Source organism: Cryptomeria japonica, chromosome 6, assembly GCF_030272615.1.
Source record: "Cryptomeria japonica chromosome 6, Sugi_1.0, whole genome shotgun sequence".
Lineage (NCBI taxonomy): Eukaryota > Viridiplantae > Streptophyta > Pinopsida > Cupressales > Cupressaceae > Cryptomeria > Cryptomeria japonica.
Genome location: NC_081410.1, coordinates 190,012,549 through 190,084,637, shown reverse-complemented (window position 1 = coordinate 190,084,637; position 72,089 = coordinate 190,012,549). Strand labels below are relative to the sequence as shown.

The 72,089-nt window shown below is 36.3% G+C and overlaps 2 protein-coding genes across 6 annotated transcripts; one reads left to right on the top strand and one right to left on the bottom strand.

Moving 5' to 3' along the window:
• Positions 1-28,618: 28,618 nt before the first annotated feature.
• LOC131876566 (uncharacterized) lies at positions 28,619-29,005 on the bottom strand. The gene has a single exon (XM_059221999.1). It carries the CDS (start codon positions 29,003-29,005, stop codon positions 28,619-28,621), a length of 387 nt encoding a protein of 128 aa, XP_059077982.1.
• Positions 29,006-45,986: 16,981 nt separating this feature from the next.
• On the top strand, positions 45,987-57,532 carry LOC131077631 (KH domain-containing protein HEN4). Of its 5 annotated transcripts, none has more exons than XM_058015175.2 (10): positions 45,987-46,113; positions 46,233-46,327; positions 47,406-48,139; positions 48,439-48,885; positions 49,119-49,370; positions 49,554-49,898; positions 51,341-51,414; positions 51,507-51,618; positions 51,708-51,870; positions 52,071-52,696. In XM_058015175.2, the coding sequence occupies exons 3-9, from the start codon at positions 47,420-47,422 to the stop codon at positions 51,849-51,851; spliced, it is 2,094 nt and encodes a 697-aa protein (XP_057871158.1). In that variant the 5' UTR covers positions 45,987-46,113; positions 46,233-46,327; positions 47,406-47,419; the 3' UTR covers positions 51,852-51,870; positions 52,071-52,696. The 5 variants fall into 5 exon arrangements, 2 of the variants coding, with proteins under 2 accessions (XP_057871158.1, XP_057871157.1); XR_009113612.2 differs by lacking the exons at positions 45,987-46,113; positions 52,071-52,696 and adding exons at positions 55,377-55,530; positions 57,241-57,532 and having other exon boundaries at positions 46,143-46,327; XR_009113611.2 differs by lacking the exons at positions 45,987-46,113; positions 52,071-52,696 and adding exons at positions 55,377-55,530; positions 57,236-57,532 and having other exon boundaries at positions 46,143-46,327.
• Positions 57,533-72,089: the final 14,557 nt, after the last annotated feature.

Below are 72,089 nucleotides of genomic sequence, written 5' to 3'. Positions count from 1 at the left end.
TTTGATATGTTTGGAATGGTTTTTAGTTCTTTGTTTTGGTTTTATGGTTGAAACTAACTTATTAACATTAAACTTTGTTGTTGCCTTGTCCCCATTTCCATGACATCATTTGGTGAATCCGATGTGAATTGAAGAATAACTTTTTTTTTAAAATACTAATTTTTGAATGTTTTAATTAACACACAGGTTGCGCTCTTGCGCTTTTGTTCTCGCTATAGCACCATCGCAACTTAGTATTTTAGCGCTATTGTTTCCACTAATAGCAGTATTGTCCCCAAATTGGTGCTTTTGTTTCTATTCTAGAGCTATTGACCCTCAAGTAGCTTTATTATTCTAGTATTAGCGCTTTGACTCTCTGTTTGACAGAGGAAACTCTGTTTGACAACATTTCTTTTAGCGCTATTGTATTTTCTATTGCGCTTTCATTTTAAATAGTGCTTATGTTCTCACATAGAGTAGCGTTATTGTAACAGAGAGTTGTAAAAAATACCTTGTAACCGAAAAATGAAATTTTTTTAGGCTTGTAGAAGCCCACCATGTATGCGGATTTTGCTAACTTGTTGTTTTTTTTGTGCAGGTTTGAACTAACCCCATTTTCTTAGGATTTTAGAAATTCACTTCTTTTTTTCTTGCAAGTTAAAATTAACCTCAAACTTTATTTTGGTGTTTAAAAATCAATAGAAAAAAACTTTGTTTTTCTTGCAAGTTAAAATCAACCTCAAACTTCATTTTGGTGCTTAAAAATCAACAAAAATAAACTTTGCTTTTTCTTGCAAGTTAGGCAGCTTCAAAACTTCATTTTGGTGCTTAAAAATCAACAAAACAAACTTTGCTTTTCTTGCAAGTTAGGCAACTTCAAACCTTCATTTTGGTGCTTAAAATCAACAAGACAAACTTTGCTTTTCTTGCATCAACTCAAACTTAAATTCACAATCCACACTTTGTTTTGGGCAAACTAAAAAGAACAAGACACTTTTCCTTCAAGTTCAAAACGATTTTACTTCAAAGCAAAACATGCTCTTAATTCAGTTGACTATGATTTCCAATTCCTAGATTACAAAATATTTTGCCATTGAAGGATAAAAAGAACACCATGACTGTTGGAGCAACATCTCCAAATAGTTAGATCGCATTGCAATGATGAGTTAAAAAGAACAAGTGTCTTTTGTGTTTGGCACATTTGTGCAAAAAATTTGTCAAGTGGTCCTACTTCTAACACACACTATCCTCTCCCTTGGCTTTCGTGGTCCTAGGTGCAAGAGAAAAGTGTTAGTAACACTCAAAGTTTCTTTTTTTAAGAGAGGTCTGCCAAGAGACACGTCACTCTTGGGAATGACCTCGTGCGGTAAATCCTTCAAGCCACTATAGAAATCAGGTGTGAGCGAAAGTTGTAGCCTTGGGTATAGTTGTTCCTACAGTGTAACTTGCCAAACGGACAAATGGGCCCCACCACAAGTTACAAGGCTCTTAAGTGAGTCACTGCAGAATGAACTTATGTCCAAAGACATCGAAAATTACTAAACATCTTTAAGTAGTAGCCCACTCGTTATATTGATTGAGGATATTTGTGAGAACTTCAGTGCAAGAGCATAGAAGGTTTTGCTGCCAAGATACTCACCATACATATTTCCTTGAGTAGAAACATAGCTTTTTGAAAGGCTACTTGTAGCCTGATAAAAGTGGTGACTCCCCCATCATAGGGATCATCTATTTGTTATGCTCGTGGAAGACTTAGTATATCACATCCTTACCTGCCACGGTGGTGTAGACGCCTAAAAATGTCTCATTGATCATGTACTAATTATTCCTCTAATTGATTAAATAATCATTATTATTTAATTAATTTAATTAATCTATTTTCTTCTAATTTCATATTTCCTCATCATCTTATTAATTATTCTATTTTCTTATTCTATCATCATTTAATCATTTTCTAATGTTAATTAAATATTTATTATTTAATTAATTATGATTAATTCCCCAATTTAAATAATCTTTATTATTTAAATAAATTACTAATTATTCAATTTCTATCTTTAATCATCATTCAATCATCAACTCTTTTCTAAATATTAATTAAATATCAATTATTTCATTAATTGTGATTTAATCCTTTAAATTGAATAATCTTTATTATTTAATTAAAATCCATTTCTAAATTATTAAATAGTTTCTTTAAATTATTTAATTAATTAATTAACTAATTGATTCTTCTAGTTCTCCAAATTCTAATTTTATTTAATTATTTCTTCTAATTTCTTCCAAATTCAATTACATGTGCATGATTTCAAAAACCAAATTGAAAATCAAAGTCAAGTTCTAAATATATTCAAATACTAAATTCAATTAATAAATTCAATTATTTGAAAAAAATCTCATGCAAATATTAAATTGAAAATCTAAATCTAAATGCAAGCACATGCTAAATTAATTAATTCAATCAATTAATTAATTAAATCATTTATCTCTCCAATCTCTATTTTCATCTTTCAGTTAGCTTTTTCTAAATTTAGCTCTCTATGTTATCTTCTTTATTTCCTCCAATCATTCTTTTTCTTCCTTCAGTTAACTCTTTCATCAATCAGTTGACTCCATTAATCTATTCAATCTATTGAGTTCCACTCCTACAATCAACAGTTCAACTATCAATTTTCATTTGAGCTCACCTAAGTTCCACCTCTTGATCATTATGTTCCACCTTTCAATCAATCTCATCCAATTTTCTATAAATTGAGCATCCAATCTCCATTTTCAACAATCACGAACTTTGAATCTTTGTGTCACATGCAGGTTACCAACGCAATATCTGAGAGCCATCATACCACGAAGAGGAGAAGAGCAATGGAAGTTCTACGCAGTCATGAAATAGGGAGTTTTTATTAATTTGATTTATAATTCCTATTTCTTAATTGTGTTATTCCATTGTATTGTTTGTTAAATTCTGATTAAGATAGGGATTCGTGATTTCCCTTATTTCTAATTGATTATTTTGTTAAGAGAAGATGAATATTGCATCCCACAGGCGGGATTCATAAGGTATGTAGTACCAAAGTTGAAGAAATATCAAGATGTGGGCTAAAATTATCACAATTGGTCGTTTGACCTTACGGATAAAACGCGTTTGAAGTGTCTTCGTTTTATGTCAAGACTAGTGATAAACTGAGCCGACTTCCGGCTTTTTGAAAAAAACATACTCAAAAACATTTGGAAAGAAAGGGTCATAAAAGTCCAAAGATTGGGTTGATCTAGACCCACACTTATTTGTGCCTTTTGAGGCAACATTCTTGTGTTTGTGTGCTTGCTTTATTTTCTTGTCAAAGAAAAAAAAAACATTAATTCCAAAAACAAGTATTCATCCAACACAAACATTTTCAAATACCAACAAAAATTAAAAACAAAGTGCAAAAATAAAGTATCAAACTATATGACCATCCTTCACATTTTGAGAAGGAAAAATCTTCATCAACATATCAATTTGAAGAAAAGACCATTGAGCTCAAAGACTTTCATCAAAAGAAGGAAATTTTTCTATCTCAATAGACAAATATTTGTCTCACATAGAACCTTCTTACGTCGCATGCGTCTATATCTTCAAGGAAAATCCAACGAGTTTGATTAAGAGTATTTAAACCGTAGAGCTTTTACTCAATATAGAGCTTTAAGTTATCATAAAAACAAGGGAGGCAAAATCAATCCGGCCTTCTTTCCAGATATTTGCATCACATATAACTTAGCTAGGGAAGAACCACCAACCCCCGAAAGAGAAGAGGAAGAATTTATCCCATTTGTAACACAAAGTTTTTATTGAAGTTAACATTTCATCCATTCTCACATTCACACATCATCAATCCATTCCAACTCTCGAAACATAAAGAGGTCTTGTCCTAAGTTCTTTTTCGATATTGCTTGAATCAAAAACAACACATCACTTTTTTAGAATGTCTCTACATATAGGATAAACTCATCCTAAGAGGCATTTCTACGCGGGTTAATACTAGTCTATGAGTGCATCCTCTCATTACTAGGTAGTTGGGTCTGTAACACACCTCAGGCCTCTCTAAACCTTATCATATCAAACATTGTCAACCAAACACAACAAGCAATTCAAGAAAAAACTTTAGTAACATCTACCTTTAGTGTTAGAGATCCATACGCAAAACACTTCACCAAACATTTATCTCTCATTTCATCACCAACTCATCATCATTTTCACCAAACTTCAACAACAACTCTCAAACAAAATGGCTCAAACCAGATCAAGGTCTAGACAACTCGAGATAGAAGAGGAAGAGGAGGAAAACCTCAATGAATTCCAAGAAGCTCTTGGAGGAAACGCAAATGATGAAAATCCAAGTACTCCTACTCCTGCAGCAATAGAAAGGGTGCAACACAACCCTCTCTTTAATCGACTTTTTGACGAAATCCTCAGGAACAACGTTGATGCTCACTTTTAAGACTTTCCTGGGAGGGAGCCAAACTACCCTCTGATTTTGATACTGTGCAACTAAGGCAAGCATCGGAACATCAGAGTCGTAATGAGGATGGAAGAGGTCGAGATCACATCAAATACAACATTCCTCAAGGAAATCCCCCACCTCCTCCTCCAAATGACATTGACATGTTGAGGCAACAAATCGAGAGTTTAGCCCAACAACTCCATAGTGGTGTGAAAACAAACCAGTTTTCACTTAGTGACATTTGTCCCTATCCCTTTGATAGGAACTTACACATGCCACCTTTTCCACAAGGGTTTGAAACACCTAAGTTCGAAAAGTATCGAGGAAAAGGAGACCCTTGCAATCATGTTAGAGAATTTCATTCAACTTGCCTAGAAGTAGCATATGAGGACACATACCTAATGCGACTCTTTCCTCAAAGTTTGGGACGGACAACCACATCATGGTTTTCCCGACTAGCAGGCGACATTAGGACATTTGAATAATTGGTCCAGAAGTTCATTACACATTATTCCCATAACATAGAGCATGATGTCACCATGGTAGACCTATGTAACACCAAGCAAAAACCAGGAGAGATATTTTAGCTTTCCTGCAATGATGGAGACAAATGTCTACCAAACGTTCCCTTCAGCTACCTGAAAGAGAGCTAGTGGAAATATTTATTTCCAACTTGAACGAAGAAATGTAATTTCATTTAGACATGAAAGGCACAAAGTCTTTCAATGACATGATCACACAGGGTTTAAAATGTGAATGAGCCCTCATCAAAAAGGGGCTTATCAAAATATACAATGAACCAAAAGATGGCCCTCGCCCGCGCTTCAACAGTGATAAACCTAACTTCTGGAATAAAAAAAACATTGTCAATGACGGGTTTGTAGATGCAAGGACTATCAAGAGTGCACAACCTGTGGTCCGATTTGTGGGGCAAAACCCCCCTCCTAAGAACAACATGGTTGCTCCCTCGCCAAATCAAGGACGCAATGTATCGCAAGAAGAACCAAGACAATGCTAGCAAAATTATAAAAAAAATGAACATACACTCCCTTATGGGAACCTATTGAAACAATGTTATGTCATTTGGTTTCTTCAAATCTGGTGACCTTACCAAAAACATCCAATTACGAACCATATGTCAAACCTTCATGGTGGAGGGATAATGAACATTGTGAATTCCATCAAGGGAAAGGGCATAAAACAAGCAATTGTCACGAACTGAAAGATCTTGTTCAGGATCTTATTGACCGAGGCGAGATTAAAATTGAAGGACACGACCCAACAACTACAAATAATGATCATCTTATGTTTAAGAATCCACTTCCATCACAAGATCAAAGGGGTCCTTCCACTTCAGGGCGAAACACAGATACCACCGATTATATGTGAGCCGCCTATAATTATACTGTGAATCACCTATATGATGCCAATGAACAAATTGCAACCATTACCATCACAAATCCAAGCTCTACCTGCAATGTTGTTACGCTTCGCAGTAAGATCACCATTAAAGCAGCTCCACAAGGCACACCTTTCATCCCAAAGCAGTATAACCAAGTGGAAAATTTAGATAAGACACCCGCACTTATATCCATCTTAGAGATTTTGTGCCTATCCCCATCTCATAAAACAATCTTGGATCAAGCTCTCCAAGAAGCGTCAGTCCCTGCAAATCTAAATACAGATCAATTCCAAGCTATGGTTGGAAATTTAAGGTCATCACCATGTCTCACTTTCTCTGAAAGTGACAATACATCATTCCAGCAACCTCATAATGCCTCACTCCATATTGAAGGATTTATCAACCAACACATAATCAAGCGAGTCTTGATCAACAATGGAGCAGGCCTAAATATCTGTATATTACAATTGGTCACGGCATTGGGATATGCAATTGAATCAGTGGATCTACGCAAAAAGATAACCATAAAAGCCTATGATGATGCAGAGCGTTCTTCAAAAGGAGCAGTTGTGTTACCAATCCGAGTGGGCCCAGTGGTGAAGCACATCATATGTCAAGTTCTGGACCTTCCTTTTCCATATAACTTGTTCTTAGGAAGACCTTTGATACATGCCATGCAAGTTGTTCCATCCACCTACCACCAATGTCTAAAGTTCCCTCATAACGGTATAGAAATTACAATCCTGGGCGATGCAAATCCTTTTGCATATTGTCACAATATCAACCATCAACCATAATTTACCATTCCCAAAAACAGAGAAGCTATCTCATCCACATCATATGTAAGTCCAACCTCTCTTTCCAGTTCAAACACCATTATACCCAAGCAAGAGAAGCTAAAGATGAAAATGGCAGAGGAAGGTCCTAGGGAGTACAATCTTAGCCAACTCTTTTGTGTTGGGCAACTACACACTTCACCTAGAACTCATGGTAAGCCTCAAAGGTTACTTCAAGCACCACTGGTCAAGCCAACATGCACTTTGACACCTTTTATCCTTCGAAAGAGTCAAGAAGAAGAGATCAAAGATGAGGAATTAGCAGAATGGATTTATAAAGATCCTATCACCATGAACATCCCACAAGCTAATATTCCCACAAATCAATATGGAAAAGGCCTTGTCATTATGCAAAGAATGGGCTATGATGGTCAGAGTGCTTTGGGACCTTGCAAGCGAGTATGACATGAGTTGCTGCAGCCATAATTAAAGCCTAAAGATAACACTGGGTTAGGCTTTCAAAAGGAGATTCTTCCTAAGCTCATATTCAAAGGGCAATCCAATAAACCTCTATATCAACCTACTACAAACCTAAGGAGGTCACCCTTGATTATATCAACAGCACCACAAACCACCCCAATTGCCCCAATACGGTTGAAAATCCCAGCAATCACATCCACAACACCAATCATCCCACCAATCAACCAACAACCCCATCAGCAGCAACAACTGCATCCATTAGCAATATCGAAACCCCCAGCAGTATCGACAACACCAACAATTACATCAGAAGCATAAAATTCAACAATGTCGATACTCCCTGTATCAGATTCATTGATCCCCATATTCCTTCCTGCAACACCAATCATTTCCTTTACAATGGTACATCAGTCGATCACACCTACAATGTTTAACTCAAAGGATATCCCAGTATGGTATAGTAATCGGATATTGGAAAGCGACTCAGAGACTGACTCACATGAGTGGGAATTTGATTTAGTACATCTCGATACTTCAGGTGAGGAAGACGCATCACCCCCTCCACCTCACAAAGAAATCCCTATTTATGGAGTAGCGCAGATTAAAACCTCTTGGGTTTCTGAACTGGAAACATCTTCCACAGACCCTATGTCACATCCTACACCCGATTATGACAAGGAGAGTACCATCAATGACCTTCACCACAACATCTTAAACCTTACTGAAACATCTTATGAACTTAACCTGATCAATGAGGTAATGCCCATTATCCATCTTGAACTCATCGAATGGAACCAATCTAATCTCTCATGTCTTGACCATTTCCAAAACAATGAGGTGATCATTGACTTTTTGGAACTACGGGATAACATACTAAGCGGGGATCACAAAGCTGGATTCGCCATTGAACTTAATAGCGCAACATACTTTGGGGTGGATGCCAAACCTTTCAGTTGCAAAAATATAATAATAAAACATGGATCTTCCAGTGAAAACCACACTGTGGCACAGTTTGATCCCACAAAAGTAAAAAGAAAGAGCGTATCCAATGGTGAAAACCTCTTTGAGGTGCTTGAGGATGAAAGGTTTGGCATTCTCCCCTCTAGTACACAACATGAATGATCAAGAATCCTTATTGAAGAGACAAAAGAATACAACGTGGGGACTCCTGAAACTCCTCACCACATTCATCTGGCATCTCTTTTAACTCCAGAGGAACAACCTAAGTTTGTAGAATTCTTCCAGAAGCGTCAGATCAACTTTGCATGGTCATATGCCGACATGCCTGGTCTTGATTCTAATTCAGTCATGCATCACCTCATCGTAGCAGAAGGAGCCAAGCCCGTCAAGCAGAAACTTCGCAAGATGCATCCTAAGATTGTGGTAAAAGTCAAAGCAGAACTTAAGAAACTCCTAGACGTTGGTTTTATTAAACCAATTGATTATGCAGATTGGATATCCAACATCGTACATGTCGACAAACCCAATGGGGGCATCTGTATCTATACTGACTTCAGAGATCTGAACAAGGCATGTCTTAAAGATGGCTTCCCCCTACCAAACATCGACATAATAGTGGACCTAACAACAGGACATGCCATGCTTTCTCTCATGGATGGCTTTTCAGGTTACAACCAGATAAAGATCGCACTAGAGGATCAACATAAGACAACCTTCACATGTCCATGGGGGACATACTGCTGGAATGTAATGCCTTTTGGTCTAAAGAATGCGGGAATGACCAATCGAAGAGCAATGACCACCATCTTACATGATATGATGCATACCATAATGGAAGATTATGTTGATGACTTACTAGCAAAATCACTCACAAGAGAAGGTCATCTAGAAATATTAGAGAAAATATTTGATAGACTGGAATGATATCATGTTCGACTCAACACGAAGAAATGTGTCTTTGGAGTAACCTCAAGGAAGCTTCTAGGATACATTGTCTCAAGAAAAGGCATTGAGGTCAACCCAGCAAAGGTCAAAGAAATCATGGACATGCCACCTCTGAAGAACATCAATCAACTGAGGACATTACAAGGGCGGCTACAATCCATCTGAAAAGATATTGCACAACTAGCGGATTAATGTCACCCCTTTACACACCTGCTACACAAAAACATCCGCTTTCAATGGGATACCAAATGCCAGCAAGCATTCCAAATGCTTAAAGACTATCTCATGAATACACCGTTGTTGATCCCACCAAATCCAAATAAACCTTTATTACTCTATATCTCAACAACAAATACAACATTAGGAGTGCTAATGGCTCAATACAATGCAGAAGGGAAAGAGTGTGTTGTTTACTACATCTCTCGCACACTGGTCGGCTATGAACTCAATTACACACCTATTGAGCAAGCTTGCCTAGCAGTAATCTTGACAACCACTAAACTGTGTCTGTTAACACATAAAGTACAACCTATTGCAAAGATAGATCCCCTCAAGTACTTACTTAGCAAAGCAGCATTGACCAGCCGTTTGGCCAAATGGGTGATGATTCTAAATGAATTTGACATCGAGTATGTGGACCGTAAGGCTATCAAGGGCCAAGTTATTGCAGATCAGTTGGCCGATGCTCCCCTCATAGGCGATCATCCTCTTATTTCCAATTTTCCAGATGAAGAGATATACATGGTCACAGCAACACAACCATGGAAACTATACTTTCATGGTTCATACACTAGGCATGGCTCAGGAGCAAGCATTCTATTTATCACACCTCAAGGTGATAGCATCCCAAAGTCTTACAGGCTCACATTTCCATGCACAAACAACATAGCAGAGTGTGAAGCCTTGATTTCAGGACTCAGACTAGCCATACAATGGAAATTGAAAGAGTTACAAATATATGGCGACTCCCAACTGGTCATCCGATAAGTAACCGATGAATATCAGACCAAAGATGATAAACTCATGTCATACAAGCAAATGGTGGACAATTTAAAGGCATCATTTACTACTATCACCTTTAAGCAGATACCCAGAGATCAGAATCGAGCTGTTGACGCTATGGCTACCATTGCATCTCTCCTAGATCTTCCACATAATTCAACACGCTATGAGTTCTTGGTAGAACAACTTTGGATTCTCGCTTATGATATCCCCAAATCTGAGATGATATGTCTCCTTGTCAGTTATGAATCCTCATGGTATGGTGAATTCTACACCTATCTACGCAATCACACACTTCCTCCTAACCAATCGAATAACCAACATAAAACCTTCATTCAACAAACCGCTTGATATACCATTATTGTTGAAACCCTATATCGACGCAGTCTTGATGGTACTCTCCTTCAATTTTTGGAACAAGATGAGATAACAAAGGCCTTGGAAGAGGTACATGAAGGAATATGTGGAACTCATGCAAGCGGCCCATCACTAGCCAAGAAGATCATACGCGCTAAATACTATTGGTCGTCCATGGAAAAATACTCCTACTATTTTGTCAAAAAATACAAGAAATGCCAAGTTCATGGAGACTTGATACATGCACCAGCATAGGAATTGCAACCAATCACAACACCATGGCCCTTTTGTCAATGGGGACTTGACCTTGTGGGTAAAATTCATCTATCTTCATCCAACAACCACAAATTCATCATTACCACTACTGAATACTTCACAAAGTGGATCGAAGCTATTCCACTTACCTAGGTCACCGACAAGCAGATCACCTCATTCATCCTTAATTACATCATTTGTCGGTATGGTATACCCATGTCCATCATCACAGATAACGGGCTTCCTTTCAAAAATCAGGATGTCCGTGAACTCTGTGAGAAGTTTCACATCCAACACCGCTTTTCCACTCCCTATTACCCACAAGGAAATGGCCAGGTCGAAGCATCAAACAAGAACATATTGAGAATCCTCAAGAAGACAGTCAATAATGCCAACCATGATTGGCACGTTCAATTAAATCCAGCACTATGGGCGTATCGAACTAGCATTTGAACCCCTACAAGCGCAACTCCCTACTCACTAGTCTATGGAGCAGAAGCTATCTTACCTATCGAGGTCGAGATACCATCTCTACGAGTTTCCTTACATAATCTCATAGATGATGAAGCATACAGAGTATCACATCTTCAAGTCTTGGAGCTACTTGATGAAAAATGACAAGTTGTATACAATCAGCTCAAAGCATATCAACAGCGCATGAGCAGAAGCTATAATCATTGAGTTAGACCTCGTACATTTGAGGTGGGTGATCTTGTTCTTCGAGAGAATCCTTGTAACCAACCAAATAGATCACATCAGGGAAATTTTGAATCAAATTGGCTAGGTCCATATGTTATCACTGCTATATTTGGGTCTGGGGCATATCAATTGGCTACTTCAGAAGGAGAACCGCTAGCAGATCCGATCAACAACATGCACCTCAAACGGTTTTATACATAAGTTGCACAGAGCATCAAGCTCCCATACATATCAGAAAAACACCAAAAACATTTAAATAAATGTCCTGAAGAAAATGCAAAAAAAAATCAAAACAGTAAAGAAAAATCATGCATCCAAACGGTGAACAACCACTCTGGTGGCACCTTGGGTAAGTGCGATAGTGAAAACCTGGTAAATAGGCGCCACTCATAAAGGCTATGGCTCCATTGTCTTTTAGACTTGTTGTGATCACATTTAATGCATCCACTCATCCATCATTCAAACCATGGCTTGTTATTGATCTACAATCAAGGATAGTACTTCATGCGTCTTGCATCCCATTTTTTCGTAGTCATGTCTAAACTGGGGGCAATGCCCTTAACCTATTGATGGAAGTGGATTCTGCATTACTTGTGATCCATTGAGTTCTTCATTCAAAACTGTCTCACAAAAACACCAAAAACATTCAAAATTCTCTCACAAAAACCAAAAACATTCAAAATTATCTCACAAAATCCAAAACATTAAAAAACACTCACAAAATCCAAAAAATATTAGAAAATATCAAAAATCAATCAAAAACATGGCAACACCTTGTACATAGACATCCAAGTAGATACCAAACAAACATTTTAAAATACTCAAATGATGATCACTTATCACATCGACCAAACAATCAACATCGACACGCAAACTATCTTAATAGGGATAAATCTTTCCCCACCAAACCAAAGACATGATAACATTTTTCTTTGACAAGAAAATTATGTTTAAGCTATCAAGTACTTGGTCAATTTGTTAGTTATTAAATCATTTATATCAGGTTCCTACACTACTCTGGGATATCCACGAGTGATTAGAGTGGCCAGGATGGTTCCCAAGTATCGTTTGTTTATTTTATGCGAATTATTCCAATGAAGTTCTGGGGCATGTACTAATGGTGTCTATGTGGGAAGTTCACTAAGTTACGTGATCTTATGCGAAATACAGTCATGGATCACTATGACTTGCTGACTACAGGGTATACCTTGACCATATGAGCATGAACCATTATGGAAGGTCCATATTCTTTATTTATTTATGTTGTGTGTTTGTAGGTACAATGCTCTAAACTTGGTTCCTACTGCCTCGTCCAATATTGATACTACCATTCTCAATGATGAAAAATAAAGCACTATGGATTATCATTCCATCTCATCTGTATATATTGAATTTCGTTGCATTCCATCCATCCATACATTCATAATAGCTGCATATCATTCATACACAGTAATGATAATGGATGCATACTTTGTTTTTCTCTTCTTCCATGGGAATGGGTCATAGGTCCTCCATTTCCTCTATCTAACATCAAACCCCCCCACCCTCCCTATCTTAATCATCAACATCATCATAATCCCTTCATCGTGTCCCATCAACCCCGTCAAGCCGCGTTCATCACCATCCATCTCTAACAGGAGGGGTTGCATTTCCCATCCTCGGTCATCCCAATCAAGCAAGTTACTCTATCTACATAGGTACATCGACTCCCACACACCTAGACTATCAACAGATACTTTGATCAAGTACCTTCGGGTCTCAACAGGTAATCGATTATGACAAACCTAGACTACAACAAACATTTATCATAATGATATAGTCTCAACGGGGCTGCTATAATTCATCACAACCAACCCACAACACACACTATCAATTTCTCAATCAATCCAACACAATCACAATGGACAATTACATCAATTGTCTAAGTCTCAACGAGTATTTTGCTTCTTGTACTTTGACTTCATCTAGCAATTACATCAATTGTCTAAGTCACCAACATGTCACTTTGATTCACTTACTCAGACTTTATCTTGTCCAAGCAAACAACTGACATCAACTGTCATGCTTTGACTCGACCAAGGCAATTAAACCAATTGCACCAGATTGTCCAACCAATTTTGATCAATTGTACAGTATCAATCAAAGGCACAAACACTACATTTGCACCGTGACCCCGTGTACTTTCGAGGCCTGTCGTTTCCCCATAGTCACTTCGTCTTCTCCCATTCTTTCACCCTAACTTCTAAATTCTTCTATTCTACCTCTCCCCAACTTCTCTCTCTTTTTTCGAGAGATCGCCCAATTTTTTGAATTTTTTCAGCCCATCTCTCAAGGGGGCATACCACCCACTAAATTAACATTTATGGGGCATATTTCTTCAAACCTATTTTTTTTTCTTTGAAACGACGCGATAAAACCGCACCGTCTCAAAGAGGGGCAAATGTAGACACATAAATTTGTCCACTTAATTAAATGAATATTTAATATTTATTTGATTATTTAACCATCAATCAATATTTAATTATTTAATTAATTCATCTTAACCTTCTTCTCCTATTAATTAAATAAATTATTCAATTTATTTGATTTAATTCACTTAACCAAATTCAGACCATTAATTAAATAAATAAATCATATTTGTTTAATTTAATCTTCTCTCACATTTAATATTTATTTAAATCCCCCAAAATCTCATCTCTCACATTTAAATAAATTAACATTTATTTAAATACCTTTATCCTCCACCCACTTGCATTTTCCTACAAATGCAAGTTGCACAACTATTTTAAATAAATAAATTATTTATTTAAAATCATATTTATCCTCACCCACTTGAAACCTTTAATGGCTTCCCTTAAAGTCTTCAAACTTAATGGCTTCCTTCTAGAGTCTTCTCAAGTCTTTAATGGTTTCCCTTAAAACTTCAAACTTAATGACTTCCTTCTAGAGTCTTCTTAAGCCTTTAATGGTTTCCCTTAAAGTCTTCAAAATTATGGCTTCTTTCTAGAATCTTCTTAAGCCTTTAATGGTTTCTCTCAAAGTCTTTAAGCATTTAATGCTTTATCTTCCTTTTTCTCATGTAAAATAATTAAGATTTATTTAAATAAAATCCAAAATTCACATTCACATTTAAATAAATTAATATTTATTTAAATATCTATTCAAATACAAATTACACCATTTAATTGAAATAAATAATTTTACTTCAATTGAAAATCCCAAAATCCCCCCCACTTGCATTCTCCTACAAAATCCACTTGCATGCCTAAATCCCTTCTAGATTCTTCTAACTCCTTCTAATTAGCCTAATCCTATCCTAATCATTGTCACGTTCCTAAATAAAAGGAAGTCGCTTCTCAAAAACCTCCAAAGCCTTCAATAACCATTAAAGGCTTTATGTCTTCAAATGGTTAACCTCTAAAGTCTTCCAAACCATTAAAGGCTCTTACATAACCATTTATGGTTAACTCACCTTTTACCTTTGGTTAGAAACTCTCCTCTAACTTAACTATCCTTTTGACTCATGGGTCTCTTCAAAGTATTTATTTCTTTGACTAAGGTAACCATTTAACCCTTGCACATTAATTTATCCCTTGGATAAAAAGAATATCCATTAACCTAGCACTAACCCAACCCCTTAGGGTAACCATCATGTCCCCTCAAGCATTTAATGCTCCTTATCTCTCCTCTCAAGCCTCCTCATGGTGACACTTGTCAACATGGGATTGGGTTGAAATTTTCACATGGATTGAATATCTTTCAATCCTAACCCTTGTTAAGATTGCTCAATCTTAACCCTTCATTTTTCCATTTCTTCTATAAATAGAACCCTTATCCTCAAATAAAGGAGGAAGCATTAGAGTATTGTTGTTATACTGGTATTAATATAGAGATTTTTCATAGCATCACTATCTACACTTGCATAGCATTTGTTTATCATATTCAACCATCTTGAATCTCTGTATGGCATCCATGGCTAGTGCTAAAAGTTGAGAGCTACACTCATTTGGGACTTGGAGAGGGGAGAAATAAGGGAGAAGCATCAAAAGGCATCATGGAAGCATCTTAGGGAGACTCTTCTCCTTTATTTTCTTTTGTTAAACTTCTTTCATGCTTTTTGAAATCTCTTTTGATATGTTTGGAATGGTTTTTAGTTCTTTGTTTTGGTTATATGGTTGAAACTAACTTATTAGCATTGAACTTTGTTGTTGCCTTGTCCCCATTTTCATGACATCACCATGCAACTGAAATATCTCATGCAAGAATTTGTAAGCTATAGTATGTGCCCCATCAGATAAGTTGTCTAGTATAAAATGAGCCACTTTGGTTAGTCTATCTACCACCACTAGAACAACATTATGCTTATTTCTGGACATAGGCAATCCTTGGACAAAGTCCATGCTGATTATCTGTCATTTCCAGTTAGGTACTACATTAGGTTGCAACAACTCTGTTGGGTGTTGATGTTCAGCCTTAACTCGTTGGCACTCAAAACAGCTATCCACAAACCTTGCGGCGTCCTTTTTCATTCATTTCCAAAAATATAAGGGTCTAATGCCAGCAAGCAATTTAGTTACTCCTGGATGTCCAGAGTAAGGTGCAAAGTGCACTTCTTTCAACACCAATTTTCTCAACTCGGAGGACTTAAGTATATACATCCTACCTCGGTATCTTAAAAGTCTGTCTGATTCAAATTTGAAACCGTCATATCTTGGATCTTGGGAATGTATTTGTAAAGCCTCTTTTACCTGCTGGTAAAATCTATCCCCTCCTAGCAATTGTAGGACACGATTCTGGAAATTTGTATGCACTGCAGTGATGCCATTAATATGGCGTCTACAACTCAGCATGTTTGCCACTCGGTTTTCCTTACCCTTGATGTAGTTGATCTCAAAATCATAATATGAGATTAGTTCTAACCATCGCCTTTGTCGTGCGTTAAGGTTGGGTTGAGTGAAAATATATTTCAATCCTTAGTGATTTGACCGAAGCTCAAAAGGCTTGCCTAGCAAATAGTGACGCCACATTTGTAGAGCATGTACTATTGTTGTGAGCTCAAGGTCATGTGATGCATAATTTTGCTCATAATTTTTTAGCTTTCTTGACTCATAGGCAGTTACTTGTCCTCTTTGCATCGGGACTCCACCTAATCCTTCCCCTGAAGCATCAGTTACTACTAAGTATTGGTCATCTAGATCTGGCACTTTTAGTATTGGTGTCGTAGTCAATTTCTCTTTAAGGAGTTCAAACGCCACCTGACATTTTTCTGACCATTCAAAACTTTTGCCCTTCCTTTGCAATGATGTGATGGGGTGTGCGATGCGCAAGAAGTTCATTATGAACTTTCTGTAGTATCTTGCTAACCCCATGAAGCTTCTAACTTCATGCACATTCCTGGGAGTTGGCCATTCAGAAATGACTTTAATCTTTGTCGGATCTACTGCTATTCCTTTGGCTTAAATTATATGCCCTAGGTATTGTACTTCTTTTTGGAAGAAGGTACACTTGGATAATTTTGCATATAATTTGTGTAGACACCTAAAACTGTCATGTCTAATTAAATAAATATCTTTATTTATTTAATTATTTTAGCCTAACTCTTCTATTAATTAAATAAATCTTTATTTATTTAATTAATTCATTTATCCTCTTCTAGCCTTATTTCTTATTTAAATAAATATTTTTATTTATTTAAATTATCCTTTTCCTTAAATTAAATAAATATCTTATTTATTTAATTGATCCCACTTCTTCTATTAATTAAATAAATCTTTATTTATTTAATTAATTCATTAGCTTTTTCTACCCATGACACATGTCATTCATCTCTTAATTCCTACACTACCTTCCCTTTCATTATTTTCTTATTTCCTCTAACTACCCTTTAATCATAGCCGACCATTTATCTTTTACACCTCTCAATCTTATCCCTCCATTTCTTGTAGTGTCTTCTATATAGGGAGATGTTTCCTTCATTATCAACCCTGTGCATTCAACCCCTGGACATATACATTTTAATCAAACATCCTAGCATTCGAACTTTCATATGCGATCAAGCCTACTTGCAACCACATTTTCATTCTTTGTTGAGCTCTTGTGCACACATAAAATCTGAGAGAAAATTTATCAGGCAAGATCAATAGAGATAGGAAGAATGGAGATCCAAACCCTATTAGACATTTGATGGTATAATCTTTGTGATTTTATTTGATTTGCATTGTCTTAAGTAATCTTCATATGTTATGGTAGATCTTTGTTGTTGTTAGGCTAGGGTTTAGTGGTTGAATTCATTTAGTCTTTCAATATTATTGTTATCCATTTTCACCATAAAAATTTTGGCACGCCCCGTGGGACATGGATTTTTGTTAGATCTGTGTTTTTTTTTACAGATTTTTCTAACCCTATATTGTTGTTTTGTAAAACAATTTGGAGAATAACCTTGTGCAGCTAGGGTTTTGGACACAAAATCAAGATCTTGGAGAGATTCAATCATATCTCACAAACGGCTTGGAAATTTTGCACCAAAGTTTTTTTGCAAGTTGAAGACAGTATCAGGAGCTCTCAAAGAAAAATTCAAATCTATTGGAGCATATTTTAATTTTCTATGAAATTTTTATGAATTTTCATAAAAAAATAATTTTGAGACCAAATGGGCAAATTTTTCGGATTTTCTTACATTTTTGAAAATATCTCATAATTATACACATGATCTGTTCTTTGTGATTTTAATTTTAATGCAAAATATTTCCCTAAAAATCAGATCTTTAAAAATTAGGGTTTTTCCTTATTTTGATCAGATCTCACAAACGGCTTTGAATTTTGGCATCAATTTGTTTTTCAAAGTCAGGAAAATTATCAGAAGTATTCAGTAAAAATTTCAGATTTTTTGGATCAGAGTTTCATTTTATATGAATCTTTTATGATTTTTTATTAAAAATTAATTTTGAGAGAAAATTAGCGAATTTTTCAGATTTTCTTACATTTTTGGAAACCTCTCAGAATTATACATAGGATCTATTATTTGTCATTTTGAATTTGATGCAAAATCATTCCTCAAAAATCCGATCTTTGAAAATTAGGGTTTTGCATTATTTTACTCATATCTCACAAACTTCTTGGATTTGTTGCAGAAATTTTTTTATGCAAGTTTGGAAGACCATCAAGACTGTCCAATAAAAATTTCAGATTTTTTAGATCGATTTTGTATTTTATATGAATTTTTTATGATTTTTCATTAAAAATTATTTTTTGGAGCAAATTAGCAAATTTTTTGGATTTTCTTACATTTCTGGAAATCTCTTGAAATTTTACAAATGGTTTTTTTTTTTAATTATGAATCAGATCTTTGAATTGGTCAACAAAACGCATTGTTGAAGACCCCTATTTCACAAAGTCTTTTGGATCTAAAATTTACCTAACTTGTGTGCTTGCAGGAAGGGGTGATCATTTGAGACAATCCAAATTACTAATAAATATTTGTTGCAGGACTTTGAAAAGGATTTTATTTTGATCTTTATTGTGCCTTGTTTTCATATATTATCAAACACTTCAATTGGTGCACTAAAATTGAACTAGTGTCTTTTGTGTCTTGGGCAATAGGCTCTATTTGTTTCATCTTTAGAGGGTTTGTCTCCCCGTGTGGTCATTAGGATTACTAGTGAGGAGAGAACAACCCGAGTGGTAGCGAGGAAAAGCCATCCTCTTTCGAGCCACTATAAACAACTGTATTCATGGTGAAAACTATGGATAATGTGTGCTGATTAGTTCATACCGACACTATGTCTCCCCATAAACCCATTTGATCAAATTTATTTGATTAGTTGTAGGGCGTAACCCCTACCAGCTGGGAGCCTATTGCATTTACAGAGCTGAAAGTGTCGCATGTATGGCCACACGAGCAGATGCCCTTACTAGCACTTTTTTATTTTAGAAGCCAAAATCCTTCTAGTTGTTGGGGCAGGAGGTCGGACCTCTGGTAGCGACCCACACACATACGGTTTTTAGTAGAGATGCAAAGTTCACCACAGAGAGTTTTCATGGGGACTGATGCTTGGCTACCCCGAGAAGTGAGTGTCGAGGGTGGAGCCAGTAGGGTCAAGCATCTAAGTATCCGCTCTAAATAGCGTAGCCTCAGGGGAAACCCCATGTGGGATCAACAACTATTGTCCTGGCCAACCATAAGAATTGTGCTTGTCTTATTTTGAACAATCAAACATTCAAGACCAAACATCAAAACATTCTGTCTTTTGTGTCTTCAAGTGTATGCAAAATAATTTTACATCAAACAACACACTTTCTTTGAGTCATTTTGAGTCTAAACACTTGCAAACATTGAGTCCTCATCAACATTGTGTCCTCTTGTCACGAAAAACGATCAAAAATTTAGATTTGGTCACAACAAACAACTTCACAAATTGAAAAAACTTACAGTCCAACAAACAAGAGCAATCAGTTTCAGAATTATTGAGCTTCCTAAGCTATATCTTTAGGTTTCCATCTAGAATTCAACCTATTTTTGGGTCTCACAAAGTCCATCATTGCTTTACACCTTGTATTACATTCACATTTGTCTAAACTTGAGTCAAAAGGTCACTTGCTTGTCCTTGTCATACTTTGTCAACACATTACATACAACAACATTTTGCTAAGTGGTCCCTCATCAAGGTCTATCACCTTTGGGTCTCATTTGGTTTTACTTAGAGTCAAGGTCAACTTACCTCATCAAGAGAAACTATCATCTCTTTGGAAGTCACACTTACTCTACTACATACATACTTGGTCTTACACTTTGGACATTGGAAGTAAACTTCAGATTCATTTACATTCCATCCAACTCTTAGTCTTCCATACTCTTTCCATTTTCATCTAGTCTCACACATCTTGGTCAATACCTAGTTCATGGTTGAAACCCGTTCCCAAAAATCTAGGAGAGAAGCTAAAGTGGCTCAAGAGTCCACAAACATGAGTTCCTATGAGTATGACAATGATATCTTTTCCAATTCTGATCATACTACATTACCTGACATGGATGCCTATAGAAACATTCCAAATGTTGAGAACATGGATACTATAAACAACAATGATACACACAATGACAATATAGACAACATTTCAGTACATTCAGCAGAAGTGGAAGACTCCATTATGGATCCTCGTTTTAATCGATTGGTTGAGGAAATAATGAGGAGAGATAGACAATACTTCTTACAGGTGATGGCACAAAGTGGAGCCAAGATCCCTCATGATTTTGACACGTCTCAAATAGTAGAAAATCGACCTTTGCAACAACCTCACCTCAACATGGATCAAAGGAGGCCTAATAGTGGAGGCAATAGAAGACCACATATGGTGCCCGAATCACCATCATCTTTGTTTCAAAAATCAGAGGTCCCACATACACATGGTCAAGCATATGATACTCACCTTCGCAAACCATTATGGAAGTCTTATGCAGAAAAATATGCTCAATCACATACCAATGCTAAGGATCAACCACCAAGGCAATTGGATATTTAAAGGCATGCTCAAAATTTGGACACAAGGAAACCCTGCGTCAAATTTGGGGGCAACACACTAGAACAAACTCATGACATGCCTATAGAGTATGGTATACATGGACAAAGTAGATATTTCATTCCTCACCATTACTCTATACCAAGTGGTCCTTATAGGCATACGCAACATCGTTATAGACCTCCTCCATACGAACATGTGTATGATCAATACCATCCATATATGCAACATGCTCCTCCTCCACCCAGTGGCTCATGCATGGGATATGGTCCAAGAAGTCGGTCTCCACCAAAGAACAATTTGGAACAACAAATTAAGGACTTACAAAAGAAAATGGAGGACATAAATACACCGAAGCCAACTTACACGATGAGAGACATATGTCCCTATCCATTTGACAAAAGCATTCCAATGCCTCCATTTCCTACACACTTTGTGACACCTAAGTTTGATAAGTATAGAGGCAAAGGAGATCCTAAGGCACATATAAGACAGTTTTTCACAGCTTGCATTGAGATAGCAGTAGAAGAGACATATTTGATGAGATTATTCCCACAAAGCTTAGGTGATCAAGCTATGGAATGGTTCTCCCAACTTCCACCTGGAATTAAGTCATGGGGTGACTTAGCAGAGGCATTTATCCAACATTTCTCATACAACATAGAGACAGACATATCAGTCACTACTTTGTGCAACACCAAGCAAAAAGATGGAGAGTCTTTTTCATCATTTTTACAAAGATGGAGGAATCTAGCCAGCAGATGCTCTTGTGAAATTCCACAAAAACAAATGGTAGAGATGTTCACCCAAAATTTTAACAAAGACATTGGTTATGATCTAAGAAAAGCTTGTTTGTCCACCTTCAAGGACGTCATTGAGAAAGGATTAGCGACAGAAAAGGTCCTAATTGAGCAAGGCATCATCAAGATATTCAAAGAAAACAAAGAGGACTTTAAAGGAAAAGACAAGCCAAGATTTTGGAACAAAAACAAGAACACAGTCAATGATGGTGTTGTTGAGGCCAATACAGTATGACCCAAAATCGTTTTTTCTGGATCAAGCTCTACAAAAAATCAAGTGAATACTCAAACAACTTCGAAGTCACAAAGGGAGTACACTCCATTGGGAGAACCACTTGAGTCAGTTTTCAAGAAGCTAGTGGCAAACAAGATAATAACAATCCTAGATCTACCTCCATATGAGCCAAAGGTTAAACCAAATTGGTGGAATGATGATGAGTACTGTGAATTTCATAAAAGCAAGGGACATAAAATAGGAAATTGTCATCGACTGAAGAACATCATACAAGATCTCATTGATAGAGGTGACATTGAGATTGAAGGACACTCATCCAATCAAGAACATGAAATGTTTAAGGAACCATTCCCAAAACATGACAAGGGAAAAGCTAAAGCCACAGATGACCAAACCAACTATACCAGAGCATCCTATAACTACGATTCAACTGTCAATCACATTTCAATGGACAATTGTGTCTCTACCATTATCATCAAGGATAAAGCGCCTGAGAATTCTACCCAAAGACCCAATATTGTCCTAAAAGGAATTGGATCTTCTTCCGAATCTACCTCTAAATGTAATGTTACAACTCGTCGAGGTAAATTCACTTTGCAAGGTGCTCCACCTAAAAACACCGCTTCCTCATCAACTAAGCCTAAGTATGACCTTGTAGAACACTTAGGGAAGACACACGCACTTATCTCCATCCTCGAGCTCTTAAGCATATCACCAGCACATAAAGCCATTCTTGACAAAATCTTGAGAGACACCTCTGTCCCTACTGATCTGAATGTGGACCAGTTTCAAGCCATGGCGGGATACCTTTCCATTCCACACTCCCTTACATTTACAGAAGCTGATGACACCTCCGTGAGTCAACCACATAATTCACCTTTACACATTGAAGCCTTCCTACACAAACATCAAATAAAACGAGTCCTGATAGATGGAGGAGCAGGTCTAAACATTTCTACATTGAGCACTATTAAACAATTGGGATATTCTAAAAAAGATGTGAATTCTACAAACAAAATTACCATCAAGGCATATGATGACGAAGAGCGTTCATCTAAAGGCACTGTCACCTTACCTCTTAGAGTTGGGCCAGTTACGAAAGATGTGGTATGCCAAGTCCTTGATCTAGATCTCACATACAACATATTGCTAGGACGTCCATGGATTCATGAGATGAGCGTAGTACCATCTACACATCATCGATGTATCAAGTTTCCACATAATGGAGTTGAAGTGACCATCAAAGTTGATCCTAACCCATTTATATATTGCAACAATTTATGACCTAGATCAGAAATAACAATCCCAATTAATCGAGAGACTATTCCTTCATTGGTATATGTGGATCCAGAATCCTTGAAAGCTTCTACATCCAAACAAGCAGAGCTCAAAGAAAAGTTCAAGATTAAAGACATGGGATGTGGTGAATATATCTTTCATGTTGATCAACTCTCACTATCTTCTAACACATTTAATCGACAGGAACAACCTACAAACAATTTGCAATGCCAAGGATTTGGGTACGAAGCACTTAGTGTTGTGGCTACTAGTCTAAATGCAAATCTCCTCTAGTGGTGCAAGCAACTCTTGATATCAATAATCCTAAGAGTGGTTCCAACAAAGAATCTATTGAGTGTATCTCCAACCCTCTTGAGAACTCACATAGCCTTCCCATTTCATCCACTCTTTCCATTTCCACTCCGCTCCTAGACTTGGATCAACAAGAATTACAAAATCCCTTACTCACTGGGGATCAACAATCAAGCTTTGAAAAGAAAAATCTAAAAGTCAAAAATAAAGAAAAGTTCTTTAGTCCAAATCAAAATCAAAAGCTACTAGACTCTGCAAAAATCAAGGTCAAGGATAAAAATCCTATGAAGCAAAAAGAGCAAGAGTTGATCTCCCCTAATATCAAAATAACTATGGGCAAAAGTTCTAAAATTTCAAGTCAAAAAGCATACTTGTTGATCCTAAGTCTCCATCATGCTATCCTACTTTCACTTCTTTTCACAATCATAAACCTTCATTCCTCATCCACTTGTTCCGCACATCCTTTCCCTTCCGGTGATACATCATGGACCTTTAATGGAGCTTCCTCGAGGGACTTTGTTATCAGGGATGCCCAAACTTCTTTAGGTGAAACACATATGGGAAAATGTAGTTCACACACTAGTAATTCTATCTCGACTCCTTCATCAAGGAAGACAGTCACTCGAGCTACACAGAATTCAGTCAAGGAAAAATACAATTACAATCATAAAGTCAAGCCTCGTACATTCGAGACAGGTGACTTAGTTCTCAAAGAAAATCCTAAAAATTAGCAAGACGGAGAGAAGAAGGGCAAGTTCGAACCAAATTGGCTTGGTCCTTACATCATCACAACAACTTATGGATCAGGTGCATATTAGCTCTCAACTTCAGATGGGGAACCTTTGGAGGATCCTATCAACAACATGCACCTTCGCAGGTTTTACACATAGCTCTTCAGAATATCTCAATTCAAAAATACAAAAAAATAAAAAATATTCAAAATACAAAAAAAAATCATAAAAATAAAAAAATCATTACTTGGTGAAAACCTGGCAAACAGGAGCCTTGTGACACAAAAATAAAATAAATAAATTGAAAAACAAAAAACATTTCGTCCAACAATGAACACCACTTCGGTGGCGCCCTGGGCAAGTACTATGGTGAAAACTGGGTCACCAACGCCATGTGTAAAGACATTGCTCCTCCCTCCTTCAAGATTCACTTTCATCCTGTCACTTTGCACACACTCACAACCTATCCATCCATAATAAACTTACCCATTCCCATCATGGCTTGTTATTGATCTACCCAAGATTGGTTAGTCATTCATAATAAACATTCATTTTCACCCCTTTCCATTCATAATAAATCAGCTCCTATCCGTGGCTAAGGCAAATCCTATGTCTAGTAATGGGTGTGGAACTGAGAGCATCACATGTTCTGAGGAGTATAGTTTCTTCTAGCCTTCTTCAGTCTATCCATGCACAATCCGCAATAAAGGAACATTTGCATCGTTGATCCACAATAAAGTTCTGTCTTCTCCACAATAAAGTATCAGTTTCATGGATTTAGTTAGTTTTAGATGAGACACAGCAACAACAATGGGCTCCAACAAATCAAATCTTTCAACAGACTCAGACAACATTATGGTTCAGTGCTATCTATCATTTTTGTGAAAGTAAACATCGTGACCACAATCAAATAAGACTTATACGAGTGACAAGAGACACTAAACTTGAGGACTATAGTGGATGTTGGTGCCGAGTCTTGGTTTTCTTTTGATTTCATCTTTTGGTGACATGTCTTTTAGCTTTTCCAAGATGTCTCTGACTAGAGATTCTATCTCTAGGATGTCTTTGACTAGAAAGGCGAGGATGGGGTATCGTCACCTATTTTTCTTTGTTGTCTGTGGATTGTCTCTTAGTAATGCTATGACTTGTCCAAGGATATGAGGACACTGTGAGTCTAGTATGAACTGGGGAATTCCTTGTTTGTGATTGTCTTATCTCCATACAAACAGGTACAATGACTTTCTGGGTCGAACATATGCCTCGATTGTCATAACCTACTTGCCATAATAAAGCTCAATGATGATAACACACAAGAAGCTCTTTCACTTTCATATCTTCTATCTTCCATCCCCCTTTCTTGATTGACTTCCATCATCCTTCTTGAGTCCGTGTAGCCTGCTATCACATGACTGAGTATAATGACACACCAAAAATATTTGCATTTCATGTAGTTTGCACCTGCATTATCACATATTAAGCATTCCATACATACATATAGATATCACAATTGCATCACATCCTGCACACAACACATGTTAGCACATTTTATATTCTCATCATGTAAATAGTTATTTGCATTATCATATTCATCTGCATTTCATACATTCACATTTGCATTGGCAGAACATATAAAAACATAAAAGAACAAAAATATTGCATTTCATTATGTACATATTTGCATCCATATCATAAGCATCACATAGAACATCTCATCACATAGATACACATGCATATAGTTGCCGCAAAGATGAATCATCTCATATATATATCTCAAAAAATCATGTGTCATGATACAATGATGTCAAAATACATATGGCTATAGCCAATCCTCGTGTTACCCTGTCCGGACCAAAGAATCCGCTGATCACTCTTGCCAACACTGCTGGTAGTGCTAATCTTGTCCATGTCATGGTATCCCAAGCCACATGTCCAGTCCTCATCTCCAGTCCTAGATTCTGAAACGCTCGTCTCAGTGCATCCCTATCTTTGTCTCGATCGTAGGGTACTAACTCCCCATCGATCGGTATCCATAGTATCCTGTATACATCCTCTAAGGTGATTGTCATCTCACCCATCAGCAAATGAAACGTGCAAGTATTTGAGTTCCATCTCTCAGCTAGCGCAGTCAGCAATCCCATGTTCACCCAAAATTCAGCCACATACAAAATATGTCACAGGCCCATAGCATGAACCACTGCTCTTTCCTCAACTGTTAGCTCTGCTCGTAAATTTTGAGTTGATGGGAATCTCTCTCGTGACTCCAGCATAGGTAGGTACTCCTATAGTCAAGCAAATCAATCATGGCAATCAGGGGCATTCCCTGTTCATCACAAAATGTTGCTTATTATCCTGAGTGCTTATGGTACTCTATCCTAGTGACACTCCCTGTTCATCACAAAGTATTGTCGTTTATCCCAGTGGCACTCCCCGTTCATCACAAAGTGTTGTTATTTATCCTAGTGGTACTCCCTGTTCATCACAAAGTACTACAATTTTTTGTACTCCCTGTTCATCACAAAGTGCCTCGATCTATCCTATCCTAGGGCCTCTGCTTGAGTGTATCCTCTTGAGTAGTTTCCTGATTGGCAACGTATGTTCTGTCACAAAATTGTCAATCCTAGCCCTATCTGCTATCCTAGTCTTCCCTAGAGGACTTGCTTGAGTGTATCCTCTCAGTAGCTTATCCAATCAACAATGTATGTTCATCACAAAACTGTCGATTCAGCCTTGAAGACATATTGCCCTACCTAGCATGCATTAATGACAACATTTATTGCAACAAAGTAAAAAGAGGTTTTATGGTACTTACCGGCTCTCCTGCATCTGCTGGCCTCTGAAATCGGTGAACGCGATCGAATCTATGAACCAATGCCATCGTTGCTGACCGTTGCTACTCTATTCTCTCTGCACTCTGATCTCTTGGATGTGTGGATGACAATGAGGATGTTTTCCCCTCGTGGTCTATCTTATAGACTACCCTAGCCCTAGCCCTCGTTTCCCGAGTTAGTCTTCATTATCCCGTGACTCTGTCACTCTATCCTATCCGGTCAATCCATTCTAGCTTTTCTTTCTTATCGAGAGTTTTTTGCGATCTTTCCAGACATTTTCATCCAATTTCTCGAGGGGGCATATCATTCCCATCTTGGGGCAACTTTGTATCAGTTCATATTATCTTCTTCGAAACAACGCAACAAGCTGCATTATCTCAAAAAGGGGCAAAATGTAGACACCTAAAATTGTCATGTCTAATTAAATAAATATCTTTATTTATTTAATTATTTTAGCCTAATTCTTCTATTAATTAAATAAATCTTTATTTATTTAATTAATTCATTTATCCTCTTCTAGCCTTATTTCTCATTTAAATAAATACTTTTATTTATTTAAATTATCCTTTTCCTTAAATTAAATAAATATCTTATTTATTTAATTGATCCCACTTCTTCTATTAATTAAATAAATCTTTATTTATTTAATTAATTCATTAGCCTTTTCTACCCATGACACATGTCATTCATCTCTTAATTCCTACACTACCTACCCTTTCATTATTTTCTTATTTCCTCTACCTGCCCTTCAATCATAGCCGACCATTTATCTTTTACACCTCTCAATCTTATCCCTCCATTTCTTGTAGTGTCATCTATATAAGGAGATGCTTCCTTCATTATCAACCCTATGCATTCAACCCCTGGACATATACATTTTAATCAAGCATCCTAGCATTTGAACTTTCATATGCGATCAAGCCTACTTGCAACCACATTTCCGTTCTTTGTTGAGCTCTTGTGCACACATAAAATCTGAGAGCAAATATATCAAGCAAGATCAATGGAGATAGGAAGAATGGAGATCTAAACCCTATTGGACATGTGATGGTATAATCTTTGTGATTTTATTTGATTTGCATTGTCTTAGGTAATCTTCATATGTTATGGTGGATCTTTGTTGTTGTTAGGCTAGGGTTTTGTGGTTGAATTCATTTAGTCTTTCAATATTATTGTTATCCATTTTCACCATAAACAATTTGTTTTCTTGCAATCACTGTATAACAAACTGTAATTGTTGCAGGTGTTCTTTTTCATTCCTTGAGTATATCAAAATGTCATCTAAGAACACCAAGACGAACTTGTCAAGGGAGTCATGAAATATACTATTCATTAAATTCATGAAAGCGACTGGTGCATTAGTAAGTCCAAATGGTAGAACCGTGAACTCGTAATGTCCATAACAAGTTCTAAAGGTAGTCTTATGGATATCCCCATCGTTTAACCTCAATTGATGGTACCCTGATCACAAATCAATCTTGGAAAGGACTGCTACTCCACGCATTTGATCAAATAAATCATCAATGCGGGGTAGAGGATATTTGTTTCGAATGGTCAATTTATTTAGCATCTTGTAATCTATGCAAAGTCAGAGAGTCCCATCTTTCTTTTTAACAAAGATTATTGGTGCCCCCCGAGGCAACACACTAGGTCTTATCAATCCCTTATCTAGGAGTTCTTGAAGTTGGGCCTTTAAATCCATTAACTCGATCATTGTCATCCGATAAGGGGCTTTGGATATAGGTGCTGCTCCTGGTAATAATTCGATGGAAAAATCGAATATCCTTTTTGGTGGTAAGCCAGACAATTCCTCTGGGAATACATCCTGAAAATCTTGGAGGTAAGGATATTTCACATCAAAAGGCTCTTCTTGTTCTTCAACTTCACCAAACTCATTTTCATGACGATTACAATTCTCATACATCATCATATCATCCTGATATAGGACATCCTTTGCAACCCTGATTTCATCCATTTTAATTGCAAATATCTGACATCCTTTCTTTTCGCTTTGTCTCGGCTACATAATAGAGAGTTGTCCCAATTTAATTTCCCGTTGCATGCCTCGTAAGAGTACTTTGTTGCCAAAGTCATCCTGGCATTCTACAAACTTGTCGAAACAATTTACCCTTGCCCTATGATGATCCAACCACTTCATTCCTAAGATGACATCATACGTGCCTAAGTCAACTTCAGTAGTGAAGTTTGGAAATTCTACTCTTTCCCCAAACATGCATTTCTCTACCTGAGCTCTTGATTGGTTGGTGTATTCTATTGTCCATGAATTAGCCATAAAACTAGCTCTCTTAGGAAACCTATTAAGCATTTTTGGTGAAATAAAATTTTCAGTAGCACCTATATCAATGAGTATATTAATGGGTATACCATATAAAGTACCTGGAGTTTCTACTGGCGTGAACTGGTACTCAGCTTGGTGGTTATCAACTGCTGCATGAATTCTTTGCTGAAAAATTGCTTGTTGAGGTGGCAGTGGGTTCGTCTGATGTTGCCCTCCTGGTGGTTTAGTTGGGCACTGGTTGGCGTAGTGATTACCACCACAATTAAAACAACCCCCTGGTGGTCCCTTCTTTTCTAGTTTGCTACTATTCCCACCATTGTCCCTCCTGGGTTTATCATAACTCTTACCCTCTCTATGGTTATTTTGTTGTCCTCCTTGGTGTCTTTTACTGTTTTCATTGTTGACTCCATATCTGTCTCCCTTCTTGTTGAAGTTTCGAGATGACTATCCCCAGTTACTCTTCTTTCTGCTTCTATCTCTAATGGAATCGTCCTTACAGAGTTTTTGTTCTTGCCTAACAACTTTCTCATAGGCTTCATCCATAGTAGTCGGAGCTAAAACATCTACTGAACCACCTATTCGGTTGTTTAAGCTCATAATGAACTTCCTGATTTTATACCTTTCATCTACTTGGAAGTGAGGTACATACTTCTAGACATGCGTAATTTTTTCCCAGTAAGCATACACAGAAAGTTCTCCTTGTTTCAAATCCTAGAAGTCTGTCAATTTTTGCTCGAAGAATAATTGAGGTAGCCATCTTTGTCTGAACACCTCCACAAATTTGCTCCAGGTTATATGGTTTGATCTCAGGCCAAGTTCGGTCTTTTTGTTCTCCCACCAATCGACAACTTCTCTAGTTAGTTGGTAGGCTCCCCAAACAACCTTCATGTTTTCAGTATAATCTCTAATCTCAAAGTACTTCTCCATGCTTGTAAGCCAGGCTTCAGTAGCGTCTCCTCCTTCAGCCCCTTCGTACTGCGGAGGTCTCACTTTCTTCATATCTTCTGATATGACACCCATAAGTTGTTTTCCCCTGAGGTTTTGGTTATGTTTTGTGTTTCTTGGAACTCACTCTGATGAGTGTGCTCCTGCTCAGTTAATTGGTCCCCAAATTGAGACTCAAACTCCACGCTAGGTGTTTTTGTATGGTCACTTACTCTCTGCTCCAAGTCTTGGAGCCTATTTTGTGTGTTTTGAACCATCTGGATGAGTTTATCTAGTTTATCATTTGATGTTTCCGGACCTTTGGATTCTTCCCCACCTTCCGGGTGATGAGACATGTTATAGTTCTTGTGACACCTAACATTACAAAAAAAAATATGCAGTTTTAGTTTGTCTAGCATTCAACATTAAGAGTATGGGATGAAGCATACATAATTTTTTTTTAAACCATCTAACTATCCACATATATATCATGAAAATGTTTCCAAAAACTATTGTCAAAAGTAAGAGGGGGAGTTAAAGTTCATTATATACAATGTAACCCTATCAGGGTTATTCTCAAAAATAGTTTGGGTTAGGTTTCAATGTTTACAAGAAAGGCTTCCTCTCTAAGAACTACTCTCTGATCTTGTGATGGGCTCTTCTTGCCCCTCAACATCGGAGAAGGGTACCAACTGGAAACCAGGTCGGGGTATGCGAACCATTTTTGGTTCCTCGGGTTTAGGATGGATGACAACAGTGTTGTACTTCATTTCTTCAGTTGCAGGCTTAACCGATTTTGGTGCTTTGTTTGCTAGTATTTTAGTTCGCACTATTGCCTTATTGGCAACAGTCCAAGATTGTCTCTCCTTGACGATTATTTTTAGGGCATCAGCTAGGGTTTCATCATCAGACAACATGGAGCAATATGAGTAATCATACTTGCGATTGATTACCTTCCACAACCAAAGGTAAACCGAGTCACGTGCTTATTTTCTTTTGGTTGTGCGCAACATCCTGGACAATGCCAAGTATTTTGTTTCAGTTTCATTTCAAGTTTTTTTTTGTTCTTGTTGTGGTGAGCCCAAGGTTCAATGTTGAACCCGGCACACCCGATGCTCTGATACCTTGTGTAACATGCTAAATTTTTTAAAAGAAATAACCATTCAAATAATCCAACTATTGCAAAAATAGTTGTTAACATAAGCATAGCAAGATGGATATATTTAAAAAAAAAAAAAAAATCAAAACAGGAACATGAATAACGATAACAGAAGATTAAGTACATTGAACTAAAAATTAAGCATACATGCAATAATTAAGAACTAATTAACTTGCATGAAATGAAAGAGAGATGGGGTTTAGAGAGTACTTTTCAACTGATGCTAAATTATGAACTTCAAACTCTATCATGATACTGGTGGGGAGGGAAAGTATCATTAGGGAGCTTTTCCGCCCAACCGCAGACTATCTAGTCCCCCGTGCCATATCCTTCTGGACTGGCCCGACCCTTCGCAAGGAGGTAAAGGAATACGAGAACTCAATGCCATTTGAGACTTCGTGTTAGGACCTACACACTTAGTCGGTCATACACTAAGGGTAACTCCCTACTAGTATGAAACTCTGACTAAGGGTGTATCTAGTGCTAAATATCAAACTAGTGCATGCGTTACACAACACCACCTTGGCCAAGGTTTTACACTGTAAGCACGAATTTTCGCACTATCAATGATCTCACCCTTCTTGGCAAAGTCTGGGTTAAGGAGTTCAGTTGAACTCAAAAGTAAGTCTAAGGACCATCTTGGGATTAACGTTCAATAGTTATAGTATAAGTATTTCAAGTGTTATCAACCATTTATTCCTCGCACAACTACTATGTTTTCAACAGGTTTCAACTGAACCCCTGGCTTAGGAAATAGGGGTATAAGAGTCGCCAATTGTACGTTCAAATCCTAAGTATGGATTTTAACCTGTCAGACGTGTCTCTGTTGTTCGATCACTTGGGAGTAACCTCGCGATGATGATGCTACCGCATCATGTACAATCGCGCTTTTCCACCCACTGCCTTCCTAGGCTAGGGTACGGATAAATTTCCTAACACTAGAGAGGTTGCTTTTAATAAAATAAGATTATCTAAGTGCTGACTTATCCTCTTGGTTTAAGAAATTCTAGAAGCTTGGTTAGAGGTCAAAATCTTCTTTAGGTTGACTCGGAAAAAGAACTCTCTTCCTTGGAATGATACAAATCTGCATCGTTATGTCGGTAAATACTTACTAGTGCATGCCAAGATACGTATACATAGGCACATGAGTATAATTACCTTTGCGTATATGACAAGTACTACTAGTTATTAACACATTGGTACATACTTGCTAGTATATGCCCAAGTATGGTACATACGTGTACCTGTATCTGCACCTTTGCAGACACAATGAGCATACTAGGTGTCTAAGGTTTAAGGCTAGTTTACTTTATTCATAAATTAACAATGGTCTTATCCTTTGAGTTATACTGACTTAAAATTTCACGAAGAGCAAAGATTTTGCAGGTAAGATTTATTCCGGACTGTAGTTTAACTATTATTTACAAGTGAGTTTGTGAAATTTATTTACAGTTTGCTGTTTAGTTTCAGTTGTTCTATCGAGGTTGGTGAAGATTTAATTTCCTTGTTCTAGGAAGATAACAATAGGATTATTGTAATAGAGATATCTTGCCTTCTCAAAATAAATTGCTCTCTCAAGGTCATGCTTCTACTTACAACATATATAATAGTAATGACATTATTCCTTCCTTCCTTAATATTCCAAACAGTGAACAAATTTGTTTAATATAAAGGATCAATAAAGAATAGGCCTGAAATAACTTTTATACAAGTTAAACCCTCACCCAACAGAGGTATGAGTTTTTAATTCTTTTCCTCTCTATTCAAACATGTTTTAAAGGGCATAATAGTAAGTTCCAGACCTGCAGGCTTCCTTACATACATATTTGTGTATATATTCCCATTTATATACACAAATATGTATGCAAAAATACCTCCTTACATATTTCATTTTCAGCTAACTGAAACCCCTTTCAAAATTCTATGGACTAATTTCAAACTGAAAATTATTTACTGAGAACTGAAATAACAACATTATGTTTCATAATAATGCATAAGGGTTTCTAACTCGAAAGAATTCCATGAAATATTTTTAGACTTTCTGTACTTTACAATCACATACGCATATCACATTTCTTCCTTCTAGATTTTATCCGAGAAACCAAATAACTGAAAGAGGAAGAGGAAATCGCAGGTCTGGGAGATAGAATGACCCGAGAAAAGAAGTAACCCAGCCGAAGACCTTAGAAGTGTGAAATGACAGCGCTGATAATGGCAGAAAAATGCACAACAACCCTTACCCTCCGTCTTTTTCCAAAAGCTAGCCGAGAATAATGTCTCCTCTCTTTTCCTTTCGGTTTTTATATACCACGCAGTCTCAATCCCATGCCCTAATACCAGGCAGGATTATCAAAACCCCCAAGGAGTCACGCAGGGCATGCTCATTCCCTCACGTGATCTGCATTCTGGCTTCCAAGAGAAGCTTCCACCACTTCACGCTAAAATTCTCAAAGAAAATGAAATATCTTTCTCCCTCCCAATATGCTCGATAAAAATTATATCAAGGTTGAGAAATAACAATCGTTTTAATCTCCTTTACTTTTTTTTAATTAATACCTCCTTCATGCCTGATAAAATCATAAGGTAAGGTGGAGCGATGCAAAATGATTTATTAAAAACTTATTTCCTTATTGGCATTATTAAAATATTCCAAGCCAATTAAGGAGAGGTTAATTTCATATCTCCCCCTCTCATAACCTTTACTTAACTATAGAGTTTCCAATTAAAGTTGGCAAAAATAATAATTTATTTAATTAAAATTAAACTTGCCAGGCAATTATAATTAAATTTAATAATACATATTTATTTATATTTATATATATGCGACCTATACTCCCTACGAATACCTGACTGCGGTAGTATGTATATGATCAGGTATACATGCTACCGTACCCAGATACTCGTATAGGATATATAAGTTACGTATATATACATATACATAAATATATATGTATGCATGTAGAATTCATCTTAATAACAATGTATCAATTAGAATCAAAGGGAAATCACAAACTCCTATCTAATCAAAGAATCTAACAAACAAGACAATGAAATAATGCAATAAGGAATAAGAATTATAAATCAAATCAATCAAAAACTCCCTATTCCAAGATTGCATATCGATTCCATTGTTCTTCTCTTCTCTGTGGTATGATGGATCTCAGATATTGCGCTGGTAACCTGCAAGTGACACAAAGATTCAAAGTTCGTGATTATTGAAAATGGAGATTGGATGCTCAATTTATAGATTTTTGGATGAGATTGATTGAAAGGTGGAAAAAATTGATCAAGAGGTGGAACTCAGGTGAGCTCACACGCTAATTGATAGTTGAATTGTTGATTGTAGGAGTGAAACTCAATAGATTGAATAAATCAAATGAGTCAACTGATTGAGAAAAAAGATGATTGAAGGAAGAAAAAGAATGATTAGAGGAAATAAAGAGGATGACAAAGAAAGCTTAATTTAGAAAAAGCTAACTGAAAGATGGAAATAGAGATTGGAGAGATAAATGATTTAATTAATTAATTGATTGAATTAATTAATTTAGCATGTGCTTGCATTTAGAGTTAGATTTCCAATTTAATCTTTGCATGAAATTTATTCAAACAATTGAATTTATTTAATTCAATTTAGCATTTGAATATATTTAGAACTTGACTTTGATTTTCAATTTGGTTTTTGAAATCATGCACATGTAATTGAATTTGGAAGAAATTAGAAGAATTAATTAGTTAATTAAATAATTTAAAGAAACTATTTAATTATTTTAGAAATGGAATTTAATTAAATAATAAAGATTCTTTTTTATTTTTATTTTTGAAAAAAGGGGTAAAGATTTATTCAAAAATCATAGAAATGCAAAGAAGAGGCCTCAGGCCCACCAAGACAACAACAAAAAAAATCCTAAAGGAACCACCAGCACCACCACTACAAGGCCAGTGACCATAGCACTAGATCCGACCGTCGGATTTCCAATGATAATACCTTTTCGGAAAGCCCTTAGAAAAATGATATTCCACAAAGTAGGGCCAACTACTTTGGAATTGCACAAAAAATCAGGCTCATCCGAAGCCTCGAAGGGCCTAAAAAATGACAATGAAAAGAACCAAACACAAAAGAGAATTTGATCCTACACCACAGGGTGCTCTTGCATCATCCTATCTTCAAGCATTAACCTGTCGAAAGTTTCAAGATAATCATGAGGTATACCATCCCTTCCACTAAAATCCCAACCATCAACATGCTCTGAAGCCCACTTGGCCAAACAATCAGCCACTCTATTCCACTTCCTGTGAATATGACAAAAGGAGACAAATTCCAATGTGTTACACATTTGTAAAATCTGTCTGACCATAGAAGCTAATTGCCAGCTCACATCATTCAAATTTTGTTTGTTCAACATGTCCACAACAATCTAAGAGTCTGATTCACAAATAATCTTCCTCCATCATAAAGAACATCTCCGCTCAACAACAATTTTAATAGCTAGGGCCTCCATAAGATTGTTGGAGTGCTGCCATGTGTAAATAGAGAAGAAAAAAACTACACAACCATCATCACCTCTACCTATACCTCCAATACTTGCATGTCTAGGATTCCCATGGGAAGAGCCATCAGTATTAATTTTTAAGATTCCCACAGGAGAGGGAATCCACCTTCCATCTCTACTTATCCGTTGCTTTGCATGACGAGATATATTTCCAGCAGCACAGTCCATTTTAATGTTTTCCAATTGTAAATTCCTTACAATAGCATAATCACTCAGATAAACATTCACAGACAAATTGCATTTAGTCGAGATTGTCTCCTGAAGCCTATTAACTATCTTCTGCCACAGTTGAGAACTCCCTATATGTGAATCACAAAAGACCCTCTGATTCCTTTCCAGCCATAAATTCCAGATAATAAGAGCTAGCCCAATATCCCAGGCCACTTGAAGAAAAGAGGTCTTTGTTGGGGGGTCTACCCAAGCTATCCCACAATTCAATTAAGGAGGTAGCATGAAATCAAGCATGTTGCCAAGCCTCCCACCACTTGTGACAAAAATCCCTAGAGAAAGGGCATAGAATAAACAAGTGGGAGCAATCTTCCTCATTATGCACACAAAGATAACAGATAGATGGTCCATGGAAGCCTCTCTTACGAAGATTCTCCCACGTGAGGCATTTCCTCTGAGCAACTAGCCACATGAAGAAATTACATTTCGACCAAGAAAAGCTATTCCAAACCTTCTTCCACCAGGGAACATCCATCAGGCCATGCAATTGCCTATCAAGCTGAGCATAACCTTCAGCAACAAAAAACTTGCCTTTTGGATTAGGAACCCAAGCCAGAACATCTCTCTCCTTGAGGGAACTACATAACCTACCCTCCAAGATATTAAACAACACCACACGATCTTCATCTGAACCACAAGGGCCATTCCAAAGGATCCTTCCAACAAGTCACCTCAACCTGTCCAATACGCCTAACTGTTTTAAAATTCTCCACCTTAACCCATCCAGCATCACTAAAAATGTTGGAAAGAGATTGAAGCTGAGGATAACTAGACAAAATAGGAGGGTGACCATCCCAATAGTCCTGCCAAAAAAGAGCTTCAAAGCCTCTATTACAAATCCAGAAAATACCATCTTTAATAAGTTGGGCACCTTTTTTAAGAGTATCCCAGATACAAGAGCCCCTGCCCACTAAACTAATATGAGGCACCTCATGATCATTAGCACCAAGGAGATACTTGTGGGTTAAAATCTTGGCCCAGTCCTGATTTTGACTGTTACACCACCTCCAAAACAGCTTAGCCGCCAAGGCCTTGCTAACCAAAGCAATAGATCTCAGGCCAAGACCCCCTACATGTCTCGGTCTACAAACAGAGTCCCATTTAACTAAACTCCACTTAGAAGAAAGGAAACTACTAGACCAAAGAAATTGACGAGAAAGAGCATCAAACTCTCTCACAAAGCTAGAGGGGGGAGCCTGCACAAAACACCTATAAATGGGAAGTGCTTGCACCACAGTCTTCAGAAGAATCACTCTTCCAGCAGAGGATAACCACCTATAGGTCCAATGATTAACCTTACAACGAAATTTATCCAAAATTCCTTGCGAAAAATCTTCGCGATGACCCCCCAAATCTAAAGGAATTCTAAGGTACAACAAAGGAAGAGACCCCGTCTAAAATCTGAGGATCTCGACAATCCTATTTTTAATAAGCTGAGGGGTATTAAAGAAATATATGGATGATTAATCTTCATTAGTTTTCTGACTTGAGGCTTTACAATAGATATCCAAAGCTCTCTTGAAATTCACTGCCTCATTGATTCTGGCCCTGCCCATCAAACCTGTGTCATCCACAAACTGAAGATGGGAGTGGGGAGGTAAAGCATTATTCCAACTCCAGCCCTGAATAAGACCATGTCTCACCTGGGAACTGAGAAATCTGCCAAGACCTTCAGCCATGAGAATAAATAAATAGGGAGATAGAGGGTCCCCTTGCTGAAACCCCCGAGAAGCGCTAAACAATTGTGAGGGTCCCCATTAATAAGAACTGAGAAAGAGGTAGAAGTCACACAGCTAAGAACCCAATTCACCCACTCTTCTCCAAAACCAAAAGCCAAAAGGATCTTCTGTAAGAAATCCCAACTCACCTTGTCATAAGCTTTGGCCATGTCAAGTTTAATAAACATAGCCTTCTCCTTAGAGGAAGCCATCGAATGAATAGCCTCCATTGCTATCACAACTCCATCAAGGATCTGTCTTCTGTTAATGAAACCACCTTGCTCCTGAGAAACCAAAGTGCAGAGGAGAGGTTTGAGTCGTTCAGCAATCAATTTAGTGATTATCTTGTAGACAACATTACATAGAGCAATAGGCATGTACTGATCCAAGCTATTAGCCCCCTCCTTCTTAGGAATGAGAGCCAAGAAGGTAGAATTCATAGATTAGAGCATTTGTTTATTCCTATGAGATTCTTGAACCACGTCTAGAAGATCATACTTTATAATCTCCCAAAATTCTTGAAAAAACTCAATAGGAAACCCGTCAGGGCCAGGAGCCTTGCCTTTTTTCATTTGAAACAACCCCCTCAAGCTCAGACAACAAAATGGGGCGCAAGAGAGCATCATTCATTTCAACAAAGACAAGAGGGGTAATACAGTTCAGGATGGCCCTCTCTTCCACCATAGCTTTAGGATCCTCTTTGGTAAACAAATTAGAAAAAAAAACTGATAGCTTCCGTAGCAATTTCTTCTTTAGACGAAAGATGAACCCCTTCAGAAGAAATGAGAGAGGTAATAGAGTTACCAAACCTACGAGCCTTAACAGAATTATGAAAAAAAGCAGTGTTTCTATCACCTTCTTGGAGCCAATCCACACGAGACTTTTGTTTCCAGAAAATCTCCTCATGCAGCTCCCACTCTTCTAAGCCCTTAAGAGAAAGGGACTCAGCCATACTGAGCTCCACAGTCATCCCTTGATCCCTGATTTGATGCGTAGCCTTATCCAACTTGGATTGAGCTGACATCTTGTGTCTATGCAGGTTCCTAAAACATTGTTTATTCCACCTCTTCAGCCTATATTTTACATGTTGTAATCTCTTCCCAAAGGAGTACATAGCCCGCCCATGGGCAAGCACCCCTTCATACCACCAATCAACCATAAGATCCCTCAATGACTGATCACGAAGCCACATCAATTGAAATTTGAAAGAGGGATTTTTGGAGGTTCTAAAATATGTAATAGAAATCTTAATAGGCCAATGATCAGAAACCCTCCAATCAAGAATTTCTAAACTGGTGGACCACCTATCATGCACCCAAAACCAAGAAACCAAAAATCTATCAAGCCTTTCAGAGATAGCCTCAACACCACTCCTCCTATTATTCCATGTAAAGACACCATTAATTGGCTTCACATCAATGAGATTCAAGAGACCAATATTATCTTTGAGTAAATTTGAGGAAGGATCAAGCCTGAATAACCCACCTCTCTTTTCCTCCAAACTAGTAACGACATTAAAATCTCTAGCCAAAATCCAAGGTAGAAAAGGATCTTGAGCCCGAACAAAATTGATGTGAGCCCAAAGATGGGACTTACCTACAAGATCTGTAGGAGCATAAATATTAGAGAGAAGAGGCATCTTTCTCCTGTCTCAAAGCTAGAAGCGACCATAGAAATGGAAGACCTACTAGAAAACCACCACAAAGGGGAAAATTTCCTTGGGTTCCAGAAGCAAGCAACCCCCCTGAACTACCATGAGAGCTCACTCCTTGCCAAAGGCCCTGAGGCTAGACACGCCAAGCACAACTAGCCAAACCATCCACTGAAAGCTTGGTTTCCTGAATAAAAACAACATCAGGAGGCTCAGAGTCAATTAATCTACGAACAAACTTTTGTCTAGGGATGTTGTTCAAACCCCTTACATTCCATGAGAGCACAATCATTTATGTGGTTGAGAGAAGTGAGAATCAATGGGCTTTACAGACCCCGACTCAACCAAAGTATGACCAATAAGCTTAACCTTTTCCTGATCCGTTTTTCGTCCACTCCTTAAAGGTTTGTCTAAAGAACCCTTTTTGAGGATCTTCTGATGCAAGCCTAAAACAGGTGGGGCTTTGTTACTCTTCACTGAACTTGAAGCCACAGTAGTGGAAGGGGGAGTAGATGCCATGACCACTGCACCTTCAGGAACCTATGACTCACTGAGATCTCTGTTGTCTTGAACATGGGATGGCAAATCCGTAACCATTTGAATATCCTGTTGATTCTCCAAAGATAGGGCCCGACCCTCTTTGTTGGAATCCCCATCCAGCACTTCATGCTGAAATTGGGCACCCAAGGACATTTCAACTGGAACTCCTTCCTCTTGGACCAAATCCTCTAGAACCTCAAACCTATTTAGGGTGACATCATTTTGCCTATCCAACCAGGTTCTCTTCTTTCCCTTGTCTGTATTTCGAGGTTTCACAGGAATGAAGCCATCTTTATAGCAGGACCATTAGGCATATGGGCTTTCCCCCTATCTTCCCCCAGAACAGAGTGAGGAGGATCGGAAACAATTGGTTTAGAAGATTTATTTTTGGGGCATCTCCGTTGTAAATGACCATATTCATGACAAATTCTGCATCTAAATGGTAGGGTCTCATAGTCCAACTGTTGGATCCAAGAAGATTCCCCCAAATAGATTTCCATAGAGTCTGGCAAAGGATTATTTAAATCAACTTCTACACATATGCGAGCGTAGGAAATTACCTTTCGATCTTGAGTTTGTGAAGCCGAACCCACAGGTTTACCAAGAAGCAGTGAGATTGAGTGAAGAATATCTTCTCTCTAGAACTCTAGCGGAAGCCTTGGCAATCGAATCCACACGGGCATGCGAGAGGGAAGCTCCTCAGCAAAATTAAAGCCAATATGCCAAGGTTTGATAAAAGAGTCCCACTTGGTTGAAAAAATAAGGGCCACCTTCAAAAGCCTTGTTCCTGTTTGCCATGTTGGAAAAAATAACCAGAAAATAGTTATTGGCTGCCATAAGTAGCTCCATGTCTCCTTCAGGATTCCAGACATGGTGTGCCCAAGACTCTAAAACAGGTATAGAGAGGCGAAGACTGATGAATTTGCATATGAGAGCATGGTTGCACCAATATTCAACATCCTTTGAAATTTGCTCAGGTTGAATAACCAGAACTAGGCGATCTTGGGATCTCTCCAAACAACCATTCACCTTTTTCATGCGAAAAGGCTCTTTCAAAGAAGAAACGTCTGCCCTTGATTGGGACTAACCAATGTGTTCCTTTCCATATGCATGCATCAAATGAGACGGATCCACCATAGCCAGATCTCCAGAGACCATCTGAGAAGAGGATACTCATCTATTCTCCATGGATCCAGAGAAAATACCAAAATAAGAAAAATAAAAGGGGCGAAAAACCCAACCCCAAAACCCCACAAACCCCAACGACAACACAGAGCATAAGAAACAGAAGAGGGTTGCAAAAAAACCCCGTGGCAACCCAAAAAACCCGACCATGGGCAAGCAAAAGTCGACCCCTAGCAAGCAAGAACTCCCCCCCCCCCCCCCCCCCGCAGCAGAGCACAAATTACAGGCCAGGGCACTTCAGCCCTAGCACGACATCCATGCACACACAAAGCCATCTCCAACGTCACTAGCCATTTAATATACCATAATAAAGATTATTTAACTTAAAGGATTAAATCACAATTAATTAAATAATAAATATTTAATTAATATTTAGAAGAGGGTTGAATGATTAAATGATTAGAGATAGAAACTGAGAATTAATTTATTTAAATAATAAATATTATTTAAATTGGGGAATTAATCAGAATTAATTAAATAATAAATATGTAATTAACATTTAGAAAATGATTTAAATGATGATAGAATAAGAAATAGAATAATTAGTAAGATGACGAGGAAATATAAAATTAGAAGAATAAGATTAAATGACTTAATTAAATAATTAAATAATTATTTAACTAACTAGACGAACAATTAGTTCATGATCAATGAGACATTTTTAGGTGTCTACAATATATGTTTATATAATAAAAGTAACATTAGTCTAGTCAACTTAATTAATAATTAACAAAATAATTTATTAATATTAATAATTAATAATTATTTTAAGAAGCGACAAACCTAAGATTCTATGCACTGACCTACCAGGTTACCTAATGCACTAGCTAACAAGGTCCGACAAGATCAACCTAGGTTTACTTGGCTTAGGCTAGAGTTTCCAAACGACATTGAGTTCTTCCATCCTTTCACCTTCCAACCTGATGATACTTTCCCTCCTTTTGTGGAGGATGACGGTCTCCTACACACACTTGGCCCATGAAAATCAGTTAGATCCAATCTTGTCTAGTTCTGACAATTAATAAGTCATGATAAAAGTGAAACAAGATATCATATTGCTAACTGAAATTCCTCAATTTACTAAATCAAAGTACATCAAATTTGCATAGAATTTTTTTTTTATCATTATTCACATATGTATAATCATCTGAACAAATCCATCATTTAGAGCATAAAACTAGGCACATTATACATCATACAAGTATATCAAAATGCACTAGGGTTAACATCTATCGGGACGTAAATACTGCACTAAATCAACTAGGGTACAAGTGGGATGTAACGGGACCAAATAGGACAAATATGTGGTAAAGACTAATGAATAGTTGGGTTAACAAATTAGAAGGATGGAAGTGCAAATGACTCACATCGGCTGGTAGGCTGTTGTTGCTAAAATCAATTTAATTTTCTATGGTTATATATTCCATGATGTGCTTTAAAGTCCTGAAAAAAATCATAAGAATTATTAATCAATTTATGAGGAAATTCTTTTGGAATGGCAAGAGTGAGCAAGATAAAATATCATTGGTTGCATGGGATAAAGTTTGTCAACCAAAATTGGCAGGATGTGTAGGTCTGTGGAAGTGGTTCTTTTTGAATGAAGCTATGGGTGCAAAATTGATATGGCAATTGTATGAAAAAATAGACCAAAAATGGGTCCAAATCCTGAAACACAAGTATCTGGACTCAAATGATAGAGAAAGAATCTTTATAGTTCGTGACCCCTCGAGAGCATCTGCAATGTGGAATTTTTTGTTGACTTGCAGGAAAGTGATAACAGATCATATCACATGGCAATTAGGGAAGGGGAAAAAGCCAATTTCTGGATGGACTCATGGGATGACAAACCAACTTTATTTTTAAGAGGGGAGGTAGCTCAAATTAGACAGGTGACTGAGGCTTTATGGGGTTCAAAAGTTAAGGATTATTTGGTTAAAGTGAGATGCAATGGAGTGGATGAGTGGAAGTGGAATGACGTTGATATGCTACCGCTATCTCCTCAGTTATAATTTTTGTTTAGCAGAATTTTGGAAGAGTACTCGCTAGTACTTGGTCTGAAAGATGATGTCCTCAAATGGTGTGGATCAAAATCAGGGAACTATTAAGTCAAAAATGGCTACAATCTCATTGAAAATGTAGAGACCCAAACATAGTGGCCTTCGAAGCTATGATGGAGCTCTAAGTGTCTTCCTAAGGCAAGGGTGTTTGCATGGCTGGTTTTGAAAAGAAGAATTTTGACGGGAGATAGAATGATGAGGCAGGGATTTAATGGCCCGTTCCAGTATGTGATGTGTAAAGAAAAGGAAGAATCTCTGGACCACTTGCTGTTACAATGTGATTTGGCCCAGGGTGTATGGAAATTCTTATTAGGAAAATTGGGGTTGGAAATTCCTCTTCTAGAGAAAGTAATTGATCTTTTCAAAAGTTGGTTTTCAGAGAACAAGAAGTCAGCCCTTTTGAGTGTATGGACGGTTTCGCCTTCCATTGTTATTTGGGAATTATGGAAATAAAGAAATAGGCGAGTATTTCAAGATAAAGAAGAAATGTTGGACAAAGTTTGTGATAGGGTGGAGAGGGCTATTTCTAAAGTTGTTTCTTCAACGATAATTAATCATAATTTTGCGAAACATGTGTATGGCTTGGTGGATAGCTTTATTCAAGCTAGGTGGCCTCTGATTTAGATTAGACCTGTTCATGGGTTTCAAAGGGTTAATCCTTTTTGTAAAGACAAAGGAATTAAGGAGGAGATTTGGTCAAAACCTGAGCGGGGATGGGTTAAGATTAACTTCGACGGGGCTTCGAGGGGGTAACTTAGGTATCTCTGGAGCGGGATGTGTGGCCTGTGATGATGAAGGGAAGGTTCTTTTTAAAGGTGCAAAAACACTACAAGATGGTACTAACAACAACACAGAGTTGCAAGCGGCTTTGTTAGCAACTGATTTGGCAGTAAATGTGAAGGTTTCAAAGTCTATTTGGAGGGAGATTCTCAAGTTGTGGTTAACGCTATCACGAAAGGTGTAACCCCTAGTTGGAGATTAAACAAGTTCATCACCTTAATCTACTCAAAATTAAAAACTTTTCAAGATTTTTGTATTTCTCATGTAAGGAGAAGTGGAAATGTCATTGTTGACGGGTTGTCTAATGTGGCATGCGAGCTAGCCAAGGGAGAGGTGAGGTGGTGGGATGGAAATGACAACAGTGTTCAATGGAGTTAAGACGACTTGCTAAGTACAATACCATTGCATACTTGAAATGTGTGAAATGTGTTTTTCTCCCCTGTTAGTGTGTCGAGGCTGGCTTGAGTATTACGGGCAATTAATGCCGAATGTTTCTGTAATGGCGGCGGATGTTGAGTGAGCCTCATTAATAGCTAGAAAAAGAATTTACACTCATTCAATGTGGCATATGAGAGAATTTGGTGGTGGTGATAGTGTTTTCTATGCAGAGTTTGGCAGTTTTGTGTGGCTTTCAATATGGAAGCTAACTTCACTCTTATAACTTCTAAACTCATGCCTGCCTTTTGGAGTCCAGTTCCTGTAAAACGGTTGGAAAACATGTTTTTGGCGAGGGATCCCCTGTTCTTGAGGGCCATTCAATTGGTTCTTGGTGAGGAAGTGGCTATCATTGGCCACAGATACTGAACGAGGGTGGACATATATTCCTTAATTATGGCGTGGGGGCTTGATTTGGCTATTCCTGTGAGGAGGTAAGAGACGTGATGATGATGATAGTGCCGAGAGATTATCTTCTTAATATGGAATCTCTTTTGGAGTGGGCGGTCTCGGGTTGGGGTTTTAACGTTTCAGAAGGCATACCAAAGTTGCAAGCAGAGCTTCGGGGCAAGCATATGAGGATTCCTTTCTTGCAATGCCGAGAAGAAGTTAAAGCAAGATTTCGTGATGATGCGAGGAGAGGGTGGGAAGGCTTGAAAATATATGTTCAGATTATGGAGTTGGAGGAAATTATCAGGCAGGCGAGGGAGGTAGCTGGGGTGGTGGATGAGGTGCGGAGGAAGCGACCGATTATCGGGCGCCTCTTTGTGGAATTGGCAAGGCAAAATGAGCTGGATATCAAAGCGGTCGGTGGAGTAAACAGGGCGGGGGGTGTTTCGTGTGCATAGAATGCTGAAGAGGTGAAGAAAGAAAGATGAAGATACTGCAGGCCAGAGTACCTCTTGGTGCCATTTCTTTTTTTTGCTATATTTTTTTGAAAATTGCAGCTTTCAATTAATTTTTGTTTGAATAGTTATACCAAATTTAGTATGGCATGATGTATATGGACATTTTCATACTCCTAGATGTGGGGTAGGGTTTGAGTAGGATAGGGTTTAAGAACATCTGTTTTTTGATAGATGGTTTGGAGAATTTGTAAACGGTTTGCTGATTTTTCTATTGATGTAATATTTTAGCTATATTTAATAAAATAACAAATATTACCGATAAAAATAAAAAATAAAAAATTGTAAACCACTTAATTAAGAACCCAAACCAAATCATTCATTATGAATTATACAAAAATTCCATTTTCATCCACCAAAATGGAATCCTATTGAAAAAGTAGTAAAATAAAAAATCTATCCCAATCTAGAGGATGTAGCCCAAGTCAAAAATAGACGTACCACGTAATCAAATATTTCGTCGAATCCAAATGAGACACGTAATTACACAATCTAGAGCGACCTTCATAGTGCACTTCCTTTCATTCTCAGGCCTCCTCATCTCTGAAGGGAATCCGATATACGTACAATTCTCCCCCGGATTCTGCACCGTTGATTAAGAATATCTGACGGCTGGTAGGAGCCGAACAGTGTCCCTAAGTTCACATCTAGGGTTAGTAATTTATATATAAAATTCCAGAAATTTCTTTTTAATTTTGTTTTGGTGGGAAGGAAATTTATGAGAAAGTTGAGTTGCTCGCTTACAATCTCTCTTTAGTTGCTCTCTTGTAGAGGTGTTTTAGTCTCGTGCGCGGCGAAGGTTCGAAACCTGCTGCGTATAAACATTTCTGGTCTACAGTTCGAATCCCCAGGAGCTTAGGCAACAGGTGATTACAGTCTCTAGCCTCTGAAATTCTTTTTGTTTTCGCTTTTTTTTGATCTCTCTCGTTGTCGAAATCCTTTATTGATAAAACCCTTGCTATTTAAATACTTGTCTTGAAATCTTAACGAGCAAAGTACGTACTCTAAAACCCTAGATTCTGAAATACTTATATTAAAACCCTGGCTTTGGAAATACATGAGTTAAACCCAAGTTTCTCAATTGTGTGGAAGCTTTTTAAAATTTGAGGGTTGTATATTTGCTTCAATCCCTACTGCCATTATTTATGGATTCGTATGGTTTGCAGTTATTTGTGATATATATACTTTCTAATTTTGTTTTGAAGAAAGAAGTTTTTGTGGGCGAAGTTTGTATCGGCTTTCCATTGTTGGGGAAACAATGCGAGGTTTGCTATGTAACTTCTCTCAGTTAGCTGGGATGTCGAATCTGCATTGGCGGGGGTTTTAAGCACCAAATGAGCGTGGATGCAAATCTAGGGTTTGTTTCATACTACGCGATGTCTTAATTTTAACATGTAGCGTATTGGGGTAGAATGATGATCTTTTCCTTATGATTTTTTGCGTAAGCTCTTTGCAATAGATAACTCTAAGCAGGTTTCTATTGTATACGGGCCAGTTTAAGTGATCTGGTCTCGTTGGATTTTGTCTTTAGGGTTAGCCGGTTCGGTTTTGTAACAAAAGGTGCACTCATTTGAATCTTTATATGACTTCTTTTTGGCATGCATAAGTTTGCATTTGCACGTTTTAGACGGTTTCCCCGTTAAAGCTTTATGCATTTTTAATCTTGTAATCTGTCAAGCTAGTATGTATACAAGTGCGTGGTCGTTAGCCTGGTGTGTCTAGACCTAATAATTGAGGATATTGCTTATTTTATTGCTTGACGGGTCTTCTGAGTTGATTGTGAGAAACATATGTGGCTATGTTCTGAGTTCGAATTATTCCAGTTAGTTAATGATCCATAACGTGTCTTGGATAAATGCTTGTAGGAGGGAGAAATGATATTTGGAAAATATTGACATCAGATAAGAATCTGGTCCAACGTGACCCTTGTGTTTTGTTTTTCAGGTTGATAAGATAACATGGATTCTTCATATCTTATTCCACCTGCAAAGCGTAGCTATGATTGGGAACCTTCTGAAGCCAATGGCAGAGAAAAGCGGCGGCCTTCAGCAACTTCTTGGGGCCCACCACCTCTGAAGATAGGTCCCGATGAAACAATTTTCCGCATTCTTTGTAATGGGTCTAAGACTGGAGGTGTCATTGGAAAAGGAGGTAGCATTGTGAAGCAAATAAGGCAGGAAACAGGTGCTAAGATTAGAATTGAAGAGGGTGTTCCTGGTTGCGATGAGAGAGTAGTTGTTATTGTGGCACCTGAAAAGGAGAAAAAAGAAGGCAAGGAAGAAAATGTGGTAGCTGAGAGCAATACACAGATAAAGGAAGATGCCAATGAGGATACTGATGAAAAGGAACAAGACGAAACTGAGGCAGATGAAAAGGCACCTGAAACTGATAAAGAGGCAAAAAAAGAGAAAGCATTAGCTCCAGCACAAGAGGCATTGCTTCGAGTTCTTCACAGGATACTAGAGGGAGAGTCTGATGCAAAGACTGACGAGGATGCCGACAAAAAAACAGCTCCAGTAATTGCTCGATTGCTGGTTCCTACCAATCAAGTTGGTTGTGTGCTTGGCAAAGGCGGAAAGATTATTCAACAAATTCGTGCAGAAAGTGGTGCACAAATCCGTATTCTTTCAAGAGAACAGCTGCCAGCATGTGCCTTACCCACTGACGAAGTGGTGCAGGTTTAAGAAATCTTCATTCTTATTTAAACTTTGTTTGATCTGGTTGGCTTTTCAATGCTGACTAACAAATGCTTCATTGGATGTGCCTGGTCATGTATTTATTTTGTTAATTATTGGTTTTCATGTGTATAAATTGTACAATTAGGTGTACAGGTCAAATGTGTTGTACTACGTCTTGCTTAGAAAAGATTAAATAGTAGTGTATTTATGTTTATCAAATCTCTCAAGCCGGTTATCTTGTCTTATGACTTCGTAGCGTGTGTTGCTTAGATGCATTTTTTCATGGTGGTTGGTTTCAGATTACAGGAGATGTAGCTTCTGTTAAAAAGGCTCTTTTATCTGTTTCCGATCGCCTTCGTGAGAATCCTCCTCGTGATAGGGATCACATGCCTGCCTCTAGATCTGGAGGTCCTTTCGCACATGGGGATTTATTTCCTTCTCGAAAGAGTTCCTCACTGGTTCAAGGGCTTCCATTTGGTGGTGTTGGGTCAGGTGCCACTGTTGACTATCATTTGAAGGGTCCAGTTTCCAAGTTTCATGAAGCTGGTCCTAATTACAATCAGAGAGGACCTATGCAGGAGGAAATTACATTTCGATTGTTGTGTTCAAATGAAAAGGTTGGAGGCATCATTGGAAAGGGAGGTAGTATAATAAAGGGTCTTCAACGGGATACAGGTTCTGACATTAAAATTGCGGAGTCTGTACCTGATGAAGATGAACGAGTTGTCATAATTACGGCATCTGCGGTAAGACATTTGGTTGGAAAGGAAATTCACATGTAAAGTTTAGACATTATTTTCTAGCTGATTTGTAAACCTTTTTAAGAGTTCACTTTTTATGCTGCCAATTTTAAGCTTTGGTTTTCAGATGTCTTATAAGCTTTTTTGTGTTTTTTAAATCTCTAGTGTGTTGGAAGCACTCCTATCAAGCAAATTTTCCTCTAAGTAATCTTATTGTGTCATATTGTAAAATGGTACAGTTTTCAGAAGGAGGGCTTTCTCCTGTTCAGAATGCTGTCCTTCGTGTTTTTAATCGGATTATCAGTTCCGTGCCAGAGAAAGATAAGCATTCAACTGCTAGACTTCTTGTGCCCTCCAACCAGATTGGGTGCTTGCTTGGAAAAGGTGGTAGCATAATATCTGACATGAGAAGAGCAAGTGGAGCAGGTATCCGAATTTTTGGAAAAGATCAGCTTCCAAAGTGTGCTTCGCAAAATGATGAAGTTGTTCAGGTATTTATGCTCTTTTGTAAAATCTGATATGTTGCTTTTTGATGTTTCCTTTAAATGTCAGAGATTTTGTATAATTGTTAAGTCTACCATATGCCTAATCATATAGTGTAACAGATGTTTTTCTTATTATTGCATGGAGTCACCCCTTGTTATTTAGATTATTTTATTATAATATTGCTGCAGGTAACTGGTGATCCAGAGGCAGTTCAAGAAGCACTTGTCCAAATCACCTCACGCTTGCAAAACAATTTATTCCCGGGTAACACAGGTCCAATTGGAGGTGTTGGAATGTACCCTGAGCCCATGGCTCCAGTTCCTGGTCCAATAGCGCAATATAGGGGAAGACCTGAACCTGCATCCCCTCCTGGAATGTACTCCCGGCTAGGTGGATCTATGCAGGACATGGATCAATCAGGTAGACTTCCCCCAACTGTTGATCGCCCAGGTTTCCCTCCCAGCATTCATCGACCAGGAGGAATGCCTCACAATATTGATCAGCCACCTTCTCCAGGACCATGGGCGATGCAGGTAAAATTATGTTAGTGATTGCCTAAATCACTTGCATGCCATTTGTGTAACCATGTGCCTTTGTTTGCATGTTTTGATATAAGGTCACCTCCTATGTGTGATTTTCAACAAGTGCTATTTATTTTATGATTTTTATTAGGTGGTAGTCTCTCATCTGTCTTTATTACCGTTTGTTGTGGAGAATTGTTTTTAACCTTTTCCTTACAAGAGATAGAATGTATATATGAAGAAACTGATTTTACCAAAGTTTTGAATGAAAATTAACTGTTGAGCATAGCAAGAGGATGAGTTAAGAAATGTTGAGACTGTTGAAAATTTGACTTTTTTCGCAAAAGAATATGATTTAGAAAATGAAAACTGGGAGTAACTGCAAAGATGTGGTTTGTTTAAGATTATTTTGCCATTGAACATTGAGAGAATTTCTGAACTAAGTTTCAGGTCTATTTTGTAATTTTTTTTAAAGGAGCTATATAAGTAGGTGGATTCGATTAGAAAAGTTGTTGGAGTTTTTGTTGGATTAAACGGGGATATCCTGTTCCACAGAAGCAGATTTAGTTTTGTGCTTGTTCTAGCCTTGTAGTCGTAGAGATATGCAGAACAGTGGTTGGTTACCGTTATACGTTGTCTGGGATGAGGAATGGACGGTATTTCTGGAATGTTTTTTGTTTTGAAGTCGATTGTTCCAAAACTTCTGGAAACAAGAAAGCAACATGTGTATAAGTTTATATTTTTTGCATCATATTATTTGCTATAGTAGCTTTTTTCTGTTGAATCTCACTAAGTTTGTCTCTTTGGAATGTTATCATCTTTCCAAAGATTAGAGTTTGGTAAGTTATGACAGGCCCCACAATCCACCAACACACTGTGGTATCAGAATTTTAAATGGGATTAGATTGTCAATGCATAAATCTTGGAATGCCATTTTGAGATGTACTCTCTATTACCCTTCTAGGTTTTTGAACATTGGAGATTTTTGGGATTGTTTGATTTTGGTCTATTACTCTCTTGGACGATTGTCACTGTGCATTGAAAGATGAGCAAGAAGCATTGACGACCTCAGCTGGTTTACAGTTTTATTTTGTTAAATATGGATTCCTGATTTATTGTTATTAAATATTAAGTATGAAATCTTAGATTTTACTTATTTTTCTAGATTCTTGGAATTGTACATCACATGAATTATTTCTTCACTGTATGAGATCTCTAAGGCTTTGTTACTTTGACTGCAAATGGACTAGCAATCTCGTTGCTTACTACAATCTATAATATTTTCTGAATTGATGCATGTGCGGTCCCTCTTATGATGTTTAATTCTGACTATAAGAATAGAATGGCCAGTTTATAGTTCAATGAGTTTAGTTTTTGTTTAACAGTTAAATAGTTTTTGTGTATAACAGTTAAATGATTTGGATTTTGAATTAACATCATCTTGGTGCTGCCAGGGTATGAACAGTGGCAGTGGAAGGAATATTACTGACTATGGGAGAGGATATCCTCAAAGAGGAAGTTTGGGGAGGTTTGTACATTGTTACTGATGATTATGCAAAGTTATATCTGGAATTGCATTTTGATAGTTGCTGTTACTTACTGCCTTTAATTCTCTTTTAGTGGAAGTCAATCAGCTGTTGTAACAAGCACAACTGTTGAGGTGGTGGTTCCTGAACGTGTCATTGGATCTATCTATGGGGAAAATGGGAGCAACCTAGCTCAGATTCGTAAGGTGGTTTTTTTTAAAGGTGTATTTCAAGTATAATTATTTCCACGATCGACTTTATTTAGTAATTATATTTTTGATGCCATAACTTCTAGATTTCTGGGGCAAAAGTTATAATGCATGACCCAAGACCTGGAGCTACTGAAGGTTTGGTTGTAATATCTGGGACGCCAGAACAAACTCATGCTGCCCAAAGCCTTCTTCAAGCATTTATTATGAGTGGGCAATCCTCACCATGATTATGTACCTTTGTTAAAGGTAAGTATTTTTAATGGTCTTGATACTAATCTAAACGACTGACTATACATGCGCACACAGTAGCATATTGATAATTTACCTGCATCTTATGTTCACATGTATAAAGGTCTTTCTACGTGCTTCTTGAGAATAATAATGGAAGACTTTCTGATGCTTTGCCTTTCGTTTGTGCTTTTCATCCCTTCATTCTCCTTTAACAGCCGAAGACAAAGAAGCTTGGAGTATGAGAGCAATAAACTTTGAAGATTTGACCAACATTTCCAAAACCTTGAGGTTATATAAATAGCGACAACATTCAAACAATGCAGATTAGCAGTTGATCAGTGGAAGCTTATTCCTTCCCAATTTTTATTCAGGGCTGGATTTTACTTCTGAGAAAGCCCATGGATGTTTATGGGACTTAACTAATTGAGAGGATGATGAAACATAGCCATATTGAGCCTTATATCATGAAATTTGTTTTTTGTATGTGTTATGGAAATCAACCTTGCTTTTCAGCAAAGTTTTATTTTCATTGATTACATTACACATGTCGATGGTCAAACAAACCTGTGTTGCCATAGTGGGATATACTTTAGGTTTCTTAAATTCAACTTCATTTAGGACTTTCACTTGCTTTGGAAACAGTGACATTTGGTTTAAGACTTTAGAAAATTTTACATTCACTTTCTATGGAAACAGTGGCATTTTGGTAGGACTATATACAATGTTATATTGTTCTATGACATGCAAATGAGAACTTAGTGATGAAAAACATTGTGAGGTAGTTGTATCATTTACTGTATACCTTAAAATTGAAAATTGAGCTCTGCATTTTAATCCTTAACACTATCGAGTTCTTACACAGTTTTCTTCAAACTGGGATGTTTGTATGCTATTAGAATGGACCAATTTCCATCACTCAACGTGGCCCTGTTGTAAATCGTTGATAAATATTCTATTTTATTCTTGCAGTGTGAAAATGGCAGTGTCATTAGATTTTCCTTTAGACAATATTTTGGTGAATGTGTTTACATTTATCTATATTTATTTTTAATGCTTAAATTGTGAGAAAAACATTTTACAAATGTGAGCACCTTGTACTGAGATCATCAAAAACTGCCCTGACTTATGAATGAAGAACTCTGACATTGCTGCTAAACGAGCAACATAGAAAAATATTTTTCAAGACAAGACCTGCGAATGGGTTGACTTCCCCGGCAATTCATATTTTACTATTAGAAAATCATTTAAACAAAACTAAAGCATGTTTTACTTGGATCCTCAGAAGCTTTGATGTATTAAATGTGAATGTTGAGTTCGGTCATTGCTTAAATGTTAAATAAAAAAGTGTTATAAGCTCAAGCCTTTGTCAGTTATCCAGTTACTTTTGATCCCCTGCAATGATGTGCATTTTGTCTAATTTAGTCCTACCCAGGAGCTGAATTTCAAGATTTAATCTGATTGTTTATCCAAATAATGTGTCTTTTGTAAGTATTGACTCCATTTTACAAAGGTGGACCTAGACTTTTTAACGGTATTAAAGAAGAAAAACCAGTTCATGTCCTGTAATAAGTACTTTGAAAGACATCCTTAAGATGATTGATGATGTTATCCCCATCTAAATTCATCAATATAAGCCCTAATATAAGATCTCTTCAACCAGCTAGAGGCATACTTACACTATTGTATACTAAAAATAAAGTTTCAAAATAGTTTGTAGAACTGGATCTTCATGGGATACGAGTTAATTTAAACAAAGTTTATGAACCAAATGTCTATGGTACATTTTACCCCTTTAAACTGTTCATGCATGGTAAAGCTGCTCTTCTCTATGATAGCTTCAATCCCCTTAAGTATTGTTTTAGCTTGTCCGTGGTAGCTGAAAGATACTAGTTGCTAACATATGATTTATCTTCTTCATTAAGGTCCCTATTTAGGAGCACACTAAGTGGGAATTACTGATATTCATTTAATCTCAAAAGTTATTGAAGCAACCTGTTAAATTCCTTCTAACTGACATAGCAATTTAAAATTCATCCAATAGCTTCTGAGATTTATTTGTCATCATTGGCACTCTTGGGGTATTCTAATTACTATACCCGATCCATTGAAGGTCATTGACACCAGCTCACAAAGCTGTGTTGCTTCTGGCGCTTTAATCAATTGCCTGATAAAAGTTGACCTAATTTTTTTCAGGTTAGCATATTAGATTCAATTCTTCAGAGGATTACTAAAGGATATCTGGAAAAATGGCCTTGAAACCTAAATATTCTGATTTGGTATCGTTCAGTTTCTAAAATACCAATAACTATTGTCTTATTGTTCAGTTTGATATGATGTTTGTACCTATACCATCTGTATTAATTCTAGACCCTTACTGAGGCATGTACGCGAATAGTGTTAATTCTAGGTATGTTTACCAGGTAAATTGCCATCAAAACATTATTATACCAAGTCGATAATAAAAGGTCAATTTGGATTTTTTGAGGCAAAGTGTATCTTGTCAATGACAAAATAACCTTCACTTTTCATTATGTTGCAAGATGAGGACTTGGATGTAACACAAGCTCTTTTGTATTATTGGTGTCTATATATTGGACAATATCAGAATCATTTTTCAAATATAAGTTCATGTTATTTTCTATTAGTAGTGTTAATACATTGGACTTTGGAGAACATCAGAATCATTTTCTAAATATAAGATTATGCTATTTTATGTTTAATTAAAAAATATTATACCATAAGCATACATTTAATTTTTATTTTAAGTTTTGGTTTACACCTACCCAAAATGTCTTACACTTCTTTTTGTTGAAGAAATTGTTGTTTATTGAATGACCTTTTTAAAGGTTAGTACTTGTCACTTAAGGAAAAATTATCATTTTCGAACATCTGTTGGATCTGATCCATTTGTATATTCTGTGTCTGACTAATGAATGGTGTGCTCTTTAATTTTTTGTACTTCCATGTAGTTGTGTAATAGTTACCCTGACAGTTTTGGATGCAATCTATTATTCAAGAAGAGCTGCAGTATGAATCTAGTAACTGCATTAGAAAAGATATGTACCATGACAAAGTTTTGGATGGAGAATGCTATATAAGAAGAGCTGCAGTATGAATCTAGTAGCTACATTAGAAAGGATATATAGTGTGAAATTTGCCCCCACTGCCCTTGGAAATTACAATATTCAAATCATGGAAGGTAAATTATTGAAACAAATGTTACGTGAATGTCATTTCTTGTGCCTTTGAACTATATTAATTCTCAAAGATATAGACTTGTATTGTGTGTATATGTCTATCAGGAATGGTTTTAACCTTTTCCAGGACGGATGATGCAGTATATTCATTTTCGGAACAGAAAGTCAATAATGGGAGGAAATTTTATGCCATTTCTTATGCCTTTGAACTATATTAATTCTTAAAGACAGGCTTGTATTGTGCGCATACTTCTATTATCAGTTTCTGTTAGGAATGGTTTTAACCTTTTCCAGGAAGGATGATGCAGTATATTCATTTTTCAGAATGGATGATCCAAAACGACTGTTTTATGTTTGAAATCTTGCCTGCTGCTGAATACTTCACTCGGACAATCATTGGTTTTGCAATTTGATGCTCTATCCAAGCCTGAAATTATAGTCTTCACTTGGATTCTGTAGTGGAGTATTTTACTCTCAGGTATGTTTATTCTGGGCACGTGTATGTTTATATTTTTCAAATTTGTTTTTAGGAGGGAATATTTGGTTCAGAACTTCTGACGAGCTCTAAACATGTTGATGGTGCTCATTATACACTAACATTCTGTAGTGTTTTATTCATCTTTGTTTGCAATGCATGTATTGCTTTCTCATTAACCTTAGATGTATTTTGGTTGCTAAGAAATTCTGCCCGACATGAGATATCATTGGTTTTGCTTTCGTAGCTAATTCACCTCTAGTTATTTTCACGTTTTAACTTCTGAAGCCCACTGCTATTGAGTTAAAGGTCAATATCTGTTTACAAACAAGTTGCATATTTTCTTTTTATTTAAGATGTAACCCATGTGATTGTGACCATTTTGTTTCTATGGGTCATGCAGTCTACATTTACAATATAGACAGTACAAACTGTTTGGTGTTACAACCTTGACAATTTCATTGGCTTCAAGAAAAGTCATCTAGGAAATGTGAGGATATCTTGGATATTTGAGTCTCTTTGTAATTGCAGGGGTTTACTGGAATACCCTACTAGGCCAAAGCATAAGCTTAATTATTTAGTGTCGAAAGATGCCACTAACAAAATTGTGCTGATTAGCATGAGGATGACACAGCTTTGTCTGTGGCATGAAAATGGAAAATGAGGTTGGATCATGAGTCTTGATATCAAAAGTGTTGATTCATTAACCCATGTTTGCTTCAGCTAATGCTAGAAATTAATGCTATTTTAGAGATGGTAGGCTCTATTCAATTATTGTAGAATTAATAGTGTATCCTTAAAATGATCAATTTTTTGGGAGTAGGGATCTATTTTTTGGATATGCGGGATGTAATTTTGTAAATAAATTGTACTGTCTCGTCCACATTGGCCAGCAAAATCAAATGATGAGTTAGTTGAAACCCTCTACCAAAATAGGAACCACTTTAAAAATGATTTGGTAGGCAAGACACATTGAGGTCAAGTGCTTGCTCTTGCCACGTGGCATTTTTTCTTTTGGATTTTTAAGTAGTTTTCACTCCTTTAGTCAAAGGTACTACTGTTTGTAGTGAGTCATAAGATCATTGAGTACAATCTTTTAATAATCCTTCCTTGGTCAATGATTTTAAGTACTTATCTCTCCATTATCCTAAGTTACTACAATTTTAACTGCACCTCTTTTTTTCATGTCTCCATTTTCTGGGACTGAATGTTTATGTTTCGTGTTTGTATGCCTAGTTATTTTTCATCATGTTCTCTTCATTTTCCTCTCGCCATCGAGTGCATCTATTCTTCTATATTTGTAGGTCAATAATAAATATCATTTGCAAAAGCCTTTATGGTTGCCATCTCTCTAAAATGGTATTTGAAGTTATTATTTTTTTCTAAGAGTTGTGTTTGCTAGTTACCATTTCTTTGCCTGGAGCCACAGAGCGAACAGCTTTGCCAAAATTATATTACATGATTATCAAACCCTATTTATATTCTTGTTTATATACCATTGCATTTAAGTCTGTTAGTATCAATGAGCTTTTATTGCGATCTTTAAAGATTATTAAATATGAAATTTGAGTTGTGTTGCTATACATATTTTAAACATTTCTTCCACTTTATCCGATAATGGAGGCTTTGGATGACATAAATTTATAGATTAAAAACATTTCTAAGAGGAGTGCAATGTAGTGAGCTAAAATTTATAATGTTTGTTTAGTGAAGCATTGTGGTGGCAAATTCTGTCAAAGGACCCATCTGCAACAAGACTTGCAATCTTTCCTTTGTTGATGTGACCTGGAAGAAACAAGCTTTTTTATTAAAGGGGAGGATTGATTCAGCATGTGAATGGCCAGCCTACCTTCAATTTGCTATGTTTTATTCTTAACTTCGTATTAGTTTCTTTTTGGAAATATTTGTATGTATAAGATTGTTTTCCTAATTGTAAATTCACCTGTCTTGTGGAGTTCTTATGCAAGGTTGCAATCTAGTCAAGTGAACTGAATTTTCTTGTGAATGGATTTCTGTTGTCATCGGTTTGTTTGTAACATTATTAGTGGTGGCTTTATTAAATAATTCACAATATATTAAAAGAATGAAATAAATAACGAGTGCATGTTGCATGGGGGTAAAGTGTAAATAATCTAAGTCATATGAATTAAAATTATACATCTATTTATTTGTTGATATTTACTCCGTGCATGGAAAATTGATGCACGAATATGCAACATAATAGGTTCAATAAATTGGTTAAATTTAATTTTAAATAAGATATTCCTAAGGAAATCTTGTGATATTTGGTCCTATTTTTAAAAATTTATGAACTTATATACTATATTAACTAGTAGTTGCTTCATTGGGTATAATATACTGTCTTTTGATATTGAAATGCCTTAACATTGTTGATACATATTAATTTGGCAAGAAACAATTTGTTTTAATTATAATGAGGTCATTGTACTACCTATTTGAAGGCAAAAGTACATTTTATGTTATGGTTCTCGAAGACAATTTGCTTGGTTCTTGAAGGCAAAATTTGCCTTCTAGGAACAAAAGTTTTAATGTTGGTATTGTGTTTTGATTGTTTAATCCCTTCTAAAACAAATCTAATCTTTGTTACCCAATGAACAAGGTGATCTTCTTTGGTGTTGAGAGTAGTTAGCATATGATTGAATGTCTTTTATTTGGTATAATTTTATTCAAATGTTAAAAAATGAGAATTAAAAGAAAGTGAAATATTAAGGGAGAAATCTTGATGGATTAAAATGTAGAGGAACATTTAAAAGTTTTAGGAAAAGCAAAATTTTGTGATGAATCTTGATGACATTTGGAAATGTTGTTGCAAATAAATGTATTAAATTTAGAAGAAATTGGAAGTAGGGAAGATAAAAATAGTGAAATTTAAGGTGGATTAAAATGTGGAAGACCATTTGATTACTCTAAAGATGGGAAATTTTTTTTCTTCAAAGTTACTTTAGGATCTTGATATCACGATTCCTAGTATAGGATAGCTAGTATATTATAGAAGTAATAAAAACATGATTTTATTATAATTCTCTAGGTAGAGAATTGATATTGCACAATTTAAACAAACTTGGCAAACTTTCCATAGTAAAGAAGCATATATTGTAGGACATTCAATTAGAAATAGCTTAATGGATCCATTTTCATTCATAATTATTAATAAGATGTTTAATGGATGTAACAAATCATCATAACAATTTATGGTAAACAAATTAAGGGTACATATTGAATGCTTCGTTTTCTTCTCTTCTTTTTTGGCACTTTTGAATATTTGATCACTTTGAGAACTGTTTTGGCATAAATTTGTACCTCGTGCTTGCTATTAGTTAATTTTGTTGTTTTAACATTCTAACATGTATTCCTTAAGGTTTAATGGAATGGGATAGCTGGTATATTGTAGGAATGGTAGTTCATTTTGTATCAAAATTGTATGTTGCACCATTTAAACAAACTCCACATGGTAATGAAGCAAATTATGTAAGACATTCAATTGGAAATAACTTTATGGAATATTTTTTTTTCATGATCATGGTAAGATGTTTTATGAAATGAACCAATTATCACATCAATAAATGGGAAAGGCAAATTTTCAAGGATATTAAGTGCATTGTTTACTTTTTTTTCTCCTTTATAAGAATAAATAAATAAAATGTGGGAAAAACTTATATCGAGAGAAACAATAAGTACAAGAAGGTATTAACACTTAATAGGTTGTACAAAAGAACAACCATTTGAAACCAAAGTAGAAAGATCCAACAATCAAGAGACCATAACCACCCCCACATTACTCTTGCAAATCCTCAAGAATCATCCTTTCCAACTTATGGGAATACATTTGGGAAAGATTTTCCCATCCTTCGATGCTCTAGGTGCGCTTATGCTTGGAGGCCCATTTAGCTGGAAAGTTAGCAACATTATTCCATTCCCTTGAGATGTGGATGAAGATGGTTCAAAGAATTATTTAAGTAGAGAATTTGCCTAGTAATTGTTAATTCAAGTCATCAAGATTTTTCTTAGTTAAACATATTTAGTAGCATTTAAGAATCACTCTCATAAATAACCTTGTGTTATTTGAGCATGCAACTCCTTTCAAGGTAATGAGAGTAAACCAAAGCTTCCATAAGATTATTGGTTTGATGATCCTTATAGATGGAGAAGAAGAGGGTAGTGCCAAAGCTATTTGTTTTAAAACCTCCATGTATAGAATGTTGAAGATTATTTCCCTTGGAGGACTTAGCTATATTGATCTAAAAATTTTTGGTATGAGGTGAAGATTGTTTGTGAGTTTTTTGAGTTTAAGATAAGGACTCCCCTTTAGAAAGGACCTTGGCTTGGTTCTTTAATTAATGTAGCTCGTACAATAGGTCCACTTCATGAGGCTCCAAGGAAGCATCTGTTCATAATTTAGCTTGGGTAGTCTCTTGAGCTATATAAATAGTTCTTTTTAAGCCCATCGAACAACCATCTTCCTATCATGAAATATCCTATAATTCCTTTTACCTCAAATCTTCTCCAACCTACCTAAAGGAAAAAAGTCTTAGTAGGTGGCCTCCCCAAACTCTTTAAGTCAAGAAGAGAAGCGTGAACATAAGCTTGCTTCCAAACGCTCCACAATTAGTGTGAAACGAGTTAAAATGAAGAGCTTATAGAAACAAATGGGAAGGACATTTCTCATCATAGCTACAGAGGATAAATAGATGATACTTGAAAGTCTTACTTTTGTTGATTATCCTAGGTCAAGCACCTATTACAAGTAGCAAGCCAAAGGAAAAAAATGGATTTAGGTCGATGAATGTGCTCCACATTGTCTTTCACGAAGGGAATTAGAATTCCAAGCCAAGAGATCTTTTCCCTTAAAGGAATTACAAGCTCTTCTTGCAAGAATATGAGAAATGTCATTATGATCCTCTAAAGAGATTCTTGATGACCACTCACAAGGTTTTTTCCACATGCCAATTGTCACCTATCGCAAGCTTTGAACAACTTTGAAATCTTCACCCATTTCATAACAAGCCTTTGTGAAGCTATTGGAGAGGTTTTGTAAATCTAGATGCATAAAAACTACCATCCCAAGTGTCAAACTAGTTAGTAGAGGGACTCAAAACCCTTGTTATAGATCATAGGCTTTGTTCCTGACAGACAAATTCTAGGAACATTGTCACATGTTGCTTCCCTCAAATGCTTCAAAGAAAGTTTTTTGGCCCAGATTTGATATTGATTAGTGCATCATTTACACTAAAGATTAGCTCCCAAGGCTTGTCCTATAATGATAACATGTTGCAATTTGAGATGTACTTGTTGTTTTGGTTTACAAATGGTCTCGTCAACCAAACTTCAATTTAAGGAGGACAAGTTACTAGTGCATAAGTATTGTAGAGAGTCAAATTGCAGTTTGAAATCAACTCTTTTCTCTCACATAGGGTTTTAAAAGATAACACAATCCCTTGGCCAATAAGATGGATAAATAAGGCAAAAGAGGGTCATCTTGTTGAAGGCTCCTCAAAGCACTGAACAAAGTTGTGAGCTAATTATTGATTATAACTGAACAAGAAGTAAATGTAATACAACTCATTACCAAATTGATCCAATTAACCAAAGCCTAAGGCACTAAGAAATTTGTGGAGAAATGACCATTTAACTCGATCATAAGCCTTGGCTATATCTAGTTTGATAAACATAGCCTTTTCTTTGGAAATCTCAATGGAGTGAATGGACTCAACAACAATGACCACCACATGTAGAATTTGCTTGCTTGACATAAATCCACCTTGCTCTATTGGGATATTTATGTTAAGTTGTTTCTTGAATCTCTTTGTAATTAACTTAGAGATAATTTTATAAAGCACATCGCATAGGGCAATTAACTTGAATAAATCTAAGGAATTAGTTCCTTCTCTTTCTGGACTAGGTACATGAAAGGTAGATTTCATTGCTTTCTATATTTATTTGTTACTTTGTGATTCGATAATTTTATAAAGCACATTGCATAGGGCAATTGACTTGAATAAATCTAAGGAATTAGTTCCTTCTCTTTTTGAACTAGGTACAAGAAAGGTAGATTTCATTTCTTTCAATATTTATTTGTTACTTTGCGATTCTTGCACTATTGCCAATAAATCAATAAACTTTCATAATCCCATCGTATTCTACAAATAATTCCATTAGGAAATGATCTAGACTTGGAGCTTTCCCCCTTTTTTTTTGAAACACAACCTTGTCTAATTCATTTAGAGAAATATTGATTAGCATCTCATTCATCTCACTAGTAACTATAGAGGTAATGCGTTCCAAATAAGATTTTCAGCATCAATTGCAAAGGGAGAGTCTTCTAAGAACAAAGAAGAGAGAAATACTGATTAGCCTCACTTGGGATTTTTGAAAGGAAGATAATTCAAAACTATGAGAAGAATAATTGAAGAGATCAAATGACCATGTTTTTTGGTCTTGATAGAGACAAAGAAGGTTGTATTTTTGTGCCTCTTGGAACTAATCAATTCAAGACTCCCGTTTCCAGAAAATCTCCTGACAATTCCTATTTAGCTATCTCCTTCATATTTTTTGCTTCATCTCTAAGGAAGAACTCAAAAAGCCCACACCTCCTTTATAGTTTTTGCTTCATCTCTAAGGAAGAACACAAAAAGCCCACACTCCCTATAATGCTTGGTGATGCAATCTAGTCAATTATGAGCCATAGACTTTGCCATGAAAATAATCCCAAAACATGTACTATTGCACCTCTTAAGTTGATTTTTGACAAACTAAAGACTCTTGATGAAGGAATACACAGCTGCACCATGCTTTGACACGTCTTTTCTCAGTGAACTAACTCGAAGTTCCTTTAGTGAAGGGTCATTTAACCACATAAGTTGGAACTTTAAGGAAGAATTCTTTGTAGCACCAATCACTAATGTAAAGAATTTGATAGTTTAGTAATTAGAACCTCTCCACTCCAAAATCTTAGAGCTAGTAATCCACCTGTTGCCAAGCCAAAAGCCAAAAACTAAAAATCTATCCATTCTCTTAGAGATAGAATGCTTACTACATTTCTTGTTACTTCATCTATACTGACCATTCCTTGGCTTTATGTCAAACAAGTTCAAGACGAGAATATTATCTTTAAACACCAAAGAAGAGGGCTCAAGCTTTTCCATATCTTCTAAACTAGTGATAGCATTAGAATCCCTAGCCAACATCCTTGAAAATTGGGGAACTAAAGACCTCACATACCTATTGTGTGCTTATAGAATAAGTTATTTGAGAAAGTCAAATGGAGCATAAGCATTGGTAAAGTAGAGAATTTCATTGGATTCAAAACTAGAAAGAACCATCAATATAGAATACCTACTAGAAATCCACTAGAGAGGAGAAAGCTTACCCAAGTCCCATAAGCAAACAATGCCTCCAACACTATCTTGCACATTAATAAATTGACATTGGTCCCTCCAACACAACTTGGAAGCAATGCTAAGCATGCCTTATAGAATAAGTTTTTTGAAAAAGTCCAATGGAGCATAAACATTGGTAGACTAGAAAAAACCATTGATATATAATACCTACTAGAAATCCACTAGAGAGGAGAAAGCTTACCCAAGTCCCATAAGCAAACAATGCCCCCAACACAATATTGCACACTAATAAATTGACATTGGCCCCTCCAACGCAACCTGGAAGCAATGCTAAGCATGTCTTATAGTGACAACTTCAACCTTTTAATAAACATAACATTAGGAGACTATGCTCTAATCAAATTTCGAACAACTTGTTGTGTAGGGATGTTGTTCAAACTCCTTGCATTCTAAGATAAAACAGTCATCACTAAGAGTTTGACAAATGTTAGTCAATGGTCTTTATTCACCTTTCATTTTATCTTGGTTTTTCCTTTGTCCCACTTTGAGAGTTTTCTATGAACTATCCTTTTTGACACTCTTTTGTTGTAATCCTAAAGTGGGTGAGGCTTTACTTCCCCTTTTTGAATTTGAATCACCAACCTCTAGTAAAGGAGCTAGAATAGGTAGAGACATATTCTCAAGGATCCCATTTTCTCTTGATAGTATTAATCACATGAATTCCTTTTACTCTAATTAGTAACTAGTTGAGATAGAACAACCCAAACTTGCAATTTTTTTTGAGTGTAATGACTACAACATCCATATAGTCCATCTCCAAATTCTTAGCACTTGTGTGTATCCCCTCTATAGTTAACACTTGTTGATCAAAGTCTTCCAAGGTACCAAAATGATTAAAATGCTCCTCAACACGTCTGTCCCTTGAAAGTGCACTTCTACTCTCTTCCTTTATTATTGGGCTTTACTAGAATAAAACCTTCTTATCAACACCACCTTCTAACATTGGGTCGATCTGTTTGTCCTTCATTGACATTGAGCGAACTATAAGCCTAAGCTTAATCCTAATTGAATGATAATGAAACCCTAATCTTAATCTATGCATAACCCTAATTAAACCCTAACCTTACTTGAACCTTAATTCAACTCTAATGCTAAGCTTGATTGAACACTAACCTTAACTCTTATCCTAATTTTACCCCTATATCTAACTATATCCGTAATTCTAATCCTAAACCTAACTAATCATAATTATAAAATTAATCTTAATTTTAATAGTAATGATAATTTGAATGACAACCTTAATTATAAATGTAACTTTAATTAAACCCTAACCCTAACATGTAATATATTGAATGAATTTCCATTATGAGTATAAAATAAGTAATAATGTTATATTATAATTCATCACTAAGCTAAACCCTAACTCTATCTTCTACTAAACCTTAATTTTAATTAAACCAATGTAGTAACCCTAACTCTTATTAAACACTAACCTAACCTAATCTTAATCCTAATTCTAATTAAACCTTAACCCTATTATTACTTTAATCCTAACCCTAATTGAATATGAACCCTAACCCCAACCTTAACCTTGACCTCAAGCTTTTTCCTAGAGTACTAGCTCTAACCCAAATTGAACTATAAGCCTAATTGAACCTCAAACCTAATCCTGACCCTAACCTAACTTTAACCGTACCCTAACCTTAAGCCATAACTCCTTAACCCTAACTCGAACCCTAATCCTATGCCTAGTTAAATCTTAACCCTAACCCAAGTTCAACCCTAATCCTTAGTGAAACTTAAACGTAACACTAACCTTGATACCTTAATTAAACAATAAACCTAAATCTTAACCATAATGGAAACCTAATCATACTTGAACTCTAACCTTAACTCTGACCCTAATTGAACTATAACCCCAACCCTAACCTTGACACTATGTTTTATCTTAGAACACTAACTCCAACTCAACATTAATTGAACTGTAACCTTAATTGAACCCTAACTCTAACTAAACCTTAGCGACAACCTTAACCCTTACTTTAACTCTAATCGTAATTGTGACCCTTGACCCCAATATTATTTTTAGAACTTTAGTCTTCACCCTAATTAAACTATAACCCCAATTGAATGATTAGCTTAATTGAACCTTAACCCTATCCCTAATCCTAGACTCAATTGAATTCTAACCCTAACCCTACTTGAACCCTTATTGAACTCTAACGCTAAATGAACAATAAACCTAACCCTAATTGAACGCTTCCTTTAACCCTAATTCTTACTCTAATACTCTAACCTTGATCTTAATTTGAACCCTTATCATAGCTAAATTTTAATTCTAACTTAACCATAATTCTAACCCTATTTATAATCCTAATTTTAATGTCAACCCTAATTCTAATTGTAACCCTGAACCTTATAAAAATATTAAGCCTAATTATAACCCTACTTCTAATCTTAACCATATCGATAACTCTAATTCTATTTATAACTTTATTGCTAGGCCTAATGCCAACCTTGAGTTTTATCATAACCTTAAATCTAATTGTAATACTTTTTTAACCCTAACCTTCTCTAAACCTTATTTTAATAGAAAATTTTCCTAAACCTTATTTTAATCCTAACCCTAATTATATCTCTAATTCTAACACTAATTCTAAAGCTAACCTTAACCCTAATTCTAAAACTAATATTAAACCTATTGCTATTCTAAATATAATTATAATCATCACCCTAAAACTTAACCCATTCCTAACTATAAACCTAATTATAACATTAATTCTAACCTTAATGCTAATATTAAATCTAAATCTAGTTGTAATCATAATTTATTTATAACCCTAACCCTAAATTTACATATAATTCAAATGCTTACCCTAACACTATTTGTAACCCCAATTCTAATCCAAAAGGTAGCCCTAAGCTTTATCTTGACCCTAACACCAACCTTCATCCTAACATTTATCTATAATTAGCCTTCATGAAAAATTAGGGAATACCTCATTATCTTTATAGATTCTAACTAGGTAGATACTTTCCCTCTGTCATGCATTGGCCCAAGCATCCTTTATTTGAACATATGTGCAACCCTTAATCCTAAGTTGACCTTCCTTGGGGTTAAATCGTTAATTAGGAACTAATATTTGGCTCAATCATTAGGAACTTTTAGTTCTATCCTATCTTAGATTACTTACGTATGATGAGTTTGTTGGTTGTGACCAAACATAGTGCTACTAATGTCCTTGAAGATTTAGTTGCGTTTCAAGTTTCTTTTGTTTGAAGAGGTAGTAAATTTTCTTTTCATAGTAGTTTGATGTTGTTGAGTACCTTAATGATGAATAATTTTCTACACATGTTTTGAATTGGAAGTATCTAATTTATGGAACATTTTTCTTGCCTTCTTATGTGAATAAAATATATGTATACATTTTTATAAGCAATATTGAAAATGGATCGATGTGACCAATGGTATATAAATCACATCTAGCTTCCACATTCTTCTTAAATTTAATTGAGACTTTCTGTCAAACAATTCATATGGATTGGCTATGATTAATTGTACACAAATGATAATTTTTATTTAATTAAACTACATAACTAAATGTCACAGTTTATAATTTTACTAAATATTTAACTTATTTAAAAAACATGGGGAAAGCTATTGCCTCTATATCTCCCAAGGGTAAGCACACTAGTAAGAAGAAATACCTAGTCAAGATATATGCCTCTTCATTTCTTACGGGAAGGCTCATTAGTGTTAAGCACACACACATATACTATGAGGTAGAGGGAGGGGCATGCAAATCATTATATGCTAAAACTTTAAATCCAAAACATTATTAGAATCATTCTGGGTTTTCTTTAAAATTAAAGCATCATTTAGTAATCTTTCCTTAACAACTATTGAAATGATGAACATAAACACGCCACACAAGAGAACACTAGATATACGTGGAGACCCAAAAGGAAAAAACCATGATAAGAATAGTTGCGTTGATTAACCATTCTAATCCAATCTTAGAAAAGATATTAAACTACTTTAAATATTTAGTAGGCACCAACCTACTAGAGACACCAATCCCCAATTATATTTATAGGCACAAACTTATAGGAGCCATCAATCCCCTAATCTAAGATTTGAGTACCAACTCAACGTATGAGACATCGATCTCAAATACATCAAGATATACAGAGGATATGTCATGTAGACCTTCAAGGCTAAACCATCAACATCTTCCTAATCTAATATGCTTTAGAACACCTTTACACTATGCATTAGACACTCAATTGAGATTACACATTGAATAGGCAATTTTTATACCTTTTGCCAGTTATCATATTTTCTCATGCATCATCAAGCAACTTCACAAATTGGAATGAATTTGATCAACATTATATATGCATTCCAAATGACAATTATTACCTCATGTTGGCTTGAAACACATTAATAATATTCACATGTTAGCCTTATGCATATTCATCAATCAAACATCTAGTTAGATAGATCCTAAAGCCCACATGTTACTTTAGGAGTGAAGACACACTATGCAATATCTAACGTACACTTCCTAAATCCTATGAACATCCACATGTTTCCTTCAACTGACGCACCTTACTATCCTTTGACACATTCATTTGGAACATCAATACAATAAAACAACAAAAACTATGAATCACTTTGTCAACTCTACTTTTTTGTCTGCTCGACAAAATCCACTAGAAATCTAGAATATGATAATTCATATGTATTTTTACTTTACTTCCAAACCACAAGCTATAACACTCAATTGTGGAAAAATGTCCATATCTTTGCAACAACTAAAACATTATTAAGATAATACTAGTGACATACTACAAAAGATATATTTATCAATGCTTTACTTTGTTCCTATGGAGTGTACAAGTACATGTATTGTCATGTTGGAAGAAATTAAAATTACAACAACCTTTCATATACCTTGACATCAATGAAACTACTGATATCACTATGATATGCACCTTTGAGATCAAGAACAACACTATATGGGAAAAAAGGTAGGAAGAAAACTTCTCTAAAGGTGTATGCTACTAATGAGTGTATTGGCACTACAATTGACATTTCTGATGGGGAGAACAGTAAGGAAGATAATGCGATTTCCTTTAGGGAATTGAGGTTTATTAGACTTGCTAAAATACTTGTTGTTGTCATTAACCCTATTGGTTGTGAGAATATTCAAAAAGATGACGATGAGGATGGTAACACTGAGGACTCTGGTGCCTATATTTATATTTCTATGAATTATTACATATGATTCATTTAGAATGAGAATGGATCCACTTGGCTCATTCACAAATTTGATCGAAATGGATTGAGCACAAGGTGAATTTAGTACTCCATGAATTGTAGTTTAAAATGAGCTATGGAAAGATTCAAATTGATTGCAAGATTTAGGGATAAAGATGTGGAATTGACAATAATCACAGGTACATATAGTTCCAGATCCGATATGCAGACATAAGTATAGATTTGGAAATAGGAAGTTGAGAAGGAACTGTGTCTAAAATTTGGACTTGAAAATGCTAAACAATTTTGCTTAGGGCACCATTATCCTCAGTGTGTTATGCAGACAAGATATATCTTTTTGGGATAAGAATGTTGATCTTGGTGTTTCATCGGAGTTTTGCCAAAAAGTGTCAAACAAATTCACTTAGGGAAACCTTGTCCTCAAATTTTTGGCTTTGCAAAAGTTGGATTTGTGTGTCTCTTGCTTACTTTGTGTGTCTTTTGAGTTTGTCACCTGCACACAATAGAAGGAAAATTGTGTTGTTGATAGGGTTTTGCCTAAGTCAGACTTTGGGTTTGGAATTAACTCTATAATTGAATTGAAATTAAAATGTAAAGCATGCCTTAAAGGTTAGAGGCTAGATTTGAATTGAAATGCTGAAATTGGAGTGTTATACCTTGATGATGTTGATGATTTATAGCTTCAGTCGGATAAAATTAAATGTTAAATTGGCCTTAAGGACTTCAACATGCATTTGTTAGTATAAACAAAAAGGCACGATCAAGTAATGTCTTGATCGGTCATGACCGATCAAGGCATTGCTTGACCGTGCCCCATTTGTTATATACTTATAGTGAGTGGCATTCGTGAGATAGGACATAGAAAATAATAAATACTCCTCTCACCTGCCATACAAAAGAAGAAGCCAAATTTATATTTTAATCAGTAATACATAGAACAAGATAAATAATAATTTTGATCTATAAATTTAACATGGTATCAGAGCCAGGTTTCCTTCTATAAAGCCTAACCGCCTGAAGGAAGATCCGATTAAGATCAGATTGATATCTCCTTGAAAGTTTGTATTTTAAAATGATGAATGGAATCAGATTCGAAGATAGACTTGAAGGTGCCTCAAACTATGATTCATGGAAACTACGAATGATGTTGGTACTAAGGAAGAATGAGTTAAAAATAATAATAGAGAATCCTTCTAAACCTGATGGAAAAGACGAACAGAGTCAATGGGAAAAGAACAATATTAAAGTAATGGAGTTATTAGTAGATGGAGTAAAGAGTCATCTACTACTTATCATTACAAGGTTATATTCTGCATATGACATGTTCAAAGCCTTGAAACACATGTTTGAGATTAACAACACGAGCAAAATCTTCACACTTAAAAATCAACTTTCTAATATTAAAATGAGTAAAGAAGAAACTATCACTTCATATTTTATGAGGATAACAGAATTAAGGAACCAACTCTCATCAATTGGTCACATTTATGATAATAAGGAGCTAACTATGATAACTCTAAATGGGCTCCCTATCTCATGGGAAAACTTTAGACAAGGAGTTAGTGCTCGATCCAAAGTTCCCAAATTTGACAGACTAAAAGCTAACTGCATTCAAGAAGAGTGTAACCTAATATCAAGAGGAACTATGAAACCCGTTGATGAAGATGTTCAAGTTCTAGTCCCTAGTTTGAAAAGGAAAAAGGACAAAAAGACATATGGTAATCGATCATTCAAGAAGCCTAGAGACTCCTCTAAAGTACAATGTTTCATATGTGACGAATATGGCCACGTTGCAAGAACTTGTCCTCTCAAACTTAAACTACAAACGTCCCTTGCTGAAGTCAGAAATTCAGACGCATGTTCAGAGAAATATGTTCTCTTGAAGAAACTCAAGATACCTTGTGATTGAGACGGAGCTTACTAATAAATATTGAGTACTTCTGAGGTAAAATTGTAAATATTAATTATTGTATAGGCCCTGTGTAAATCATAAGGAAGTGACGAATTTCAAATGATTTCCACTTGTATTTTAAGGTTATTGGAAGGTGACGATCTTACAATAACTCAAGATTATGGATAGAATCGCTGACTGAGGCAATCCACGTAAGAGCTTGTGGATAGAATCGCAGACTGAGGCAATCCACACAAGAGCTCATGGATAGAATCGCCGACTGAGGCAATCCACGTGAGAGCTCATGGATAGAATCGTCGACTGAGGCAATCCACACAAGAGCTCATGGATAGAATCATCAACTGAGGCAATCCACGTGAGAGATCATGGATAGAATCGCTGACTGAGGCAATCCATGTGAGAGCTCATGGATAGAATCGCCGACTGAGGCAATCCACATGAGAGCTCATGGATAGAATCTTCGACTGAGCCAATCCACATGAGGGCTCATGGATAGAATCGCCGACTGAGGCAATCCATACAAGAGCTTGTGGATAGAATCACCGACTGAGGCAATCCACACAAGAGCTTATGGATACAATCGCCGACAGAGGCAATCCACTCAAGAGTTTGTGAATAGAATCGCCGACAGAGGCAATTAACATCTTGAAACTATGGTCCCAAGATAAGCATCATATGATTTATGAATATTGCTCCCAATACCTTTTATCCTCCCTAGGTAAGAGGGAGTGTTGATGATTTATAGCTTCAGTTGGATAAAATTAAATGTTAAATTGGCCTTAAGGACTTCAACATGCATTTGTTAGTATAAACAAAAAGGCACGATCAAGTAATGTCTTGATCGGTCATGACCGATCAAGGCATTGCTTGACCGTGCCCCATTTGTTATATACTTATAGTGAGTGGCATTTGTGAGATAGGACATAGAAAATAATAAATACTCCTCTCACCTGCCATACAAAAGAAGATAGCCAGATTTATATATTAATCAGTAATACATAGAACAAGATAAATAATAATTTTGATCTATAAATTTAACATGGTATCAGAGCCAGGTTTCCTTCTATAAAGCCTAACCGCCTGAAGGAAGATCCGATTAAGATCAGATTGATATCTCCTTGAAAGTTTGTATTTTAAAATGACAAATGGAATCAGATTCGAAGACAGACTTGAAGGTGCCTCAAACTATGATTCATGGAAACTACGAATGATGTTGGTACTAAGGAAGAATGAGTTAAAAATAATAATAGAGAATCCTTCTAAACCTGATGGAAAAGACGAACAGAGTCAGTGGGAAAAGAACAATATTAAAGTAATGGAGTTATTAGTAGATGGAGTAAAGAGTCATCTACTACTTATCATTACAAGGTTATATTCTGCATATGACATGTTCAAAGCCTTGAAACACATGTTTGAGATTAACAACACGAGCAAAATCTTCATACTTAAAAATCAACTTTCTAATATTAAAATGAGTAAAGAAGAAACTATCACTTCATATTTTATGAGGATAACAGAATTAAGGAGCCAACTCTCATCAATTAGTCACATTTATGATAATAAGGAGCTAACTATGATAACTCTAAATGGGCTCCCTATCTCATGGGAAAACTTTAGACAAGGAGTTAGTGCTCGATCCAAAGTTCCCAAATTTGACAGACTAAAAGCTAACTGCATTCAAGAAGAGTGTAACCTAATATCAAGAGGAACTATGAAACCCGTTGATGAAGATGTTCAAGTTCTAGTCCCTAGTTTGAAAAGGAAAAAGGACAAAAAGACATATGGTAATCGATCATTCAAGAAGCCTAGAGACTCCTCTAAAGTACAATGTTTCATATGTGACGAATATGGCCACGTTGCAAGAACTTGTCCTCTCAAAATTAAACTACAAACGTCCCTTGCCGAAGTTAGAAATTCAGACGTATGTTCAGAAAAATATGTTCTCTTGAAGAAACTCAAGATACCTTGTGATTGAGAGGGAGCTTACTAATAAATATTGAGCACTTCT

What these genes read in the sequence shown, in the direction of transcription:
- LOC131077631 (XM_058015175.2), top strand. Translation starts at nt 47,420, where the DNA reads ATGGATTCTTCATATCTTATTCCACCTGCAAAGCGTAGCTATGATTGG. An exon ending in CAGGACCATGGGCGATGCAG is followed by an intron (nt 49,899 to 51,340) that starts GTAAAATTATGT and finishes TGGTGCTGCCAG; the next exon opens with GGTATGAACAGTGGCAGTGG. An exon ending in CAAAGAGGAAGTTTGGGGAG is followed by an intron (nt 51,415 to 51,506) that starts GTTTGTACATTG and finishes ATTCTCTTTTAG; the next exon opens with TGGAAGTCAATCAGCTGTTG.
- LOC131876566 (XM_059221999.1), bottom strand. Translation starts at nt 29,005, where the DNA reads ATGGATGAAATCAGGGTTGCAAAGGATGTCCTATATCAGGATGATATG.